General features: G+C 37.8%; 1 protein-coding gene, 2 long non-coding RNA genes, 1 other non-coding gene and 1 pseudogene across 7 annotated transcripts; 3 read left to right on the forward strand and 2 right to left on the reverse strand.

Annotated features, from left to right (window-relative positions):
* Positions 1-5,580: 5,580 nt before the first annotated feature.
* Positions 5,581-7,186, forward strand: LOC119986748 (annotated as a pseudogene).
* A 14,561-nt stretch (positions 7,187-21,747) lies between these two features.
* On the forward strand, positions 21,748-21,852 carry LOC119995735. The gene has a single exon (XR_005467696.1). It is a non-coding gene; the product is annotated as a small nucleolar RNA R71 (small nucleolar RNA).
* Positions 21,853-28,752: 6,900 nt separating this feature from the next.
* On the forward strand, positions 28,753-32,912 carry LOC119987684 (MACPF domain-containing protein At1g14780). 2 transcript variants are annotated; one of them, XM_038832608.1, is made up of 8 exons: positions 28,753-29,104; positions 29,243-29,484; positions 30,130-30,325; positions 30,625-30,705; positions 30,811-30,994; positions 31,304-31,473; positions 31,954-32,018; positions 32,145-32,912. In XM_038832608.1, the coding sequence occupies exons 1-8, from the start codon at positions 28,862-28,864 to the stop codon at positions 32,761-32,763; spliced, it is 1,800 nt and encodes a 599-aa protein (XP_038688536.1). In that variant the 5' UTR covers positions 28,753-28,861; the 3' UTR covers positions 32,764-32,912. The 2 variants fall into 2 exon arrangements, with proteins under 2 accessions (XP_038688536.1, XP_038688540.1); XM_038832612.1 differs by having other exon boundaries at positions 30,628-30,705.
* A 6,287-nt stretch (positions 32,913-39,199) lies between these two features.
* On the reverse strand, positions 39,200-57,861 carry LOC119995272. Of its 3 annotated transcripts, none has more exons than XR_005467644.1 (4): positions 57,672-57,861; positions 57,487-57,556; positions 57,354-57,408; positions 39,200-39,558 (listed from the first exon to the last, which is right to left on the reverse strand). It is a non-coding gene; the product is annotated as an uncharacterized LOC119995272 (long non-coding RNA). The 3 variants fall into 3 exon arrangements; XR_005467645.1 differs by lacking the exon at positions 39,200-39,558 and adding an exon at positions 55,888-55,947; XR_005467643.1 differs by lacking the exon at positions 39,200-39,558 and having other exon boundaries at positions 57,178-57,408; positions 57,672-57,857.
* On the reverse strand, positions 39,892-40,653 carry LOC119995274. Its single transcript, XR_005467646.1, has 3 exons — positions 40,546-40,653; positions 40,369-40,430; positions 39,892-40,290 (listed from the first exon to the last, which is right to left on the reverse strand). It is a non-coding gene; the product is annotated as an uncharacterized LOC119995274 (long non-coding RNA).
* Positions 57,862-72,089: the final 14,228 nt, after the last annotated feature.

A 72,089-nucleotide genomic window follows, 5' to 3' on the forward strand; every position in this document is an offset into this window, starting at 1 on the left:
TTATTTTTTATTTTTGTTTTTTTGTTGATATATGCCACATTTCTTCTTTATTTTAATTTTAAATTCCATGTCATTTTTTAATTCCACATGGCATTTTCGATTTTTATTTTATATCATATTTGGGTCCATGTAAGCATTAATCGGACATGTCAGCAATTTCCGACGATCAATTTATCAGAATTGGATCATTATGATCTAATTACTTAAAATTGAAACATTGAGTGACCCAATTTGAAACTTTTTTCTTTTAGTGACCTATTTGAACTAAACCCCCTAGATAAGATAAGTGATAGCCTGAGTGCCTGGTCTTAGGAAATTCCTGAATTATGTCTTTATTCGAATGGACATTTCTTTATTGATAAAGTTTTTGGATTTTAATGTACTTCTGTTGGTTTTTAAATTATTTTATGTTATTTCTTCTTGCTATCTAAATGACAGGACCCTGAGTGATTATGGCCATAACTGAGCTAAAGAACGCAATAATAAGGTGGCTCAAGCCAGGAGATATCGTAACCTTATTATAGTAGCCAAGAAAAAATAATAATAAGAAGAAAAGTTAACTTAAGTGCAAAGATTCATCATATGTGATGGTAGCGCCAAGTAGTCTTGGCGTCTGGATGGTCAGATTCTCAGGCGTTTTGATGTTTTGTCATTCCTGGCGCCTAACCTCTTAAGTCCTGTGTTTAGAGCAACAATGAGGGATAGTCGATGGGATTCCCATCGACCCCCCGATGCTTAAGTCAGAATATATTCTTTAAACAAAATAATGACAAAATTACACTGGGATAAAAAAACAGGGATTCAAGAGTGATGCAACTTTAGGTGTACAACGTTCCAGGGATACAAGATGGCTTCTACACTCATCCTACGTAGCTTGTAGGCGCCATTACCTAGTACTTCTGTAATTAGATAGGGCCCTTCCTAGTTTGGACCTAACTTCCCTGCGTTCAGCTCTTTGGTGTTCTCAAAAACCTTACGAAGTACTCTAATCCCCTTCTTTAAATGCCCTAGTGCAAACATTTTTGTCGAAGTGTCTAGAGACTCTATCATGGTATGCCGCCATTCTGGTGAGCGCCTGGTCTCTGAGTTCATCAATTGTATCTAACTGTTCATTCAACTCTTGCCAGTTCAACTGTTCTTTTGTCCACTGAAACCTTGCAGAAGGAAGACCAGCTTCGACTGGTATTACTGCTTCCGACCCATATACAAGAGAGAAATAAGTTTCTCCAAACGGAGTTCGAGCATTAGTCCTATAAGACCACAACACTCCTGGTAACTCGTCAACCCAGGCCCCTTTAGCTTTCTCCAAGCGCTTCTCCAGCATTTTAATTAACGTTTTGTTTGATACCTTGGCTTGCCCATTACACTATGGGTGTCTTGGTATCGTGAAGTTTACCTTTATTCCCAAGTGGGCATAGAACTCCTGAATTTTATGGCTAGCAAACTACGGCCCGTTGTCCGTCACAATCTCCTTGGGTACACCAAATCTGCAGATAATGTTATTCCAGACAAACTTCTTGACATTAGAATCTTTGATCTACGAGTAAGCCTCAACTTCTATCCATTTAGTGAAGTAATCAGTCATGGCCAAAAAATGCAGCTGTTGCCCTAATGCCTTAGGTAAGAGGCTAATACGAGATATCGTACTCACTGAGCTCCACTATCCACTTAACAATTCTTCTGAAAAGGTCAGGCTTGTGCAAGATGTTCCTCAGAGGAAAATTCATTACAACCGCAATTGAATGACATTGAAAGTAAGGTCTAAGCTTCCTGGCCGCCACTACCAAAGCTAATGTCAACTTCTTGAGTAAGTTGTAGCGGGTTTTTACATATAATAAACTATTGCTTACATAATACACCGACAATTGTTTTCTCTCTTCCTCATTGACTAAGATTGCACTGACCGCCACTTTGGAAATGGTAAGATAGATAAACAATTGTTCTCCAGTCTTCGGTTTTGACAACAAAGGAGGGGAAGTAAGATATGCCTTTAATTGCTGCAAAGCATCCTTGCACTCTGGTGTCCACTTGTAACTAACTGATTTTTTCAAGATTGAGAAAAAGTGACGGCACTTGTTCGATGATCTAGAAATAAAATGGTTGAGTGCTGCTACCCTCCTATTAAGTTTGTAAATATCTTTGATGCATGTTGGGGAGGGGATGTTCAGGAAATACCGGATTTGATCTGGGTTTGCTTCTACACCACGCAGCGTTACCATGTAGCTGAAGAACTTCCCAGACACCACCCCAAAGAAACGCTTGGTGGGGTTCAGCTTCATGTTGTACTTGATCAACAGGCCAAAAGCTTGTTGAAGGTGTATAAGATGTTGTTATGCTATCAAGGACTTTACCTGCATGTCGTCGATATAGGCCTCTGTGGTGTCGCCAAGGTACTTGGAGAATATCTTATTGACTAATCTCTAATAGATGGCTCTGACATTTTTTAAACCAAATGGCATCACCTTATAGCAGTAAACCCCTCTTTCAGTAATGAGCGCGGTCTTTTTCCTAATCCTCTGGATGTATGAGGATTTGATTGTACCCAGAAAAGGACTTCCATAAAGCTCAAAAGCTCGTGTCCAGTCATCGCGTCTACCATCTTGTCTATCTGCGGTAGTGGGAATGGATCCTTAGGCAGGCTTTGTTAAGATCAGTGAAGTCAATGCATACTCTCCACTTTCCGTTCTTCTTCTTGACAACAATGATGTTGGGGTATTCCGCTCGGGGGAAAACTTCCTTCTCTTTTGCTTAACTGGTGGATGTTCAGGGTCGACTCTGAGCTAGTGCATAACAACCTCCGAATCTATTCCTGTCATGTTTGCATAAGTCCATATGAAGCAATCATAATGTTAGGCCAAGAATTGAGTCATTTCCTCTCGCATCTTCGTAGGCATTTGCTTGCCAATTAGCACTTTGTGGTCCTAAAAATCAAGGTGGATTTGTATCTCATTAAGCTTCTTCATCCCTGATTCATCTGGCTTTAGACCAAGCATCTGATTCTGTAATTGCTATGAGGACTTGCCCCTACCTTTCATGGTAGTTCAATAACAACTTCTGGAAGAATATTGATCAGCCAAAATCTCTTTAACGCCACTTTTTGTTGGGTAGCATAACACTTGGTGATAAGTGGAGAGCACGACTCCAATAGAATGTAACCAGGGGCGGCCTAGAATAACGTTGTAGGCTGACGGCGAGTCCAAGACCAAAAATTTGGTCTATTTATTATTCTATCAGCATAGACCGATAGGGTTATTTCCCCCAACTTATGGCTAACCTCATCGTTGAACCCGATGGGTGTCGTAGACCTACGCACGATCAAAGTTTCATCCAAATCCATTCCCTTGTAGGCTTCTAGGAACATAACGTTAGCCGAACTGCCATTATCGATTAGGATCTGCTTGACATTGTAATTTGCAATTGAAGCGTAACCATTAATGCATCATGATGTGGGTGTAAGAGCTTGGTAGTTTCGTCATCTGTAAAAACTAGTACTGATTGCTGAAGGTTTCGAGTGTTCATGCCATTTTGGTCGCTGGGTTAGCAGCATCTTTCTCATGTCGCTTTGTCACAGTGTGGGAGAGTCCGCTTATTTCTCACCTTCCAGAGATCACATTCAGAGTTGCTATAGGTTCCGGTGTAAGTGCTTCCTCACTCTCTGCTTTCTTGTTTCAGATAGCTTTGACCTTCTCGGATAACAGATGTCTCAAGTAACCTTTCTTGAGCATATCAGTGACCTCGTATCTCAGACCCTTGCAATCCAGGGTCGTATGCCCGATGTCTTGATGGAAATCACACCATTGGTAGGGGTCTTTCCATCTGCCACCCTCTCGTTTTATAGGCCATTTAACGTGACTCGCCATTTTCTTCAGTACTGGCACAACCTCAACCCGGGCTATTCAGAGGGGGTACTCTGGGCAATTCCTGTCGTACTCAGTCATATCAGACTTGCGAGGGCACCATTTATAACTTGAATCACTGGCGCCCAACTGTTCTTTCCTCTGGCGTTTATCTTCACGTCTTTCTTCCTTGGCGGGCGTTAAAGACGTTCTCCTTGCGTCTTCTTCCCATCTTCCATGTAAAATGTCAATAAATTAAAGGTAAACAAAACATTTTCAAACTTTGAGTTATGGAGCTTACTAATTTTTTTAAACCGAGAACATCACCAGGCCTACCCTTTGGACCCCGATCACTAAGCCCAACTTGGGCCGATCTTTGCATGCATAACCCGCTCAATAGTTAGTTGGGTCAAGGCTCAAGGCAAACCACTTGGAAATACCTGTAGGAGCAGTTTTCTACAATCTTTGAAGAGTCAACTTTGATTACGTGGAGGCTCGTCTGCACCTTTGAATCCTACAAACATCACAACAGAAGCAATTGTGAAAGCTCTCAGACCGGACTGGGGGGTGTCTATCATAGAGACTCCGACCGATCAAGTCAGTGGTGATCTGAGGTGGAAGATCGGTGATGGCTGGAATGTTTATGGCTGAATATTAAGTGAGGGGTCCGAGAGTTTTGATGTCTCGTTTTCAATGTTTAAGATCCCCTTCTCCAAGGTAAGAGAAGGGTATTTATATGAAAGTGAGGACAGACCTCGGGAGTTGTGTCACCAACTTATGTCATTTTTGGTAAAACCCAGGGTATATGCGCACAATAGTCAAGTATATCGGACGTGTCAGGGTTGGTAGACGAAAATCAGGATGGGAATGTCAAGACATATGATATGATGGGAGTTTGACACATGTTGGTCACAGAATGGAGAGTAGTAGTGAGCAACCATAAATTAATTGATATTATGTGATAAGAGATCATACCTGGAGATACATATCTATCAGGTACAAGGATATTAGTGTGTACTGGATTGGATCATGCTCCCCAGGAGGGAATAATCGTGGGCCAGATTGATACCTGGGCTTCCAGGCACCTTCGTAGTGGTAGCGCCATTGCTAGGTGAGAGGAAGTTCCTATTTAAGTAATGACGTCATGAATACAGTAAAGCAAGTACAAGAGGGGATGTTAGCCGCCATTGTCAAATATGGTATCAGAAATGGTGTCAGGGTCACCGTTTACTGTCACGTGATTGTGTTGTCAATGGACAGAGGCTCGATCGTTTCGTATGGGCCTCAGCATGGGCCAGAGTATGCTAGTTAGGCCATGAATTTGGGCATTCCAGACTTGGGTTCGTCGTTATGTGGTCTAGTGGGGCCATAGAATTTTTGATAACTACAATACCTACACTAGTTTAGAAGCGAACTCTCGACCTTGGGCGTTCTTTTACGTCCTAAGTCCAGAGAGATTAACAGTGAGACTATTGCAAAGTGGTTTGAAGCTTATCACATCATTCTTAATTCAAATTTTAGTACTCGGAGCATATAAGCAAATGAAGTCAGCTTTTTAGTTATGGACCTTATCAAAATTGAACTAAAACAAATACCAATACATGATTTATGCCAAACCACCACCAGCTAGTTAACGACATTTTCAAAGGCCAGTTTCGATAAAAAACCAGACACACATATTATTGCTTGCAACAAACACTTCAATTGGAATACAACATTTCTTTCTGAATTAGAGATATACAAAATGGCTATGCAAAAACTCTTTTCAACTGTATTCCTTACTCAGCTGGTTTTCCTTGCTTTGGCATTTGGCCTTACAGAAGCAAATTATGGCTTGATACTTGGGTATTACTAGAAGACATGCCCTGACGCGAAGCTTATCGTCCACAGGACAACATATCAATTCATTTCTAAGGCGCCAACTCTAGCAGCTCCGTTACTAATGATGCATTTTCATGATTGTTTCGTAAGGGTAAGTAGTATATTCAAAAGCTGCATTCAGGGAAGTGAACATTTTTTTTGTTTTATTGTTACAAGTAATCTATTGAGTTGCAGGGATGTGATGGTTCCATCCTTCTAAACCCCACTAAAAGTACTAAAACAGATAAACTGGCAATCCCAAACCAATCCTCAAGGGGGTTCCAAGTAATCGATACTGTAAAATCAGCCCTTGAAAAGAAGTGTCCTGGTGTGGTTTCTGGTGTTGACATCCTAGCCCTAGTTGCTTGAGACCCAGTCGCAATGATAAATGCACCATATTGGGATGTTCACACCGACCAAAGGGATGGGAGAGTATCACTTGCTACAGAGGCCTTGTCGAATTCGCCAGCTCATTTTGCCAATATTACCCTACTTAAACAAAGTTTTGCTTCAAAGGGTTTGAGCGCAAAAGACTTGGTTGTTCTATCAGGTAACTAGTATTGTTTTTTGCACTCTCAATGTCAACACTAAAATCTCACATCTGTCTGGCATAACTCAGCCGAGTGGTTTATAAGCAAAGCGCAACTCTTCTCACATTGTAGACGCATTTTCATATGCCTAGCTAAGTACCAATAGCGACGGCCCGTGAAGAAAAAATTCATGCTGGTCTGTGGCAAGGAGTAATGTCTCTGTCCAGTTGGATGGGCCTCTACATATCCACATGTTGAGTCTAACATAACCTAGCCCACAAGTACAGGAAGTGTCAAGACTGAAATCTCACATCAATCTGGTATAACCCAGTCGAGTGGTTTATAAGCAAAACCCAACTCCACTCACATTGTAAATGCGTTTTCATGGTTTTAAGTACCAATGATGACGGCCCATAAAGAACAAATTCGTACTGGTCCGTCTCCCAAATCGGACAATATACTCAATGTGTTCGGGTTCGAAATTTCAAACACTTACTCTCAACAAATTATATCTTACTTAGCTAATAGTACATTTTTTGAATGCCAGGAAAACACACAATTGGATTTGGTCATTGCTTTGGCTTCTTGAATAGGTTGTACAATTTCACCGACAAAGGAGACAATGACCCTTCAATGGATCCCAAGTATATAGCTCAATTGAAGAAGAAATGTAAGCCTAAACAAGACTTGACAACATTTGTTGAGATGGATCCTGGAAGTTTCAGGACATTTGATGATCACTACTACACTAATATAGCCAAAAGAAGAGGCTTCTTCCAATCCGATGCAGCTCTTCTTGATGACCATCAGACAAGAGCTTATGTCAACAGTCATGTTAAAAAGCCCTATGTTTTAAGCTTTGGACAAGATCTTGCTGCTTCAATGGTCAAAATCGGCGCCATTGAAGTCCTCACTGGTAAAGCAGGAGAAATCAGGAAACAGTGCGGTTTTGTCAATTGATGGAAATGATGCAATTGTAATTGTGTGAAAGTTTGATTGATTGCTTGCTTGCTTCTTTGTTTGTTGTAACGATTCTTTGTAAAGTTGCAGCCGAAGTGGCTTCTCAATAATCATTTGTTTTTTCCATTATGTTTTTTTTTCCCAACTCGAGCACATGCAATGGAGCAGTAGGCAGTCAAGTTAGATCCAATACAGGAAATAATTTGATCTATGAAATAATATCCGAGCTCATTAACTTACCCTCATCTATATGAATGATCGGTCAAAACTCGAGAGAGAAACCGATAATAGACATAAACCATCCATTATGATTCTATATTTGTTCAAAGAACATACTTAGGACATTACATATTTCTAATCAAAAAATCATTTCTTTCGAACAACTTTTCGATCTTCCCATTTATTATCTAGGTCTCTTTTTTCTTCTAATTCATTCCATTGGATTTGGACCAACAAATACTCTATAAAAATTCTCGAATCCATATCGGCTAATTGTTCTCGGATAACATCTACTCCATTTTCTCGATTTCGAAAAGGCTTAGACATTGGTAGGCCCATACCTTAAGTAATTAAATCCCACAAGATGCAAAGGATAAATTTGACATTAAGAGTGCACAGACCCTCCCCGGGTCCATCTTTAGTCTTGTTGCATAAGATGTAGCATTAGGTATTATAGTTTAAATGTAAATTGACTTAAAAAATCAATGAAAAAAAATTGTAGTTGTAAAACCAAAACTGAAAAATCAGGGGAAACCAGCGAAGAATGGAATCGTAGATTTGTCTTTGTTGAATTCAAGATATTTTCTAATAATTCAAGAGTCAACGTGAGTAGGTCCTTGGAAGTCTATCAACACAGTATTGTGAACATGAAGATTTTCCCGGGCAGTTGCGTTGGTCCATACAACACATAGAATGATTACACACGTATAAGTGAAACAAATAATTGGACCCAATAATTTCAAGTAGAATGGAACCATTCTAACACGTTACAAAACCCCCCCCCCCCCCCCACCCAACCCAATCCCATTCTGCATGGAATCTTCTTTTTGTACTTTGCTTTCACACTATCTTCATGTTAATTTTCAGGAGGAAAAAAAAAAAAAAACAAATGGGTCTAGTAGAAGTCCTGGATACTTGGATGTTCACATTGAAAAACGGAAGATTAATTGGTTTGTCTTAAATGATTGGCTTGTGTGAACTAACTACTAAGAGCCCACTTTGTCATTTTTATATAGATCCAGGTCATGTTCCCAATGACTGATATGTGAAGTTACGTAATATTTAGAGCCCACTTGGTCGTCATGTCATATATGCACTACTTCCGTATCATGTTTCAATCGAAAATATGATATGCACTACTGGCATATCACATTCAAGGTTTTGCGCGCTACTGGCCAATAGCAATAATAAACCCCCAGGATAGTAGATTAATTAAAATGCACTACCAGCAGTGGTGCATTAATTTCATATCAATGGGCAATTAACAAGAAGGACACAATCATTTGTTTAAATAATTAAGGGAATTTTTGTATAAAAAATACCATATGGAACAATTTTACATGTCATAAGGAACATGTGACGTGCCATATAGATTATGTATGGCTATGGATTAGGGGTGACAAAAAAAATTGATTATGGGTCGGTTCCAGGCTGAATAATAGCACGTGTTTATGAAATATTTACATGTCTGGATCCTAATCCGGATTGGATTTCAGACGTACTTAATTAACAAAACTCATATTGATTTAAATTTGAACAAGTAAATTTGACAATAACGTAACTCAGGTTATGATTCAGGCAAGTAAATCGGACAAGATTTCTTTGTTTTGGATCCAAACCCAACTTTAAATCGGACAAAAATTTTGTTTGGACTCGAATTTCAGACATATAATTTATGTCCAAACTTGATTTAATCCAGATCGAACAAATTTGATCATCTAAACCAGACAGAATTTTACCACCCCTACCATGTCTATTTACCTATATACAAAAAGTGGCACCGTTTGCATTATTCACCACTTTTTCTTCTGTTATTCTCATCCCTTTGTCTTTTTTAAACAAGTTAAGCTATTGTTGCTTTATTGAGATCCAATTTTACTTTCTGTCTTTTCTTGTCTAGCCTTTGACTTCTTGGTTTTGATTGCAAGGTTAAAGTGTTAAACTACCTCACCGGAACAAAGCTAGATAAGAAACGTAGATATGTTCGGTCGTACTTACTCGTACCCCCTCGTTTTTCTTATTTGCTTCATGTGATTTTTTCATGCACAATCTAATTATTGACCAATCATTGACGGAATGAATGATTGGCCATCATTGAAATATTATTTTTACTTCTTCTTTCATGTGCACTGGTACTTTCCATTCTTGGTTATTTTTTTTAGGAATACATAAAATCCCGTTCTTGACCCATTCTTATTGGAGGGAAATTACATCGACTATACCAAAAGGAAAGGTGAGTATCTTCTATCCTCCCTCTTTTTTGATTATTATTTTATGTCATATTTATTGGGATTTAACAAAACAAGATCGAATATAGAAAATTTAAGAAAACAAAAGAGAGAAAGAAGATACAAGGTTTAACGAGGTTCGACACAATTTGTCTACGTATTCGGGTGAAGAACAACGAAAAATTCCATGAATATGATGAAAATTACAAAAAGAGATGAACTCTTGAATTCATGAACTAGCCCAAATCTCTAGGGACAACTCTAACTCTCACAAACAAAAACTCTCCAACTGTGGCCTCCCTAAAAGTTACGTGAAATTGACTTTTATAGGCTAAACAATTCCAAAGAAAGAAGAAACCCTAATACTAAACTTATTCCAACTTCCCTCTCAAAGCCCAATAAGAGTCCTAATTGGTTTTGTATCTCAGTTACCAATTTAACTTTGAGCCATCTTCCACAAATCTCCACCTCGGATCAAAGTTAAACACAACAAACATGAAACTAAATAGCACGCTATCCCAAAATATTCTTCAACCTTGTGAACATTCTTCCTTCAGTTGTCTTTTCCAACAAAATATTTAATTGTAGAGATTAACTCCTGCCAAGTCCAAACTCTCTTTGAACTTGAATGTCGGTCCATAACATCAACTACTGCACTAGAAGTCTGTCGACCAGTCTCACTTGCTTTGACAACCCTAAAACATGGAACTCCCATATTCTTTGCCTTAGTAAATGCTTCTGAAACTATGCTTCTCATCCGAGAATGACCACCTTGTCTTTTCTGAGAATTCTCTGTCACATACCAAATTAGAGTACCAACCTGCACTCCACATGATTTTCTCATCTGAAGCTCGACTTGCTTTTGAGACCCCAAAACACTTGTAGTACCGACTGTACCACCTTAAAGAATATATATACCACCAATCATCTTCCTCGTCATTACTGTCACTGATCCCTTGCTCACCTTCAAAACTTTAACTTTTGAGGAGAACCCGTAGCCTTTGGAATCCAGACTACTCAAAGACACCAAATTCTTCTTTAAATCTGGTACATGATAGACACCTGTCAAAGTTTTAATAGCTCCACCATTCAATCGGATCCGAACTAAATTTTTCCCAATAATCTTGCAGGAAGTATCATTACCCACCAAGACTGTGCCACCTTTGACTGAATCATAGGTAGCGAACCCATCCCTATAAGGAGATACGTGATAGGTGCATCCCAAATCTAAAATCCATTCCGCCTTGGAGTGAACCTATTGAACTTTAACAAAAAAAGAAAAATTTGAATCTTTATCAACATTCGCATCACTAATATTTACCTCTGGATCTATCTTCCCACGATCTTCGAGCTTCGAACACTTTGACTTGAAGTGCCCAAACTGATGACAATAATAACACTGAACACCCTTCGTTGATTTATCGTGGCCTTTCCCTGAACCGTTCTTACCCTTAACCAATAGACCAATTGCCTAATCATCACTACCCTCACCATTCAACTTGGTTCTTAACTCTTTCGAGTTCAAAGATACCTTGACATCGACCAAGGAGATTGAAATTCATCCATATAGCATGCAATTAACAAAGGAATCATATGAAACTGGTAGCGAACACAAAAGAATAAGAGCTTGGTCCTCTTCTTCAACCTTAACATCAACGTTCTTCAGATCCATGATAATTCGATTAAAATTATCAAGGTATTGTTGTATTGACATACCTGAATCCATCTTGAGAGTATAGAATCGCTGCTTGAGATACAACTGATTCATGAGAGACTTCGTCATATACAAGCTTTCTAGCTTGTCCCACAACCCCTTGGCAACTTCTTTGTATGCTACCTCCCTAAGAACTGCATTTGCAAGAGATAACTAAATTGCACTATGCGCGTTCTCCTCCATCTCTGTTGCCTTTTCTTTGGGTAGCATGGCTACCTCTTCTAGATCCAAAATCTTCATAAAATCATGTTATCGCAAAAGTGCACGCATGTTGACACGCCACAAATTGAAAATGTTCTCTCCATCAAACTTTTCTATCTCGAAATTTTACAAGAGCCATTGAACTTGAGCTCCAATAAGAATTATTGGGATTTAACGAAACAAAATCGAATATAAAAAACTTATAAAAACAAAAGAGAGAAAGAAGACACAAGGTTTAAGGAGGTTTGGCACAACTTGCCTATGTCCTCGGGCGAAGAACGACGAAGAATTCCACTATTATGATGAAGATTACAAAAAGAGATGAGCTATTGAACTCCGAAACTAACCCAAATCTCTTGGGACATCTCTAACTCTCACAAACAAAAAGCCTCCAACTGTGGCCTCCCTAAAAGTTATGTGAACATTGACTTTTATAGGCTAAACAATCCCAAAGAAAGAAGAAACCCTAATACTAAACATATTCGGACTTCCCTCTAAAAGCCCAATAAGAGTCCTAATTGGTTTTGTATTTCAATTTCTAATTTAACTTTGAGCCATCTTCCACAATATTGCCCCTTTTTTGTCCATTAAGGTGACAACGAGGGATTGATGAGGAAGTCGATTGGGCGTGAAGGCGAGGGATTGACGAACTGGGTTTATCACGAATTGGGTATATCCTGTGTTTTCGTAATAGTAAAAGCTGTAAAAAAATAGAAGAAAAAAAGAAAGAACAATTTTATTGATGAATAATAAAACTGTATATAGATCAAAGCAAATAAATAGAAACATATCCTGACATCTGTTTTACAAAGGTGGGGTACGAGTATTCCCAAATCTTCTTAAGGCGATAGCTCATGCCTATCGGGTGCTTAGCAAATCGATGAGCTTCACCTCCCAAGATACATCTCCTTAACTTGAACTCGACAACACTATGTGGAACTAGTTTCTTCCAAACTTGCTTGAATCGGCAGCATTCAAGAACGAAAAATAGATGAAAAAGGAAACTTTGAGAGAGAGTATTTTCGGTGTAGTTTAGAAGTCGTCCACCATGGGATATTTATAGTAGAGGAAATCCCAAAGTCCAGAAAGAATTAGAACTCTTTTACGAGCACAAGTTTGACACGAAATTGAATTCTATCTCTTAGTAAGAGATAAGAGATTAAGAATTTAATTTGAGAATAAATTCTGGTGAATTATTCACAAAGTAGAACACGACTCATCAAAGTTAAAAGATATGTATTCGTTTCCTCTATCAGATCTAAGTATCTTGATCTTTTTACCAAGTTGATGCTCAACCTCATTTTTATACTTGATAAAACTGCTCATAACTTCGTCTATACTACTTAACAAGTAAATATAGCAAAACCATGTACAATCATCTATGAAGGTGATGAAACACTTTTTTTCACCTCTAATTTCCACAAATTTTAAATCACATAGATTGCTATGGATTAATTGTAGAAGTTCATATTGTCTATTAATTGAGCTGAATGATTTCATTCCAAACTTAACCTTAACACAAGTCTCACACTTGTAATTAACATCCAAATTAAATTTAGGAATTAATTCTAAGTTTGCAATTCGTTTCATTGTTACATAGTTTACATGCCCTAATCTACCATGCATAGAAAAGGAGAAACAACAAAGTAAACGAAAGACTTCTCTTTATTCATAATAGTTTTCAGGTACAGAAACTTATAGTTTTTGGGTACAGAAACTTAGAGTTATTTATCAATAATCGTAACATTGGCCTTAAAAAGACCATCAATTAAGTACCCTTTCCCCACATACATTCTCCCTTTAGAAAGTACAAACTTGTCGGACTCAAACACCATCTTTAATCCCTTTTTACTTACTAAGGGGCTGAAAATCATATTCTTGCGAACATCTGGGACATGCATTACGTTCATCAGGTTGATCTCCTTGCCAGAGATGAATTTCAGAATCACCTTTGCTCTACCACGGACGATTGCTGAAGTAGAGTTTGCCATGTACATATTCTCTTCTACACTAGCTTTCTCATAAGATGCAAACAGAGAACGTGTATGTTTCTCTGCGTTTCTCTCTCAACTGCAAAACACTCCTCCTGTATAGAATTTTTGAGAGAGCATCATTGTGAGCACAAATATGGTTTGTAGCTCCGGTGTCTATCCGTCAATCCTTTGTATTTGTAACAGATGTGAATTATTTGCAAGCGTACAAGTCGCACAAGTAATAAAGAGTGAATAGAGTATCGTTCCCACGAAGATATATTGGCAATTTCAATTCAATGTCAATCCAAGTAATTAAGAGATCATTAAGTAAATGACAATTCGGGTAATTAACCAAACAACAAACAAGAAATTGAGTTTTCAAGAGAAGTAAACACTAGGGCTCCTAATATCACCACCTCTTATCCAATTGAACTTCATTGATTCATTAATTCCCAATTCTCAATTTAATTGTTGACAATCGATTTCCCAACCTATTCAATGTTCTATTCCTAGATACACCGAAAGTGTTTTCAATATAAATCCCTGTTATTCCTAACACTCCGATTTATATATTGAAAACCCATTAAGAACAATGGAAATCAATAAACGATTGCATAAGTCGTAAACCTATATTCCTATGGTTTATGCAACCTACGTTCTCTATGAATTCTTGCAACCCTAGGCATATCCTTTCGGTCTCAACCTAGGCTCAAAATTATCCAAATGGTGATCAAGCATTTGAAAGCAATAAGCACATCCATAGAGAATCGACAATATAAAGAGAGATTCAAGAATAATAAACCAATTTCATTCAATATTCAAAGAGAGGTTCCATTAGGACCCCTAGTTAGAGGATTAGTTCCTCATAACTGGGGAATACAAACCAAAATCAAAAATAGCTGTCATTAAATACAAGAACAAGGAAGAATTAAAGAGAAAACCCTTGAATCCCCTTTGCTCAAGCTCCAATGGCTGCTGTGGACAAGTCTCCCAAAACCCTTGATTGTTCTTCCAAAGTCCAAAAGTTCCTAAAACCCAAAAAATCTATGCTTTTATACTCCCGAAAACCCTAAAATCATTTTTCTAACAAGTTTGTGTCGTTTTGAATTGGACCCACTTGATTTGAGGGTAAGTTCGGGCACATAGGATTCTTCAGAATCGCGATTTGGGACTGGCCGATTGATCAGGCTTGGACACCAATCGATTGGAATTTCTCTCGGGTCATTTCCAGCTTTAAGGTTGTCCGATCGATTGGATCAAGGGCCGATCGATCGGATTTCTGCTCTGACTTCAATTTTCATCCTTTTCTATCCATTTATGCCCCAAGACCTGAAATAAGCAAATAACAACTCTTTAGGTAGAATTAATTCCAAAACTACTCTAAACAAAGCAAGATTATATGTAAAGGAATGTACAATTATATGTATATAATTGGCACATCAAGCACCCCCACACTTAATCTTTGCTTGTCCTCGAGTAACTCTAGAATCAAGATGAAAGGAATTTTTTTTTTTAACCTACAACTTTCCCACAATCTCAGGACTAAAAGTAGCTCAAAGATAAAAGAGAATCATCAACAAAACTGTAGCTTAGGAATCTTTTATAAAATGCCAAGTAGCCTTAGGATCATATATCAAACTCAAACAGAAAACACAGCACATTACAAAGCTCTTAGCTTCAACTTCAAGCCTCACAGATATTCACTCACAAGCAAAATCGCACTGAAGTGGCTAAGTGTTTCTCTCAAGTGCACGTGGGCGGAATAATGTAAACAAGAAATCAAAATTCCCACATGCAATAATTCAATGGAAACCTAAGAAACAAATTAAATGATCTCATGAATGGATGTCACTTAACCAAGTAATTGACCTACGTCCTTATTCACAAACTTGTATTCAAATCCAAGGTATTCTCAAAATCAAGTGTGATTTTTTAAGCTTGTAATGTAGGGTGAAGGTTAGATGAGAAGGGCAAAGGGTACAAAATTTTGAATAAGTGGAGAAACATTATATATAGAAATATCATTCAAAATTTCCCACTACTTCACTATCTTTTCATTCCTCCATCATTCCCTTTTCTTCACAATCAAATTTACAATGTAAGACCAAATGCAAATGCACTTTTTTTCGCGTGCTCCTTTTTACAATATTTCCAATTTCCCACCGATCCACACCCCAAATTTCTTCCAAAAGACAACCACAACATGCATCCACACTCCCTCAATGTCCAATAAATTCATCATATACCATTCCAACTCCTCATTTTAAGATAAACAACTCTTTCTCCACAATAATAATAAGAAGGAAAATGGTTATGAACAAAAGGCTAGTGTTTGGCTTCAAATAGGGGTGCAATGGATAACATGTAAAAGATAGGGTGCGAAAGGTATTTATCGATCCAAAAATGGCCTTACTCTCATCTTTCGAGTACACTATTGAATTTCCCACAAGAACGTGATTAGGATGTAATGTCATGTAATGAATACTTAGCAAGCAACCAAATGAAGGATAATGAAATCAAACAAATATTATAGTGAGCGGAACAAAAACAATAGAGTTGATTTTCATCACTCATTGAGAAACGAATGGCTCAAAAACTCACATTGGTTCAAGTCTCCACAATTTGCTAAGTAATGGATGTGCAACTATCGAAACGTTTTCAATTTCATCCTTTGGCCACAAGTTTAATTTGAACAACAACATCAATTTCTAAGCCACAATTCATCAATTCATCTCCAATGCAATGAACACATCAATAGTAAGCATCATAGAAAGGGGAAAGCAACACTAAAATTTTAAAAGAAAAATTACACTACCATAAAATTCAAGAGTTCCAAAGAAAAAGAAAAAAAATAAAAGGAAAAGTTTCCTTCCCACCCCCACATTAGATGTGAACATTGTCCTCAGTGTGTCAAACTGTAAATATGAAGTAGGGAAGAGAGGAACAAAACAACCTGGGTGATCTCAAATAGAACGTCGCCTTGATGGAAGAGAAGCAATGGTAGGCTCAAAGGTAACAGGTGCAGGAGCAGCCGGTGCTGATGCAGACTGCATGGACAACTGGCACAAAAGATCTATCATCTCGGACTACTGAGCATGAATAGCAGCCACCTGGTCACGGGTCTCCATCTGACACAACTCAATGGCATCCAACCGTTCCTCAATAAGACGAGCAGGAGAGGGATCAGCAGAACTGGATGGAGCACAGGGATCTACCGGCTCAGCATCAGTATCATCAGCTGGAGGAAGATGATCGGATCATAGATTCCAATCGGCTCGGGAAAGATCAGAAATAAGAGTATCAACATCACCGGTCTCTAGTAGCTGGTGGCCCAAATGGCGGAGTAGACGAGTGATCAACCGTGGAAAGAATAACCGCAGCTTCTTCCCCTCACGTACCTCCGCCGCGCACTGCAGCATGGCTCGTACAAAGTAGGCTCCCACATCAAACCAACACTCCTGGTGGAAGTTGTAAAGTAACTCCAAAGTGGGGCCGCGCCTCTCAGATTTATGGCCATGGGGCCATAAATTCTTCTTCACCTTGAACTCCTTCCGAACAGTATGACTATCATGCCATTTCTTAGTCCACTCCTTATAAATTTTTGCATTCTCATAAGCATCAAGGTGGATTTCGTCTAGCTCATTCAATTGCAAAACACATTTCTCTCCCGCACTAGCCATGTCAAAATTCAGAAATTTAATAGCCCAAAAGGCTTTGTGCTCCAACTCAACCGGGAGGTGACAAGCTTTCCCAAATACTAAGCGAAAAGGAGACATGCCAATAGGAGTTTTAAAAGCTGTACGATAAGCCCACAAGGCATCATCTAACTTCAAAGACTAATCCTTCCTTGATGCATTCACCGTCTTTTCAAGAATTTTCTTCAACCCTCTATTAGAAATCTCCACTTGCCCACTTGTTTGAGGATGATAAGGAGTTGCCACCTTGTGAGTGATGCCATATTTGGCAAGCAAAGAATTGAATTGCCGGTTGTAAAAATGGGTACCCCCATCACTAATAATAGCCCTCGGGGTATCAAATCTTGTAAAAATGTTCTTCTTCAAGAATTTCAAAACCCCTTTTGAATCATTGGTGGGTAATGCCATGGCCTCCACCCATTTGGAAACATAGTCAACCGCCACAAGGTTGTAATGATTTCCCAAGGAGTTTGGGAATGGCCCCATAAAATCTATTCCCCACACATCAAAAAGTTCCACCTCAAGGATGTTGGTTAAGGGCATTTGATTCCTATTTGAAATGTTCCCCATGCGTTGACATTCATCATATGCAAGAACAAATGATTGGGCATCCTTAAACATAGTAGGCCAATAGAAACCGGATTGCAAGACTTTGGTGGCGGTCTTGTTACCTCCAAAATGACCACCACATGGAAATGAGTGGCAATGTCTCAAGATACTAACCATCTCTTCCTCCGGGACACATCTCCGAATAACTTGGCCCGCACATTGCTTCCACAAAAAAAGTTCTTCCCAATAATAGAAACAAACCATATGAAGGAATCTCTTTCTTTGATGGTGAGATAAGTTCAGAGGAAGAATCTCCTTGGCCAAAAAGTTCACAAAATCAGCATACCAAGGAGTTGTAGAGGAGTGAATGGCAAACAATTGTTCATCCGGGAATGTTTCTTTAATAGGGATAGTGGCTTCTTCCTGGCCTTCCAATAATCTAGACAAATGACTCGCCACCACATTCTCGGATCCCTTTTTGTCTCGAATTTCCAAATCAAATTCTTGTAGAAGAAGAACCCATCGAATCAACCTTGGTTTGGCTTCCTTTTTAGTCAATAAATAACACAAGGCTGCATGATCGGTATAAACAATGACTTTGGAACCAATCAAGTATGATCGAAACTTGTCAAGGGCAAAGACAATCGCCAAGAGTTCTTTCTCCGTTGTTGTGTAGTTAAGTTGAGCATCATTGAGAGTGCGGCTAGCATAGTAAATTATATGCAGAATTTTGTTCTTCCTTTGACCAAGAACCCTCCCGTAGCATAATCACTAGCATCACACATGAGCTCAAATGGAATGTTCCAATCCGGAGAAGTGATGATAGGGGTTGTAGTAAGTCTCTCCTTGAGAGTAGTATAAGCTTCCCAGCATTCCTTGGTGAAATGAAACTTGACATCTTTCAACAATAGCTCACACAAAGGCTTTGTGATTTTGGAAAAATCCTTGATGAAGCGCCTATAGAAACCCGCATGCCCCAAGAAACTTCTCACCTCTTTAACTGAAGTTGGTGGAGGGAGTTTCTCAATAGTCTCAATTTTAGCTCTATCCACTTCAATGCCCTTTTGTGAAATTCGGTGCCGCAAGACTATCCCTTCTTGCACCATGAAATGACATTTCTCCCAATTAAGTACTAGATTGGTTTCTTCACATCTTTGAAGCACCATGGATAAATTTTTCAAACAAGAGTCAAATGTTGAACCAAAAACAGAAAAGTCATCCATAAATACCTCAATTGTGCGCTCCACCATATCACTGAAAATACTCATCATACACCTTTGAAAAGTGGCCGGTGCATTGCATAAGCCGAAGGGCATCCTTTTATAAGCAAAAGTGCCAAAAGGACAAGTGAAGGTAGTCTTTTCTAGGTCTTTCGACGCAATTGGAATTTGATTGTACCCCGAATAACCATCCAAGAAGCAATAATAAAAGTGTCCTACAAGCCTCTCTAACATTTGATCAATAAAAGGCAAAGGAAAGTGATCCTTCCTAGTGGCATTGTTGAGCTTCCTATAGTCAATGCAAACTCTCCAATCGGTAGTACTCCAGGTGGGAATCAATTCATTCTTCTCATTTTTCACCATGGTAATCCCACCCTTTTTGGGGACAACTTGCACCGAACTTACCCAAGAACTATCCGAAATGGGATAAATAATTCCCGCATCAAGAAGTTTTAAAATTTCAGCTTTCACCACATCTTTCATATTGGGATTTAGTCGGCGTTGATGTTCCACTGAAGACTTGTAGTCCTCCTCTATTAAAATACGATGCGTGCACATAGTGGGGCTAATACCCCGAATGTCCGCTATTGTCCACCCCAAATCCATTTTGTGCTCTCTCAACACTCTTAAGAGCTTGTCCTCTTCCTTCGGATTCAAATTTGAAGAAATAATAACTGACAAAGTATTAGAATTTCCCAAGTAAGCATATCGAAGGTGGGAAGGGAAAGGTTTCAATGTAAGTGTAGGAGCTTCCACAATACTCGGTTGTGGTCAAGAAGGTAAGACACCAAGAGGTTCAAATTTCTGGAATCTTCTCGGTTTAGACTCTTTCATGGATTTTAAGCAATGCATGAACTCCACCATATCATCATCACCACACTCTAGAGCATCCTTATTCACCAAAAAAATCTCAAGAGGGTCTTGGCAAGAAGTTATGGCATAAGTGTGAGTCAAGATATGATCCACAGCATCAATGCGAAAACAAGATTCTCCGTCTTCCGGGTATTTGGTGGTTTCAAACACTTTGAATGTTACTTGTTCATCTGTTATTCTCAACACCAAAGTTTCTTTTTCCACATCAGTAAGAGTTCTCCCCGTATGTAAGAATGGTCTCCCCAAAATAATTAGAGTATTAGAATCCTCCTCCATATCAAGAATAACGAAATCCACTGGAAAAACCAATTTGTCCACCTTGACAAGGACATCTTCAATGATACCACGGGGATATTTAATAGATCGATCCACCATGACAAGAGACATTGTAGTGGGACTGATTTCATGCAAACCAATGAGCTTGGCTATTGATAGTGGCATTAAATTAATACTCGCTCCCAAATCACATAGCGCCCTTTCAATCAACGTGCTACCAATGGTGCAAGGAATGGTGAACCTCCCGGATCTTTCTTTTTAATTGGAAGTTTTTGCTGCACTATCGCGCTACACTCCTCCATCAATTGGACACTCTCATAATTTCCTTTATAAACTTTGCATAGATAGGCATTTGCTCCAAACCCTCTGCAAAAGGTATGTTTATCTGCAACTTCTTGAACACCTCAAGGAATTTTGAGAATTGAGACTCCTTCTTGGTGTTTTTCAACTTTTGTGGGAAGGGAATTAGAGGTACATATACTTTAACCGGAGCTGCTGGCAGTGAACTATCAGGCCAATCCAACTCAACTACAAATCGGGGTTGCACGTTCCTGCTCTGGTGTAACTTTTCAGAGTTTTCAGCTTGATCTGTAGCTGTCTCATCAATCGGGACTTAGGTCGAACTATCGAAATTTCTCTCTGCCTCTATTTCAGTTTCAGCTTGAATGGGGGTCCGATCGATCGGGGATGATGTCCGATCGATCGGATCTGGGCTCTGTGACTCCTCAGCTGCATTTTCCTGAAATTATGTATTTTTTTAGTTTTTTTGCTTTTTCAACATCTAGATCTACAGCAGTTTTCACTAGATTCCCATTCCGTAAAGTAATAGCATAACAATGATCTTTCCCTTTCGGATTCACTTCCGTTTGGCTAGGGAGTCCCCTTTTTCTCTAGATGATAAAGCATTAGCTAGTTGCCCCACTTGTATCTCAAGATTCCTAATGGAAGCCCCTTGATTCTGAATCAACGATGCTTGAGTTTGTAATACGGAATCGGTCTTGCTAATGAAGTTGTTTGTGTTATTGGCTAATGCCTCCATACTCCCGGCCATCTTGGCAAACATTTCATCAATGTCCATTTTCTTCTCTTGGGCTTGAACTTGTTGACGAGGAGGGTTTTACACATTCTGATTATTGCTCCAAGAAAAGTTGAGATGATTCCTAAACCCTGGATTGTAGAAATTTGAGTATGGATCATTTCTTGGCCGATTGTAGTGCCCACCTCCAATAGCATTAGCTTGCTCACTTTGAGAAGATAATGCATTACTAATCAAGCATTCTCCGGTTTGATGGCTAGCACCACAATAATCACAAGGCACTATAGGCATCCCTTGGACCACATATACTCCTTGAGGAGAATTCATTGTTAAAGCATCAATCTTTTTAGCCATAGCGGCCAAGGCGGTCATCACGTCGGCATCTCTTGGACTGCCTTGCCTTTGTGGTAGCCTCTTCGTAGGCCAATAAGTATTCATCTTGGCAACCTTCTCAAGCAAAGTTCGGGCCTCCTCTTTAGATTTAGTCATAAAAGATCCACCCGTGGCTGCATCTAACATTTGCCTCGTTGACATACTCAATCCGGAATAAAATGCTTGATAAACAATCTACTCCGCAAGTCCATGATTAGGATAACTCCTCAAGATAGCCTTGAACCTTTCCCAAGCTTCATGGAAAGATTCAAGATCAAATTGGGAAAAAGTCAAGATATCATTCCGGATTTGAACCGCTTTCATTGGAGAGAAAAATTTAGATAGAAATTGCTCTAAAAGCTCATCCCATATAGTGATGGAATTGGGAGGGAGTGACATCAACCATGCTTTAGCCTTATCCCTCAAAGAGAATGGAAATAACCTCAAGAGAATTGCATCACGTGAAGCACCATGAATATCAAATGTAGCGCAAATGTGCAAGAATGAAGCAATGTGCACATTTGGCTCTTCATGAGGAAAACCATGGAATACAACGGAATTGGATATCATGGTGATAATAGCTGACTTGATCTCAAAATGAGTGGAGTTGATAGGTGGATACCGGATACTAGAAGGAGTGGTATCCCAAGTTGGTCGAGCGCATTCCTTGAAAGAGCGAGGGTCAAATTGCCCTGGTGGCCTATCTATCTCATTAGCTCCATTTCCACCATTTGCATTATGAGCACCTGCACCATTATTATTTCTCTCATTCAAACCATTGCCACCAACGGGCCCCGCACCATTCCTTCCATCCAAATTGTCTCCCATGCCTTCAACTGGGTTATTATTTTGCTCCCGTCTAAGCATACGAAACGTCCTCTCAATCTTTGGATCCAAACTAATCAAATTCGAGCTAAGAGTACGTCTTCCTAAGCTCATACAAGAGAAAGAATATCTGCAGAAAATTAAAACCAAATTAGCACAAAAGTAACCTAAATTGACACAAAAATAAAATTGCCTCATTCTTCGGCAACGGCGCCAAAAACTAGAGGTGAATTATTCGCAAGCGTACAACTCGCACAAGTAATAAAGAGTGAATAGAGTATCGTTCCCACGAAGATATATTGGCAATTTCAATTCAATGTCAATCCAAGTAATTATCACACTAAGATGGAAATGCGAATTGTTGGTTGTATTTTATCTGATGCTAAATAAGTAATTAAGAGATCATTAAGTAAATGACAATTCGGGTAATTAACCAAACAACAAACAAGAAATTGAGCTTTCAAGAGAAGTAAACACTAGGGCTCCTAATATCACCACCTCTTATCCAATTGAACTCCATTGATTCATTAATTCCCAATTCTCAATTTAATTGTTGACAATCGATTTCCCAACCTATTCAATGTTCTATTCCTAGATACACCAAAAGTGTTTTCAATATAAATCTCTATCATTCCTAACACTCGGATTTATATATTGAAAACCCGTTAAGTAAATGGAAATCAATAAATGATTGCATAAGTCATAAACCTATATTCCTATGGTTCATGCAACCTACATTCTCTATGAATTCCTGCAACCCTAGGCATATCCTTTTGGTCTCAACCTAGGCTCAAAATTATCCAAATGGTGATCAAGCATTTGAATGCAATAAACACATCCACAGAGAATCGACAATATAAAGAGAGATTCAAGAATAATAAACTAATTTCATTCAATATTCAAAGAGGGGTTCCATTAGGACCCCTAGTTAGAGGATTAGTTCCTCATAACTGGGGAATAGAAACCAAAATCCGAAATAGCAGTCATTAAATACAAGAACAAGGAAGAATTAAAGATAAAACCCCTGAATCCCCTTTGCTCAAGCTCCAATGACTGCTGTAGACAAGTCTCCCAAAACCATTGATTGTTCTTCCAAAGTCCAAAAGTTCCTAAAACCCTAAAAATCTATGCTTTTATACTCCCAAAAACCCTAAAGTCGTTTTTCTAACAAGTCTGTGTCGTTTTGAATTGGACCCACTTCATTTGAGGGTAAGTTCGGGCATGTAGAAATCTTCAGAATCGTGATTTGGGACTGGCCAATCGATCGGGCTTGGACACCTATCGATAAGAGTTTCTCTCGGGCCATTTACAGCTTCAAGGTTGTCCGATCGATCGGATTTCTACTCTGACTCCAATTTTCATCATTTTCTATCCATTTATGCCCCAAGACCTGAAATAAGCAAATAACAACTCTTTAGGCAGAATTAATTCCAAAACTACTCTAAACAAAGCAAGATTACATGTAAAAGGATGCACAATTATATGTATATAATTGGCACATCAGTAACCAAGGACAGTTCTGAGATCATTGCAGTGAAGTGAGAATCTCTTCAACATCGTGCTCAGTCATGTCAGCTTGTTTAGCCGCTTCTTTCCTTCAACTTTCCTTTGCCTTGAAAAGGTTTCTATTTCCATCACCCTTGGTTTGGAAGATTCGATCATGTTCGCCTTCGGTTCCTTAGTAGAATTAGACTTCTTCCTATTGTTTTCTTCAATACAAAAACAACAAATTAAGTCTTCAAGAGTAATCTCCTTCCTCTTGTGCTTCAGATAATTCTTGAAGTTTGACCAGCCTTGAGGCAATTTCTTAATCATAGTAGCCACTTGGAATGATTCACTTAGTGACATTCCTCTTACAAAGAATTCACTAAGTGACATTCCTGGGTTTTGTATTTTTTCTCCAACTTATCCCACAGTTGCTTGGAAGTCTCGACATTACAATAAACACTGTATAATGAATTTACCAAACCGTTTAAGGATATAGTTTTTGCATAGGAAGTCTCCATATTTCCATACTTGTAATGCACCGAGAGCGGTGACGTCAAGCTTTCCTGCGATAGGTACTTCGCCAAATTAATCGTAGTCAGGTAGAAAAACATCTTTTGTTGCCATTGTTTGAATCCAACATCAGTGAATTTCTTTGTTTTTAGGTTGGAGTCATTGGGTGTGGCATCACAACAGTTTGTTGGATCTGAGATCCAACACCAGAACCCAAGACCGTATGGCCTAGACCAGTCTGTTGACCAGTACTAAGTCTTGTCGTATGCCTTGAACCCACACCACTAGAGGTAGTAGTGGTCGATTGGCCTAAATCAGTAGCAGCAGTATGTGCCTTGGCTGCACTACCAGTAGAGGCATCATCACCAACACCTTGGATCACAGGGATATCATTGTTAGCAACTATCTCCTACAGCAGCACACGATAAACAAGTTAATTTATCGCCTTAAGATTGTTTTCGTAATAGTAAAAGTTACAGAAAATAGAAGACAGAAAGCAAGAACAATTTTATTGATGAATAATAAAACCGTATACAAATCAAAGCAAAGAAATAGAAACAGATCCTGATATCTATTTACAAAGGTGAGCTTTGGGTACCCTCGAATCTCCTTAACGTGAGAGATCATGCCTATTGGATGCTTAGCGGATTGATAAGCTTAACCTCCCAGATACAACACCTTAATCTGAACTCGATAACACTACGTGGAATAGGTCTCTATCGAACTTGCTTGAATTGGTAGCACTCAAGAACGAAAAACAGGAACGAAACTTTGATAGAGAGAGTATTTTTGGTGTAGTTTGGAAGTCTTCCACCACGGCGTATTTATAGTAGAGGAAATACAAAAGTCCAAAAAGAATTAGAACTCCTTTACAAGCACAAGTTTGACACGAAATTGAATTTCATCTCTTAGTAAGAGATAAGAGGTTAAGAATTTCATTTGAGAATAAACTTTATCTCGTAAAGAGAAAAGAATTTAATCAGAGAAGAAAATTCATCTCATTAGTATTTAAACAACCAACCAATTGTAATTGAATTAGGGCTCTAGTGAAACTATGACCAATTTGATTGTATTATGACAACAAGGTAGCGCTTGATATTGTTCACAATCCGGTTCAACAAAACTGAACAAAACATATGGAAGTTGATAATTTTTTTATCAAGGAGAAACTGAAAGCGAAGATTGTAAAGGCTCTAAAGATTCAGTTTGAATATCAATTTGTTGATGTTCTTACAAAAGCATTTTCAAGTAGATTATTCTCAAAGTTTATTGACAAGTTGGGCATGTGCAACATCTATGCACCAATTTGAGGGGAGTGTTGAAATCAAGAAATTTATTTGGTGACTAAGAAATTGTATTTACTTCTTGCTTGGTAACCAATAATTACAATTACTTGTTTGCTAGGTAAACCTTCCAATAATTGCTTTATAGGTTTTTCCATGTGTTGAAGATATCCTGAAGGCTGAAAGTACAACTAAATTGTTTGAAATCACCTAGTAGTTATTATCAACACCATTTGAAATGATAGTATGGATGTTATTGGCTATTTGCAAATATTGGGAATGGGAATGGGAATGAAAATGACCATTACAAACGATACCTTTGGTTGTATCAATGAATGATGATAGTAATATGGATTAAAATGTTTGGTATGCTAAATATTTGCTGGAATAGAGTAGGAATGAATTATTTTTTGATTGAAATACCCTTATCTCTTCATAAATTTTCAAATATTGTATGATTAAAACATTTACATTTATTATATTTTAAAAATATTATTATATAGATTTTATAGATTTTAAAATATAATATTTTATTATTTTTTAAAAATATATTCCAACAAGTATAATTATAATATTATTTTCAGTGGGCAAAATATGTGAGAATGGAATAGAATAGAAATGAAATGTTTGTTGACAATAATACCTTTATGTTTTAATGAGATGTTTTATTAATGGGGATATAATAGTATAAATGCAATAGCCATTCATAGGAGAGGCGGGAATGACCATTACCACCAACAAGGAAATGACCATTCTCATGGTCATTCCATTACAATGCTCTCAAAACCAACAAAACATCGGAGTGATAATAAAGTGGTGTAAGATTCATTATCATTTCTTGGTCAAAGGAGCAACCAAACGTACCCATAGTGATCAATACTTCTCGAAAAGGTTTAGGGAAAATCTTTGAGACTTAAAATTTAGGAAATAAAAAAGAGTATTTCTATTTGTATAATAGCAAGTCCATTGGTACTACTTTAAGAGTAATTAGAGCCAAAATCTAATATGATCCAATAACTTCAAATTTAGATGTTTCACAACCCAATATGGTTGGATGTTGAGTACTGCATCAAGAAATTATGTGTAATAGGACAAAAAATAATGATGAGTTTTTTTTTTTTTTAAACTGGGAAATCTCAATCCAATTGTCACTTTGTGACCCCTGGGCTAGATTCAAACTCCGGACCGCACCCTCACTTTGCAATAGGTCCAATTGGGCACCGGCTTAAGCCCCATGGCCCTGTGAGGATATATCGCAAAGAAATATTCATGCTACCTGTTGGAATCGAGCTTTGGACACAATTACACCTAATCCAATTGATTATCAATTGAGCCACCTGTCGTTGGTAGTGACATGGTTTAAAGGAACCCTAAGGCTGGAATGCTATCGAGTAGTCAGTCGAACTTTAAAGGAATATTTAATTTTTGTACTATATTGTCTAAAGAAAGGATTGAGATGAACAACTTTACCAATTAATATTGGGAAAGCAAGAAGATGTTATGTATTGTCTCAAGGAGGATAAAAATCTATCTGACCATTTGTTTGTTGAAATTTAAAATTTCCAACAACTCATGCGAGGAAAGATAAATGGTGGAAGACCTCATTCTCTGAGGGGCATACAAGGGCAGTGGATGTCAAATATTTCTCTGATCGAAAATACATAGATTAGAGATAAGATAGCTTGCTTTGAATCTTCCAAAGGGAGATCCCCAGTCTGATCATTTGAAGGAGGAAGCTTGTTGGTGGGGAAATGGGAAATTTTTACTTCTCATAACGTTTTGTTTGGAACAAAATGAACTCAGCTCAAAATTGAGAGAAAACTTGATAAAAGGTAAGAAAGAATAGTTTCGTTTAATTTATAGAAAAGCCGAGATGCGGATCAACGGTCAATAGAGAAGTGACTCTTTAATATCTCTCATCCGAGCCTTCGATTTGGAAATCGCCTCGATCAAAAACATGCATTGACTTCACACCTTTACCTCACCAATCAGATCGCTCGTCTAAAAGTGTGAGGGGCATGTGGTGATATCAAAAATATCCTCCAATGATATGTCGAGAGTTGGTAATAAAATGCCAAGCTCACATGTTGACGAGGTCCCGAACAAACATCCATTGAGTTGCCGACCAAAGCACAACAATGGTGTCGAGCAGTGCAAATGGTGTCTGATAAGCACCATCCCGAAAACCCTCTGGTGACTAACAACACAAGGAACCAAAAGCTCTAACAAAGTAAGGTCCTATGAGAGGAAAGGAAGAATGGAAATTCGCTCACGAAAACTCTCTTAAAAATCAAGGAGGAAGAAACATTTCCTTACTAAAATTAGGCTACCCTAGAAAAAAGGGGGTCTCACTGCCTGGTAATTCTAAGTCTCAAAACTTAAAACTTTGTGTTATTAGCAAAAGAGAGAGTTCCAAAGTAAAGAACACTCTCAATTTCCTGATAACACTAGAACTTATTAGAGCATCCGAGAGTCCCTAGGGAAACAACTCGGGAAATCCATAGCCCTACCTTCTCTTGTGCAGGTCATCGAAGAAATAGCCAAACAATCATTTTTTGACAACTAGCCCGACCATCCTGATACGTCAAGAACTCGAGTAAGTTTTGGATGTCATAAGCGTTAAATGTTACATCTCTAGCCGATTGATTTAATGAAGTGATCGATGTAATTGTAGTATAAAATAAACATTTAGTGACCCAATTGGAGACAATCAATTTTGGGTAATGAGTATATATAACGGAGCTTGACTCGTAAAGTAAACTCTCTTTTAATAACCACGGGTATAGTTTACTCATTCTATATCATAATGTTGATATTTTCTTCTCAAAGATAAGATAATTTAATTGAATTTATGCTATTTGAATTTCAGGAAGAAATAGAGGAGATTAGACTAACCTCTTACCGCTGGCACTTGTATGCAAATTAATGTGAAATGTGGAAAAAAAACAGTCCTCCAAACCAAGTCAAGTCCATTAGTCGGGTGTGGAAGCGATTGGCTACCAGTCAGAAGTACTAATTAACAGTCAAATCAGACAATGAAGACAAACATGGAAATTTCCTTTCATTATATACCATTCTTTTTCCTCTTCACACTTGGCGCTGTATACCCAGTCTCGGCATATAATATTCTCTTCCATAAATCTTCCTTTATTTTTCCCTTCTCACATAAATCCGGCACAAGAGATTCTTCAAAGAGAGAAAAATAATCAGAAGATGAGTACTGATATTGGTGTTGTGGAGAGAGCTATAAGCAGCCTCGGCAAAGGGCTTGATTTCACATCTGATTTTCGTCTCAAATACTTCAAAGGCAAAGAAAGATTGGTTCTACTCAACCAAACAGAAAAGAAAGAACTCTCCGTGCCAGGTTTTGGATCCATCAAAGATGTCTCCGTCGACATCAAATGCGATAAGGGCGACCGGGTTCGTTACCAATCCGACGTCCTCGAGTTTAGACAGGTAATTATTATGTTTTTATATATATATATACAAGTCATGAGATTATATTCTTAACTGTTTTGTGGTATATATGCGCATATATATATATATATATATATATATATATATATATATGTATGTATGTATGTATGTATGTAGATGGTTGAAAGTTTCAACCAAGCTTGTTTGGTTCCCGGGAAAATCCCTTCCGGGTTATTCAACGCCATGTTTGGATTCGAAAGTGGGTCGTGGGCAAGAGATGCAGCTAACACAAAGTACTTGGCAGTTGACGGCTACTTCATTGTATTGTTTAACGTTCATATCCATCGTTATCCGCTCCTTCTATCCGATGATGTTCGTAAAGCAGTTCCAAACTCTTGGGATCCCTGTGCTCTAGCCAGGTAACTTATGTACGTATTACATGTAGTTTTATATACATCCAATGCCTTTGTGTTTGTTTCTGGCCGAATCGGATTAATTTTTCTTTTCTGGGTTCTTGCAATATCAAGAGAAGAACACATGCAAATACCCTGATCGAGTCGAATTTGCAATTTTTTTTTATTTTTTATTGTAAGTCAGCTATTGTGGTGGGAAAGCTAGCTAGGTAGAACAAATTTTCTGAGATACTTTTGACTGAGAAATACATATATAGATATGTACAAAGACTTGGTCAAAAGAAAGTTCAAGATTATTTTTCTTTCATGTTAAAACATGGTTAAGGGTGTTTGAAGTCCTTTTGTTTGACTAATAATTGTTTGAATCTAGAATGCAAATTAAATAATGGTTAGCACAAAAGTCAAGAATAGACTCTGCATTAAATAAAGAAAAAAAAATCATGGAATTCAATACGTAATGAGGAGCTGTTGTGATCTAAGAGTGACACGTTCTTGTTCTATTTACTAAGAATTAATACCCAAAAAAATCTTCCACACTTGGAGCAATATATTTATTAATTATTTGAAAAAAAATCTTGTTTGGTGAACAATCAATTACCAAATATGCCGATTTAATGACCAGATCATATCATATATGCAACTTTTGGACAGGTTCATAGAGAAATATGGAACGCACATCATTGTGGGGTTGGGGTTTGGTGGACAAGACGTGGTTTTAGTGAAGCAAGATAAGTCTTCAAGTTTGGGTCCATCACAACTTAAGAAACACTTGGACGACCTTGGAGACCAATTATTCACAGGGACATGCACGTTCTCCTCCAAAATTAACAAAGACCAAAAGTACAAGGTATTTAATTTATCAATAATGATAGGGATCTCAGTAATCAGTATCTCAATTTTCCCAACTGTCGAGTGTACGTAAATGATTTTATTTGCATAGTGTGGGATATATGGAGCTCACGAATTCACTTGAATCTTATATGCTCAACTCAGCCGCTCAATCGGATAACTAGGATGTCAAATTGCTAAGATCTTTTATGATATTTTCGTTAATTTATTTACTTCAAAATCAATTAACAACATTGTTTTATCTTGTCTCCTAATTAATACTTGGTATTTAAATTTGTTGGTTGACTTGAATTGTAGCAGCAGCTGCCAAGAGCCTTCAATGTCTTTGATCCACAACCCGTCACCTTCAATAGTTTCTCATCCATCACCTCAAAAGATGTAAGTTTGACTTACCATTTCTTCTCATACATGGCACTTGTTCATCTGGTATAGAAAATGAAAGAAAAATAGATGACGTTGAGATGGCTAGGTCGATAATTGCAGGGAATTACTGTCACTCTGGCGAAAAGGGGAGGTGATCCTACGGCCATCAGCCACCATGAGTGGCTACCAACAGTTTCTACAATGCCTGATGCGATTCAATTCAACTTCATACCCATCACTTCTCTCCTTAAGGACGTCCCGGGAAATGGCTTCTTATCGCACGCTATCAACCTCTATCTTCGTTGTAAGTTCTTTCTTTTCTTTTCTTTTTCAGTTATGATAGAAATTGCAGCGCAGCAATTGGAATCATAGTTACCTCAGCTCAACAACAGGTATCACAGTTATCCCAACTGTCGAATTATAAATACAAAATTTTGTATGCATCATATGGGACATGTAAAGCCCACGAATTCACTTAGATAATGTGCGATAAGTCAACAGTTGAGATAACTGGAATACTTAACTGTTGAGATCTTTATAATTTTTTTTTTTTTTTTTGGGTATATGGAGCTAACTGTCTGCCAATCAAAACATCTGTTATTATTTATCGCAGACAAGCCTCCGATATCTGATTTACAGTACTTTCTTGACTTCCAAACAAGCAAGATGTGGGCTCCCATTCACAATGACTTGCCACTTGGTCCTACTACTAATAGAGCAACTTCATCGCCTGCCCTTCACTTCAACTTGATGGGTCCTAAACTTTTTGTCAATACTACCCAGGTAAGTCCATATATGTTTTTAATTACCATACTACATACATAATTAATTCCTCTTAATAAGCCAATTGATTTTACTTGACAAATTCAAATTTTAATTATTCCATTTCTATATATAGCTCGCACGTATTTATATAAGAGAATTCCTCTACACATATATACACACGCATGTATAAGAATTGTCTGCCCCTACTTTATGGTGGTATAGGCTATCTGTGGATTAGGATATCCCCTGCAAATTCTGAAATTTTCTATTTTAAATGAGTAGCGATGGTTGAGCCACATCTGCTATTTAAACGATTTTGCTTATATATGGTCACATTCAGAACCAGGAAGCTTGTAAGAAGGATTTGAAAAGAAAATAATCTCATTTAGGCCATTTGATACTTAGTATGGGGGAAATTATTCAATCGTCTTGACATACCATGTGTGTGTGGTACACATGTACATATTTTTTCATTATTATCTTCCATATTTTGATTAGGTTACAGTGGGAAAGAGACCAGTTACCGGAATGCGATTATTTCTTGAAGGCATGAAATGCAACAGGTAATTTAATATCGCATAGGCATGATCCATTTTAGAATTATATATCAATCTCCATTTATTATTGTTGATGTCTATACAAAATTACAAACCCTAATATATATACTAATCGATGGTGCTTATTTTCAGGCTAGCCATACACCTTGAGCATCTGGTAAACACTCCAACATTGATCGAAAACAAGATCGGCGACACACAGCTATGGCGAGGATCAGAAGAGATCGCGGATGCTCGATACTTCGAAGGTGTTTCAGGAAAGAAATTCTCACACATATGCACAATACCAGTAAGGTATGATCCCAATTGGACTACAAGAGCGAATGTAGCCTACATTGTCACAGGAGCTCAACTTCACACCAAAAAACATGACTCCAAAACTGTTCTTCATCTCCGGCTCTTGTTCTCCAATGTTTCAAATTGCTTTGTCGCTCAATCGAATTGGATGCAAATGTCGTCCGAATTTTCTCAGAAATCGGGTATCTTTTCGGCTATAAGTACATCCTTAACGGGAAATTTGGCAGTAAAGGAGAAGGAAGAGAAAGTGGTGGTGGATTCAAGTGTGTATCCTTCAGGTCCTCCAATGCCAATTCAAACACAGAAGCTTTTGAAGTTTGTTGATACTTCAGAGTTGCGTAGAGGGCCGCAGGATAGTCCGGGACATTGGTTAGTCACCGGGGCGAGGCTTGATCTGGAGAAAGGGAAAATATGTCTTCAAGTCAAATTCTCTCTATTGAACATATGTTCCTAAAAATTGTGCAAAAGTGACACAAAAGACTAAGGTTTTGTTTGTACATCAAAAAAGATTATTTGATTTGTACATTTGGAATGTATATTGAATTGTCGCATTTCAAACAAATGAGAAATCTAAAAAAATTGGGGTAATAACACTTTTGGTCATTGAAAGATTTCCCATGTTCAATAGACTGGGTACGTTGACTGTCCAAAACTGGGCAAATCTACCCGATGGTGTAATTTGGCACAATTTAAATCTTCGGTGTATCGAATTAGCACAAAAAATCTTTCAATGTGTAAATTGGAACATTAAAAATCTTTCAGTGACAAAATTTACTATTAACCCTAAAAAATTATCACTATGAAATTTTTTTGTTTATACTTGAATGAAATGATCATAAACTAATATTTGCAACGTTTTAACGAGACGAGATTTTTGCAATTTTGTAATAACTTTGGCTGACGTGTACATTTTAACTTTAGACTTGTTTATTAAAAAAAACTGTAGACTTAAAAAGTTCCTTAAAAGTAAAATTAAATACTGAAGGAATGTCAATGGGCCAACGTGACTCGACTCAAAATAGTTATGTAGGGGCGCAAATTGCTACAAGACAAAGTAATAACTATTTTGAGGTTCTAGTATCATTTAATTAAGGTGTTTTAGCACTTAGTTAATGTATTTTATTGTGTTTTAACCTAGTTTTACACTTATAACAGTTTTCCTCTGGTATTTTAGGAATCAAACCTGATTCGAACAAGTTTTCTCATTTTTGCAATGAGGTGTCCAAACAACCTCCCTAAGTGTCCGGACACTTCCTATAAAAAATGAAGCAGAGCTTTTGATGAATACCATATGTCTGGGCACCTACGGGAACCCAGATAGCTATCGCGTACTTGCACTCCAAAAATTGATTTTAAGAGGGTTTTTGGGCATTAAACATTTGTAACCAATGGGGAATAGTTTCGTAAGGATAGATAAATTTTTTTAGATAGAAAAGAGGGCTACAACCCTAATTTTTCTCATTGTCTAACATTCACAAGCCTCCATTGTAGTTTCTCTCTTTAGGTTTCTTTGGTTTCCTGTGATTTCGGTTGTAAACATTGATTTTCTTCAATAAAATTGATGTTTATCTTCACTATGATGAGTGGCTACGTCTATTTTCTAGTTTTTAGTCCTGAACGGTGGGTGCAAGGTTTCAATTACTTAAGATATGCTTAAAGAGTCGTAGCTTCGATCTCTCTCCATTAATTTCGTGATAGTTGTGTGATTGGTTGTATGAGAATAGCATATTGATCGTGTCCTTGGATTGTCTAGTCTAGGAATTCAATTTAATGTGTTTGATTTGGAATTGTGAAATCTCAATGCATGATTTCCTTGATTAATTGAGTTTTCCATTGCATAACTATTAGTTATGTGTATTGAACATAGGGTTTTGGGTTAATTATGGAATATGCATAGGAGAGTTAGGGTTTATTGGTCTGTGAGTGTTAAACTAGGGTGCTACCCAAGTCGAGCTTCAAGGGGAACATTAATCCATAAAATTAGGTGTCTATCCCTTTACATTCATCATAGACCAAGAAGCTCAATGGCCTCCATATAGGAATCAAAGTCTCTAGCCCCAATTCCCTTTGCATATGCATGATTGGTAGTATCGCACAATGCATTATGTATGGTTGTGGGTGTTTACAATGTTACCTTGAATATGAGAACTGAGTATCCAACGGGACAGATTAGAGACTAGGTTTTTAGCTAATTGTTTTCAAATCAAATAATCCTTTAGTTGGTTACAAAATGTGTTAAAGGTTACCAAGTCTTTCGGCCCATGTCATTTACTTGATTTTATTTGTCATTCGTTACATTTATTAGTGTTTGCTAATAATTGCATTCGTACACTTCCAAATTTGCATACCGCTTCCTTGTGGATTCGATACCAATCTCATCGGATTATTACTTGTCAAATACCCTACACATGAGGTAAGTACACACACTTTGGTGTCGATCAAATTCTTGCACAAACACTTGCCACACATCAATAACACATCCAAACCTTTTACAAATATTTATATTCATCTAAAAGTGCAGTTAACCAAAAAATTCAAAGAAAACAAAAAGACGAAGAGAGAGATAGATTCGTAATTCCAAAATAAAATAGAGATTGAAGAGAGAATGAGTGAGTCGAATCTTGTAGAGGAGGAGAGACAGAGATATATAGCAAGAGGTAGAGAGAGAAGAGAGAGGCGTGAGATATGGAGAGAGAAAGGAGAGAGTTTTGAGGTAGGAGATGATATAAAGTGTATTAGGTTATGTAATGTATGGGGGCATTGGCAGTTTTGTCCAAGAAAAAGTCAAGTACGAATTGGTATAATTTGTTTGACCTTTAATTTAATGGTGCATTATGTTTAACTCAGGGATTTCTCAATAAATTTCCTTAACTTAAATGTTTTGATTTTTATAATTATATATTTGTGAACTTTTAATTTTTTGTTCTCCATAATAGTATATTTTGACAGTATACACTTTTTTTTTTGTTACGGATAACCCACCCAAGACACGGTCATACTGGAGTTTGTCTTATATGGTAAGTCCCAAACACTTAAAAATTACACACACACATATATATATATATATATTGTGATATAACATTTAGATTCTATATAAATTATTAAAATTGGTCATCATTTTTTTGTAATATAGGAGCCATATTCACTACACTTTGGGCATGAAAGAGCATGGTTTACAAGCTACAATAAGCATAGAAGTGGAGGTAGAGCCACAGAGGATTGAAAGTAAATAAATGGGTTAAAGATCATTGAACGGAGTCATGCTAAGAAAGTAGTCAACACTACCAGAATATGGGGTGTATGGCAGCGGTTATCCTGCAATGGTTATTAGACTGTTGCTAAATAGCTAATTGGCAACGGCAAAATTAACCGTTGCCATAAATATTATGTTTAGCAACAGTTTTTGTACACCTATTGCTAATATTAATGTTTTGCATCAGTTAAAGTCAACCGTTGCCTGTACTTAAAAAGAGTGCAACAGTTATAACAACGGTTGCTAATGATTATGCTTTTAGGCAACGGTTATCGTAAACTTGTTGCTAATAAATTTTAGATCGTTGCATAAAGTTGTCAATTGCAACAGTTATAATAACTGTTACAGTAAATTAAAAGACCGTTGCAATACCCTTTTGCAACGACGCTTTCTGCAACGGTGTTATGAACTGTTGCAAATATTACTAGCAACGGTTTAATATAAGTTTGCAACGGTTTCTAACCGCTGCAAAATACCCCAGATTCTAGTAGTGCAAGTTTGTAGACGTGAAGTCTGTGTTTGACGTAGAGTGATTATGAATCTCTCTTCTTGTTCTTCTTGTAGTCTTAATGGTCTTCAGTGGTGACCATCATCTCCTATTTTCCTAGCACGATCTTGACCTGATCTGTCATGCAGATCATAGGAATATGTATTCTTTCTTATTGCTTGAGTTGATGGGTCAAAACTCTTCATAACTACAACACCCTCAAAGTAATAGGGATCATGGTGAAAGTTTCAAGTTGTGTTCCTTCTTCAAGGTGGATGTGGGAACACTCGGAACATGTTGCCTACTCCACTATTCTATTATGGCTTATAGTTATCGTACAATATTAGGAAACGTGACTGAGTTAATTTTGGAACTTGTAGGCTGTAAACTCTGAAATCTCCTAAGCTTCCTTTGTGCTTATCCAACTAAAATCTCGGTAATAAGTTAACAAAATTTTTTAAAAATTAAATAAATTTTTTTGACAATGAGTCCTTACATTTTAGGCTTCCGGACAAACTCTTCTCAAACAGTCCTAATTTTTAGCAACTACCTCCCATATTTCAATTAAAAAAATCAGATTATCTACAAGATGAACAAACATAAATATAAAATCTTCTTTCTCTTGCCACATTTCCACTTGTGATTGGATATTCTTAGCCATTGGTTGTTCTCACGATGTCACATGTCAAAAGGTGACTGGAGGTCACTTTTGGTACAAACAATGGCCCCCTCCAAACTTTCCTCTTATTTAAAGAGAATGATTTTTTATCCAATCACTGATTTGACATACTGTTAGCCAACATTTACTGCTATACGTTTGACCTCCACAAAACCTCTTACAAGCATAGAACCCTTTTTTCTTTCCCTCTGTCTTTTCATTTCTTCACTTTCTACTTTGTTTTAGATTTCTCCTCCTGCAACCTGCCTTTGTTTCTCTCGTGGCGACCCTTGGTACCAATCATCTACCATCCAGTCTTGTATATCAAGTTCAGAAAATAATAGTAAAACGAGGAATATCTGTCAATGCTCACCCATTCCTACAAGTGCCAATCACTATTTTCGACCCTGAGGGTTATGCCCTAACTCCTTCTTTCTCTGGCTCAGTCATTAGTACCTTTAGTTCGAGAATATGTTGAAACAGTTGGGCATACATGACTTCCAACTGATAAGTGAATACAAGGTTCACATAGACAAAGCTCACCTCTCTACTGCTGCCCAAGTTTGGGATGTGGATACTAATTCTTTTCACTCCAGAGATGGGTTCATGAGTCCCACTTTCCAAGATCTGGCCTTCATATTAGGTCTGCATCTGGATAGTCTCGAAGCCAACAATGCCATAGAAGCTCCAGAAGGTACTTCTTTTACTTGTCCTAGGTTTATAGATTCTACTTCTATTGGCTCAAAGCCTATGTGGAGAGTAAATAAATGATCTCAGAAAAGGAGCATACTCTATTCAAAGATCACTCAAGAATTCACTAGATTTACTTTGTCCTGGGCTCATGGTGTTGTATATTACTTCGCTCTAATGGTCTTAGCCCTGGTCTACAGAGCTCTGAGGTCCTTCATTGAATCTTGTTTTGAAAGTTGTTCAGGCCCTCTTTGGATAATACAACTATGGTTGTGGGCGTATTTCAAGCCTTTTCACCCAGAGCACAATCCTAATGCTTCTAACCTCAATTGTTTTGGCCTACAATTTAAAAGAGTGAATCCCTTGAGTCATGACTTCAAAGATTGTTTTTGTTATCTTTATCAGGACTTCACCAGCAAGGATGACTTATCTTGATTCCCCTTTAACCTTATACAAGCTCTTGATTAGCTGAGTACATGGCTAAATGATCTTGAGTTGGCTGAAGATGTTGCAAGGACTATATTGTTGTGGATAATATCCTTTCATCTCGTGACCTGCGATACTACTTCAGTGAATCTCCATATAAGAACAAGTGTGGAGTGGAATATCATAATTTTGCTCGGCAGGCCCGACAATTTAGACTTGTCCAAATGGTTCCTCTGCCTCCATATCTCTCTGATAATAAATTTTTCACTGGCAGTCAATTGATGTTTTGAACCTATACTTGACCTATTGGTGGATAGAGTACACAACGAGAAATTTGCACATGACTTGAAAGAAACCCTAACTACTGTGGCCATAAAGTGAATGGGTCCAACAGTTATGGTAAGCCTATGCGACATGCTATTTTTTGATCATCTAGTACCAAAATTGATTCCATATTTTCCAAAAGTCTAAGGTTGACTCTGCTCTATCTATATATATGCACCTCTGCCACAACCCAAAAGTCTGGAGAGATTATTGTGAAACCTTTCATCGAGAGAGTTAGGGTTGGACATCATCTCAAATCAGTGAAGAGGACTATCCTTGCCAGTGGTCCATCCAAGGTCTACACCTTCTCTGATTCCCATGAAAGGGTAGTTTGAAAAGAATTCATAGTCTCATTCTGTAGGAACTAACCTTAAAAATAATCCTATGTTGTAATATTTGCATATTGACTATGATTCTTTACCATACTAGTTACCATCAAAGATGATGGTAATCTACTCGCTTTGTCACTCCATCCAAGGCGATTTGATGTGCAAGGCTTCCTAGCCAAATTTTTAGTCAGGCTCCTATCTCTGTACCTAAAACTCCACAAGTTGATGCTTCTGGCTCTTGAAGCTCTACAAGTCTTAGTGAGGAGAAAATCTTGGCTACCAAGAAGCTTCTGAAAATTCTTTGTAACCAATATCTTGAAACTTGCCTACACCATTCCCTATACTCCACTTTGAAAGTTACGATTGAGGATGTTCTGCAAACCTTTGACTTATTCGCAATAATCCAAGCCAAGCTCCAAGTTTTTCTAAGGGACCTTCCAATTTTGGTGAAGGACTTCACCAAACATCAAGTACGTCTCTCTAAGATGAATTCTGAAGAATATAAGAGGAAAGAACTTGACTAAAGATGGTAGAAGCTCAAGGCTAAATTGGAGTCTTCTCTAGATGCTAAGACTGTTGAGAAGAAGATTAGTTCAGAGTTGAAGGGACAAATTACCACTCTCTATGTCACGCCCCATCCTAAGAACGTGACTTATTGACAACACGTGTGTTCACCCACGTGCGGCCACCTATACAAGGATTCAAAACTAAATCAACTCACAATTTAAACACAATAAACTTTAAACTAAAATCCGACAGCATCTCCCTGTATTTCGGAGAATGCATCCTGAATCAAATATATCAAGCTAAACCAATTCCCACCATGACACTCAATCTCAAACACATCATAAAACACCAAATAATGGTAACTCGAGTCCAACACATAACATATCCATAATACTCTCAACACATAACATATCCATAATACTAAAATACCCAATACTTCTCCATAAAACATTAAACAAGTACCACATATCACATCAACTAATAAAAACACCACTCTAGCCCACAAATCCAAGCCTGCCACGTCACGCGTCACCTCGCTGATCCATAGTCGGGGCACCGAAACTTACCTATCTCACCTAGGAGGGAAAAAGTAAAACAGTGAGCTGGAGGCCCAGTATGGATAACAAAAGAGAGCATGAATGAAGGGCTAATGGCCGAATAAAAGTATAACAATGCATCAAAATGTCATGATGTATCAAACAATGCACCCGGTTAGTCTCATCATACCTCCCACCTCCCAATGAATTCTCAATCATCATCATAATGTTACCATACCAGTCTCATAATGCCACACTAGCACCGCCATGCAGTTTTCTAGTACCTGGCAATCACATAAAGCCCCACTAGAGCCGCCACGCAGTTCTTTAGTACCGAGTAATCATATAAGACCTTACTAGAGTTGTCGCATAGTTCTCTAATACTGAGTCATTTCCCCATATCTCCAACACCATGCAATTAATACATATCATACAACTAATGCACATCATGTCACATACAAAGTATGCAAAACATAAATTTTGCGCAATTCCATTCAAAATACATGCCAAGATTATCAACCACTCGATGAAAGATCGAGCGCCTAAAGGGTTACATGCATCAAACACAAGCACCCAACAATAATGGTATTTCATACACAATAGCATACATACAAAGGGTTTGTTTCCCTTTGAATAATAAGGCGGAAATGAATGAATCTAAACATGATTCGGGTAGCCAATAGTGTTTCAAAATTGAGGGTTAAGAAAATCCCTACCTCTTTTGAGCAAGTCGCCCAAATCCTTGTTACCATGTCTCCAAATTCAACCAACCTAAACCATACACATTTACCACTCATTTCCTTCCCACAATATCAATTACAACACATAACTTCATAATAAAGCACTTACCTTAGCCAATTTGTTGCTCAATCACTTCTTGGCTAACACCCAATCTCAAACCAGGCTCAAATCTAGAATCAATATACATAATCTATGGTTAATCATCAAGCATTTACCCCCAAAACCTCAATTTCACGAAATCAAACCAAACCCATAAACCCTAGTTTCTACCCATGGAAATCTTACCTCAATCTTGGAATCCAAGCCTATGAAAATCCCAAACTCTTGATTCATTCTTTTTTCTCCTTTATCTCCTTCAAAAATCACCTCCTCTCTTCACAAACTCCCTTTCTCTCTCAGGTTCCTCACTCTCTCACGAACTTCTTGTTTTTTCTTTTGTTTTTTTCTTTTCCTTTTGTCTACTAAGGTTGCCGACAACATTTCTTAGTCTTATTTTATTTATTTTTTTAACTCCTCAATTCTTTCTTCTTTTGTATTTTTGACCACAAGGTTTCTATTGATATTCAATTCAGTCCTTGAGACACTTATTTCTTACCCAACAATTTTATTCTATTTCATATAAAATCCCTATATTATGTTTCTCTTCTTTATTTATTTATCAACTCAATTGTTTTTCGGAACGGGGTATTACATCCTCCTCTCCTTATAAAAATTTCGTCCTCAAAATTTAACTTGTACCTGTTAATTCGAACAAATACGGATACTTCTTGTGCATTTCATATTTCAATTCTCAAGTTGCTTCTTTGGTCCCATGATGCATCCACAACACCTTCACCATAGGTATTGTGCTCGACCTCGTAACTTTATCCTACATATCCAAAATCTTCACCGGTTGGACCAAATAGGTCCCATCATCCTCAATTGTCAACGTCTCCCAGTCCAACACATGTGAAGGGTATGGTTCATACTTCTAAAGTATCGACATATGAAACACATTATTCACATTTGACAATTTTGGTGGCAAAGGCAAATGATATACCACCTCCCCAACTCTCTCCAAAATTTCAAATGGTCCAACATATCTTGGTGCCAGCTTACCTTGCTTGGTAAAACGTTGCACTCACTTTCACAAACACTTTGTCACCCACCGAGAACTCCAATGGTCTCCTTCTTCTATCCGCATAGGATTTTTGTCAGCTTTGGTCCATAAGCAACCTCTTTTTAATCTCCTTCACCTTGAGTTTGGCCTCCTTCACCAACTTTTGCCCAAGATAAGGGTGATCGCCACGGCCTTCCATACAAAGCCTCAAAAGGAGCCATCCTGATACTACTTTGGTACACATTGTTGTAAACAAACTTGGCCAAATGTACATAATCCTCCCAACTCCTACCAAAATCCATAATACACGCCCGCAACATATCTTCAGGTATTTGGATTATTCTCTCACTTTGTCCATCGGTCTCTGGATGAAACAAAGCAGACGTAGTCAACTTGGTACCCAATGCTTCTTGCAAACTCTCCCAAAAATGTCCCCTGAAGAGCGGATCTCTATCCGACACAATGCTCAACAGAACTCCATGCAACTTCACAATTTCCCGCACATACAATCTACTCAATGATTCAAGTGAGTCGGTCTTGTTAATTGGAAGAAAATGTGCCGACTTCGTCAACCGGTCAACAATCACCCAGATGGTATCTTTCCTCCTCAGAGTCAATGGTAGTGCTGTTACAAAATCCATTGTGATATTCTCTCACTTCCATTGAGTGACGGAAGCAGTTGTAACAATCCCGTCGGCTGCCTTTACTTGTTGACATGTAAGGCACCTAGCAACATATTTACCAACATCAAATTTCATTCTATGCCACCAAAACTGACGCCTCAAATCCTGATACATCTTATTACCCCCCAGATGTATGGCAAATCGGGAATGGTGTGCCTCCCATAGAATTTGCTCACATAATTCTTCATCATTTGGCACCACCAATCTACCCTCAAATCTCACACCACCATCCCCACCTCTAATCCATCCTGACTCCTCCTCAATCACATCAAATGTTGCATCCCCAATTTGTGCATCTAACACCTTTTGAATCAAAATCGACTGAACAGAAACACATCCCAAATACAACCTCTCCTCTCGCTCTTGCAATTCCAACCCAAACGAATTAATCAACTCCTCAAACTCCCACTCCCGTATAGAAATTACTGTAATGGTATTCTTTCTACTCAAAGCATTGGCCACAACATTAGCTTTTCTCGGGTGATAATTCAATAAAAAATTATAATCCTCCAGATATTCCATCCACCTCTATTGTCTTTGATTCAACTCATTTTGTGTGAAGAGATATTTGAGGCTCTTGTGATCCGAGAACACCTAAAACCTCTATCTATACAAGTAATATCTCCATTGCTTAAGTGCAAACACCATTGCCGCTAACTCCAAGTCATGAACCGGATAATTCCATTCGTGCTGCTTAAACAACTGTGAACCATACTCCACCACCCTTTCTCGTTGCATTGAAACACATCCCAAGCCTACTTTAGAAGCATCACAGTAGACTTGGTATCCTACATTCCTCTTCAGAATAACTAATACTGGTGGAGATGTAAGTCTCCGTTTCAACTCTTTAATTGCCTTATCGTACTCCTCGGACCATACAAACGGTGTTTCTTTCCGCGTAAGCTGTGTCATTGGTGCAATAATACGCGAAAAGTCACAAGTGAACCATCGGTAATATGAGGCCAAACCAAGAAAACTCCATATTTCTATAACTGTAACACCCAAAAAATATTTACCAAGTATGTTAACGAACTTTGTACTCATATGGGTTATTATAGTGGTCCATGTTTAATTTTTTTTAGGGAAATAGAAAATTTCTCTAACTAGTGCCATACAAATGAATAAGAAAATATAGGTTGGAATTATGATTAGCAAAACTAATCAAGCGTTGTATATGTTAAATTAAGAAGTGCATATTGGGCCATGAAGGCAGAGGATATATATATATATATGTATATGAATATGTAGATAATAGTCATGGTGCAAATTAAAGTTCAAAGGAAAAGATCAAGTTAAATGAATGGGTAAGCTTTGCCGTGTATATTGAATGAGTGAATGAATGAAATAATTACTTGTGCATGAGAGGACACTTGTCTAGCAAGGGGGAAATAAGGTGTTAATATTGAAAAGTTATAGCATGGGAGGGACACCTGTCTAGCAAGAAGGAAATGAGGTGTTAATTTACAGTTGTAGGAAATATGATTGTTAATATAAAGAGAGGAGAGTTGGTTAAGTAAAGAAAATTCACTCGGCAATAGAAGTAAACTGAGAGAGAAAGAGAGTAGAAGCTAAACTGAGAGAGAGAGAGAGAGTGTGGAAGCCGTAGGAAGAAGAAGGTTTCAAGATCAAATAAGAGTGAACATTAAGGTAAGATTTGTGTGAAATTATTTTGAGTGAAACAGAAATTTTTGTAGAAATCCCTCTAATGATTAGGGATTTATTCTCTGGCTGATTACTAAATTATCATTTAAGTAGAAAACAGTATATATACTATCATATTTGAGTGAAACTACAAATAAATATTTGGCTAGGAACCGAGGACATCGGACCGAGTCTCGTATACAATAAAAAGAAAGGGAAGGCACTTACTGAAAATTGAAAGTATCGACAAAGGTGAGGGTTGCCACTGCTAATACATTTAAAATGCTTTGATATGATATACAACGAAAATGTTTTGATGTGATATGCAATTTATTTGATAAGATAAATTCTTTATCAATGAAGAAATTGTTTATGTGCGATAAATACATTTTGTATGTGTTTGAATGCCGAATTATGATTTGCGATGAATTTTGAAAAAAATACCTATTTACATTTATTATAAATTGAAAACTGAGTTATCTTGGAAGACAATTAGGTGATGAATGAGAATTGGCTATAAAGTTTCGGAAAAGGAATTTTACATTTGAGATTATGCAAATTGGTGCATGTTACTAAAATTCCTACTAAAGTGCGATTTGATACAAATATTCAAATGATTTCAAACTCCTTGTGCTGAATTTCTTTGAGTATGTGGAAATGAAAGAATATGATTATTTTGTTTGCCTGTGCACCTGGCCGCCCCAACCTTGGCCCGGTTGTGGTTTCTGCTAACTAGTCCTAAGGTGCGACTGGAGTGTGTGGTCGGAGCAATTTTACTCCCACACTATGTAATTGATTTATTTCCATGATCTTTTCGAAGGGAAAGCATACCGGTGGGTACCCCACATAATAACCGGATTAACGAATATGGGGAAAACTGTAAAGTGGGGATATTGGAATCCATTGAATGGATTTATAATTTGGAATGTCAGACAAGGATGATTCGTGTTGAAATATGAGTTCTATGAATTTATACTTATTACCTTCAAAGGAAATTTGAACTCTGTGTTGTGATCTCATTTACATTCTATACGAATTTTTATTTTATGTTTGCTCAAATGATTTTGATAAATTTTTGAACTTGACTCTGATTGGCTAACTCTACTGCATGTTTTCCATACATGTAGATTAACGGGAGCTAAGTTGGAAAAGGACCAAATTAAATAAACATCGAGGTAGTGTAATAGATCTAGAGCTATGTAAATATATGTAAGGAGTCTTGTATCAAGTGCTTAAGTGTGTATTTAACCATGTTGAAATTATGGAGTATGTTTGTAATATAAGACACTTTGATGTATTGAAGTTAGATAACGATATTCCGATAATAAAGGCTTATGATACGCTATCTGCATGGACCCGGGTAACTGGGAATGTGCGAATAGTTATCGTGTCGTGTAATACCCCTGATGAAATTTGGGGTGTTACATTTAATGGTGTCAGAGCCTAGGTTCAAATTTTAGATTAAGTATGAATTAGAGCCTAGGTATGAGAATAAGTTAAGATATAGATGAATAGACTTTTGTTATATAAATATGCGAGAAGAACTTTTGTAAAAACCTAAGTATTTTTTATTTTTTTTATGATCTAGGGAAATTTTTTTTTATTAATTGATGTATTTATCTTTATTTTGTAGATGGACCCGGATTGAAAAACTATATATGTGTCTAAGGTGAAGATACTGGAAGAGTTGACTAAAGGCCCCTGGATAGTGGCTTACAATAGATGATGATTATGTGATGATGATTCTTCGAGTTCAGTCACCTGTAGGAACTTCTGCTAAATCCTCAAACCCAGCTAGAGGTGCGTGACAAAGCAATGAAGAGTGTTGATATGACAATAGAGATATTGGTTGTAGGGAGGATAGGTGAAATATGTGAACATGCTAAATGCCAGGTAGGGGATTATAATTTTAACAAGGCAATGGAGCTTAGCGTAGTAGAGGAGATTTGGCAAACAAAATGTAAGAATCTCGAGAATAAGGTAGAGAGGATGGAAAGCAAGAGATTTACAGCAACCAGGAAGTTGACTGAGGAAATTTGACAACGAAGTATGGTTGAACGGAAATTAGTAACCACAAAAGATGAGGTTAATGAGTTAGAAGAAAGGGTTGCCCAATTAGAAAAAAAAAGTGCAATAGTCACATTGTTGAGGGCAGCAAGATCGAGACTGATCCTAGTGAGGAAGAGGATCCTAGTGAGGATGAGAACCAGGACTCAGGGTATAGAGATTAGTGGCCCTTGTTTTATCTTAACAACTAGTATTATGAACTAATAGTATGATAGTTTTAGGTGTGACGTTTTAAGTTGTAACCATGTTTTTGATGTGCCATGTAACCGAAATGTTAAAATGGTCGGTTTGATATTTTCTGTAAATATAAGTTTGGTTACAACAAACAAATGAAATGATATTGTGCAAATTTGAGATATTGTTCTATGATGAGTTATCAGTGTTTTAAGTATCTATTTTGAACAATAATGATCTTTACTATTACGCAATTGCAAGTTGTATACTATATCCACCTTTTGTATGGCGCCACTTATAAAATAAGTGGGATATCCACTAATTTTGTGAAAAAAAAAATGATCGAGTGGTTCCCTCTTTAAAAGGAAATTAAATAGAACTTTGAGTTAAAGTAAAATTCTCTTTTGAAGAATGACACCAAGAAGACCGCGAACTAGGAGTCACTCCTACTCATCAGACGAAGAAACATCAGGAAATACCCAAAATCAACTTGGACCAATACAAGTAGAACAAGAGGATCTCAATGAAAGATTATACTATGTGAATGAGTTATCACCCCCAATAGAAGATGAAGAGGAGTTTGTAAACCTTCCCAGTGATGAGTAGTCATATCAAAGTTCTACTGATGATGAAGATTATATAGATGAAATTAACAAGCTATTAGAAAAAGAAGATTCAAGTATTCCAATTAAGAGTGACGTGGGTGTTGAGGTAAGTGGAACTAAAGATGTTGTAGTAAGACCCAAGAAAGAACATAAGAGTAAGCTGGTGAGTTTAATAACCGCAATTGTGCAGACGATAGGGAAGACAGATAAAGAAGACAAGATGAAAGGACAGTCATTTGAAAGTTTTTGAAATTGGGAGTAACCCAATTTCATGGTACCAAAACACCCTGTGAGGCCGAATCCTGATTGAGAATTGTAGAAAGAGCGCTGAAGATGTTGAAATGTGATGAAGGTAGGAAGCTGGAATATGCAACATTTTTACTAGAAGGTGATGCGTTTTGATGGTGGAATTTATATCTTGAAAGACAAAAGAATCCAGTTGCAGTGAGCTGGAAGGACTTCATAATACAATTCAAAAGACAGTATTATCCTTCGAGTTATGTTGACAAGAAAATTAGTGAATTCTTCAAACTCAAATAAGGGGAATGACTGTGTATGAATATCTCTAGAAGTTTTAGGAGTTGTACCAATTTTGCCCGGGTAAATGTGTGACTGAGGAGATGACATGCAAGAAGTTTGAGCATGGACTTCGAGAGAGGATTCAAGATTATAGTAAAACGTTTGAGTGTACCAATTTTGAATCATTGTTGAGGAAGGCATACATTGCAAAGGCAAGAACACAGAAAAGGAAGGAACACTTTCAGGAGAAGAGAAAGGCTCAAGGAAGGTTTGATAATCGTTACTACAACAAGAAGGGAGGACCCTCAGGATCACAGAAATCGACGGAAAGCACCCCAAGGTCAGAGATGAATCGTTTGAATATTGGTGGGTTCGGACAATTTGGGACAAGAAGGCAATGGAATTCAGATCGGGGCTATCATGGAAGCAGTGGACAAATGTCAATAGGAAGTAATAATCAAAGAACTGATATGGAATGTTTTAGATGTGGATAGAAGGGACATTATAAAAGAAATTACCATAACGAAAGGAGAAATTTCTCAATGGGACAGTCCAACTATGCACTCAATAATCAGAACAGAGGCCCGGAGATTAGCAACAAAAGCGTGAATCAGAGACAACAAGGTCGGAGGAGTGGAAATGGAAGGGGTAGAAGAAATCAATTCACTCGACAGAATGATCAGACGGACGGATCTAGGATTCATGCCATTACCAGGGAAGAAGCACAAGACTCTAACAACCTCATTATAGGTACACTAAAGTTATTTGATGTTCCTATCACCGTTTTAATAGACTCTAGAGCCACACATTCTTTTATTAAAGAAGATTTATCGTCAGGAACTTACCTTGAATTAGGTTGGCTAGACAAGGGATTAAATGTAATGTCAGCTTTTGGACATTTGGATAAAGTAGTCTAAGTTTAAGGTTGATATTATACCCACTCAAATTCCTGAATTTGAAATAATCTTAGGTATGGATTGGTTGTTTAGTAATAAGGTAAGGATGGATTGCTTAACCAAGGAGGTTTACATACCTGTTGAAGGGGGAGTGTGGATAATATTTGTTGGAGAGAGGAGGATCCTACCAAGGAGTATCATTACCGCTTGTGTAGCTGATAGAATGATAAAAAGGGGGTGTCAGGCTTATTTAGCCTATGTTATAAACAATAAGATTAGTAGTTCACAACTAGATAACATACCAGTGGTAGTTGAATATCTAGATGTATTTCCAGAGGAGTTACCTGGATTACCCGTTATGCGTGAAGTAGATTTTGAAATAGAACTCCTACCAGAAACCAAACCAATATCAATGCCCCCGTACCGTATGGCCCCTGTAAAATTGAAAGAGTTAAAGATGCAGTTACAGGAACTATTAGACAAGGGATTTATACGCCCTAGTATGTCCCGTGGGGAGCCCCGGTGTTATTTGTCAAAAAGAAAGATGGATCGATGAGATTGTGCATAGATTATCGACAAATAAATAAGGTGACAATTAAGAACAGGTACCCACTACCCAGAATAGATGGTATATTTGATTAGCTGAGAGGAGCTACAGTATTCTCAAAAATTGATTTACGATTAGGTTACCATCAATTGAGGATCCGTGGACAGGATGTGGAGAAGAGCGCATTTCGTACAAGGTATGAACATTATGAATTCCTGGTAATGTCATTTGGATTGACAAATGCTCCAACGGCATTCATGGACTTGATGAATAGAGTATTCAGACCATTCCTGGATAAGTTTGTCGTGGTTTTTATTGATGATATCTTGGTGTACTCTAAGACCCTGAAAGAGCATTCAGAACATCTACATACAGTGTTAAAAATTCTACAGGATCGAAGATTATATGCCAAGTTCAACAAATGTGAATTTTGGCTGGAACGAGTTACATTGTTAGGACACATGGTATCCACGCAAGGAGTGCATGTAGATGATGAAAAGATTAAAGCGGTGGAGAATTGGGAAGCGCCAAGAAACACCACGGAAGTTCAAAGTTTTCTAGGATTGGTCGGGTATTATCATCGTTTTGTGGAGGACTTTTCAATAATTGCGTCCCCAATGACTAAACTCCTTCGTAAAGGAGTAAAATATGAATGGATGGGAGAATGCGAGCAAAGTTTTAACGAGTTGAAGAGAAGGCTTATTAGCGCCCCTATATTAACTCTTCCCAATGAGATGGATGATTACGATGTCTACAGTGATGCTTCGAAGAAAGGCCTGGGTTGTGTAATCATGCAAAATGGAAAATTGGTGTCATTTGCATCAAGAAAACTAAAGAATCATGAAACAAACTACCCGATGCACTATTTGGAGTTGGCCGCAGTAGTGTTCGCCTTTAAGATCTGGAGATATTATCTCTATGGAGTAAAATTTCACATTTTCACGGACCACAAGAGTCTCAAGTATCTACTCGATCAACGAGGGCTGAATTTACAACAAAGGCGATGGTTGGAACTTTTGAAGGATTATGATTTCACGATCGAATATCATCCAGGCAAAGCGAATGTGGTTGCAGATACATTAAGTAGGAAGTTGGAGTATGAACCCAGAAAGAATAAGAGATATGGGGTAATGAAGATGAGACCCCGATATTAATTGCAGAGGATAGGAGTACGAGTGGAGGAAGAGATCAGAGATAGTAAATTTTTGATACATTTTGTTGCTAGGAAAACTTTGAACGAAGAGATTAAAGCATTACAACTGCAGGATTCCAGCTACGTGGAATGGTAAGAGCAAATTAAAAAGGGGGAGAATCGAATATACAGAATAGCTTAAGACGGATCGCTGCGACTAGGTGACCGATTGCTTGTAGCAAAGAATTGGGAATTGAGGAAGAAAATCATGGATGAAGTACATCTATCACCATATTCAATACACCTAGGATCTACTAAGATGTACCGAATGCTTCGCCCTCATTATTTTTGGCCCATAATGAGTCGAGATATCGCGGAATACGTATCAAAGTGTCTTACTTGTCAGCAAGTAAAGGTAGAACATCGAAGCCCGGGAGGAACATTAACTCAACCACCAATACCAGAGTGGAAGTGGGAGGACATCACAATGGACTTCATCTCAAGACTTTCCAAGACTCAAATCGGAAAGGATGCTATTTGGGTAATTGTTGATCGACTCACCAAGTCGGAGCATTTCTAGCCTATTAGCACCACTGAGTCGATGGAGAAACTAACATAAATCTATGTAAAGGAAATAGTTCGGTTACATGGAGTACCCAAATCCATCATCTCAGATAGGGACACATGATTTACGTCTAAGTTCTGGGGACAACAACAAAAGATGATGGGAACACGATTAAATTTCAGTACGACACATCATCCTTAGACAGACGACCAATCAGAACGCACGATACAGACAATGGAAGATATGCTACGGGCATGTGTTTTGGATTTCAAAGGAGGATGGAAGAGATATATACGGTTAGTTGAGTTTGCTTACAATAACATTTATCATGCAAGCATTGACATGGCGCCTTTTGAAGCATTGTATGGAAGAAAATGTCGAACACCAGTATGTTGGGATGAAGAAGGAATTCGTCAGCTAGCTAGCAAAGAAATTATGGAATGGGCTCTAGAAAAGGTGAACATGGTTAAAGACAATCTTCAAGTGGCTCGAGATAGACAGAAGCATGCTAGAAGTCATAGAGAGAGAGAGTTGGAATTCATTGTTGGAGATCATGTATTTTTAAAAGTCTCTCCCTGGAAAGGGGTGTTAAAGGATAAAAAGCGGAAGAAACTAACGCCACGCTATATAGGACCTTTTGAAGTTATCCAGAGAGTGGGACTCATGGCTTACAGATTGGCACTACCTCCCAAGTTGTCAAAACTACATGATGTATTTCACATTTCAGTGTTGCGAAAGTATGTTTATGATGAGACACATGTACTCAAGGAACCTCCAGTAAATTTGGAAGAAGGTTTGAAGTTTGACACTGAACCTGTAGAAATATAAGATTTCCAAGAGAAACATCTTCGAAATAAAACCATGAAGATGGTTAAAGTGTTGTGGAGGAATAATGTATTTGAAGAAATCACATGGGAGAGGGAAGACTTAATGAAGAAAGAATACCCCAAATTGTTTGAAGAAAGATCACAAAATTTCGAGGATGAAATTCCCTAACTAGTGCCATACAAATGAGTAAGAAAATATAGGTTGGAATTATGATTAAAAACTAGTCAAGCGTTGTATACGTTAAATTAAGAAGTGAATATTGGGCCATGAAGGCATAGGATATATATATATATATATATATACATATATATATATATGTATATATATGTATATGAATATGTATACATATATATATATATATAGGTATATATATATATATACATATATACATATATATATATATATATCTATATGTATATATATGTATATGAATATGTATATATGTATATATATGTATATGAATATGTATATGTAGATAATAGTCGTGGTGTAAATTAAAGTTAAAAGGAAAAGATCAAGTTAAATGAATGGGTAAGCTTTACCATGTTTATTGAATGAGTGAATGAATGAAATGATTACTTATGCATGAGAGGACACTTGTGTAGTAAGGGAGAAATAAGGTGTTAATATTGAAAAGTTATGGCATGGGAGGGACACCTATCTAGCAAGGAGGAAATGAGGTGATAATCTACAATTGTAAGAAATACGGTTGTTAATATAAAGAGAGGAGAGTTGGTTAAGTAAAGAAAATTCACTCGGCAAGAGAAGTAAACTGAGAGAGAAAGCGAGTAGAAGCTACACTGAGAGAGAGAGAGAGAGTGGAAGCCGTAGGAAGAAGGAGGTTTCAAGATCAAATAAGAGTTAACATTAAGGTAAGACTTGTGTGAAATTATTCTAAGTGAAATAGAAATTTTTGTAGAAATCCCTCTAATGATTAGGGATTTATTCTCTGGGTGATTACTAAATTTTCATGCATAAGTAGAAAACAGTATATCTACTACCGTATTTGAGTGAAACTAAAGATAAATATTTGGCTAGGAACTGAGGACGTTGGACCGAGTCTCGTATACAATAAAAAGAAAGGAAAGGCACTCACTGAAAATTGAAAGTATCGACAAAGGTGAGGGTTGCCACCGCTAATACATTTAAAATGTTTTGATATGATATACAACAAAAACGTTTTGATGTGATATGCAATTTATTTGATAAGATAAATTCTTTATCAATGAAGAAATTGTTTATTTGTGATAAATACATGTTCTATGTGTTTGAATGCCGAATTATGATTTGCGATGAATTTTGAAAAAAATAACTATTTACATTTATTGTAAATTGAAAACTGAGTTATCTTGGAAGACAATTAGGTGATGAATGAGAATTGGCAATAAAGTTTCGGAAAAGGAATTTTACATTTGAGATTATGCAAATTGGAGCATGTTACTAAAATTCCTTCTAAAATGCGATTTGATACAAATGTTCAAATGATTTCAAACTCCCTGTGATGAATTTCTTTGAGTATGGAAATGAAAGACTATGATTATTTTGTTTGCCTGTGCACATGGCCACCTTAACCTTGGGCCGGTTGTGGTTTCTGCTAACTAGTCCCAAGGTGTGACTAGAGTGTGTGGTCGGAGCGATTTTACTCCCACACTATGTAATTGATTTATTTGCACGATCTTTTCGACGGGAAAACATACCGGTGGGTACCCCACATACTAACCGAATTGACGAATCTAGGGGAAACTGTAATGTGGGGATACTGGAATCCATTGAATGGATTTATAATTTGGAATGTCAGACAGGGATGATTCGTGTTGAAATATGAGTTCTATGAATTTATACTTATTACCTTCAAAGGAAATTTGAACTCTGTGTTGTGATCTCGTCTACATTCTATATGAATTTTTATGTTATGTTTGCTCAAATGATTTTGATAAATGTTTGAACTTGACTCTGATTGGTTACGTTTAGCTTCGCTAACCCTCTTACATGTTTTCCATACATGTAGATTAATGGGAGCTAAGTTGGGAAAGAACCAAACTAAATAAAGATCGAGGTAGTGTAATAGATCTAGAGCTATGTAAATATATGTAAGGAGTCTTGTATCAAGTACTTAAGTGTGTATTTAACTATGTAGAAATTATGGAGTATGTTTGTAATATAAGACACTTTGATGTATTAAAGTTAGATAATGATATTCCGATAATAAAGGCTTACGGTACTCTATCTGCATGGACCCGGGTAATTGGGAATGTGTGAATAGTTACCGTGTCGTGTAATTACTCCCGATGAAGATTTGGGGTGTTACAATAACACACTTTGGCCTTTCCCACTTTAACACCGACTCCACCTTCGACATATCCACCGCAATGCCCTCCTGGGTGATAACATGTCCAAGGAACTTAACCTCCGTCACCCAGAATTCACACTTGCTCAGTTTTGCATACAACTCATGCTCTTGTAACGTCTGTAAAACTGCCCATAAATGCAACTCATATTCCTAGACCGTGGGTGAAGACACTAATATATCATCAATAAATACCACCACAAAACGGTCCAAGAATGGTTGGAGTACATGCTCCATCAAATCCATAAACACAACCGGTGCATTAGTGAGTCCAAAAGGCATAACAAGGAATTCATAATACCCATACCGTGTTCAAAAAGCCGTCTTCTGCACATCTGACTCCCCTAATGCTCAACTAATGGTAACCGGATCTCAAGTCAATCTTAGAAAAGTGCCTCGCACCTCATAATTGATCAAACAAATCATTGATTCTCGGCAATGGGTACTTATTCTTCATAGCCACCCGATTGAGTTGCCGGTAATCAATACACATTCTCAAAGTGCCATCTTCCTTCTGCACAAACAACACCGGGGCACCCCACAGAGAGATACTCAATCGAATAAACGCCTTTGACTTCAAATACATCCATAAATTCCTCAACCACTAGTATCGGCTTAGCCACATCACCACTCGATGCCGAAGTGGTCAAGCTAGTTATATAGCGATCTGCATATGCAAGATTCTCCAAAAAATGCGGGCATGGCACTCCTTTGGATCCCTGTAATTGAATCACCCCACCTCCCGGTACATTCAATGTAACTCTACACATCCAGAAATCAATAGTAGCTCTATGTTTTGTCAACTAGTCTACATCCAAAATTACATCAAAGTCTTTAAAATTGAGAACATACAAATTCGTCGTCAATTCTATTTCACCAAATCTACACACAACTCTTTCCACCATCCCCTCAAGTAAAGTAGTGTACCCAAATGGGGAAGTCACCGCAAACATTAGCCTTATCAGGGACACTTCTAACTTTATTGACTTTGCCAATGATGCAGTAATGAAAGATGTAATCACACCAGAATCAAACAATACTCTCACCAAACAATTTGAAACAAGAAAAGTACCTCTAATGAAGTTCGGATGCTCAGGCTCTATTTGGTGCCCTAAAGCAAATATTCTCCCCTGAGTCAATACAGGTTGAATCTGTGACTGCTGTTGCTGTGTCCTGACCTGTGATCATCCTTTGCCAATAGAAGTACACGAGGAAACCGACAGTGCATGAGGAGTGGTAGGTGCTGATGCTGTCGACGAAACCCCAGATCTCTGTTGTGTGTCCATCCTCCTCTTAGGACAATCTGCCCACTTGTGGCCTAGATTGCCACATTCAAAACATTCCATCCCGGGAGTAGTGCATTGACTATTAATATGACCAGTATATCCACATCGATGACAAACTCTTGGTCCCTACTGTGATCCTCTACCTCCCTGGGACCTCTGCCCTCCACTGCTCTGTCCTGACCGATTCTGTGAATTCTAACTGTCTGTCCTCTGCCTCTCTTGACTAGACCACCCGTGCCTCTGTCCTCTAAATGCCCCACTAGTACCACCACTCAATGATCGACTGCCATAAATATCCCAATACTTCTTTGAATCTTTGTTGATCCGCTCTTGCTTCAGAGCTTCCTCTCTCATCTAATCATAAGTAACAATCCACACATTTGCTAACGGAGCACCAACATTCGACATCAGCCCCTGTCTGAATCCCTCAGCCTTGCTCTCCTCATCAGGAGCATGCATCTTCCCAAATTCATACAACTGCTCAAACTTGTAGCTGTAGTCTCCCACTGACATATACGATGTCTGCATCAAAGTCAAGAACTCCTTTGCTTTCCCTGTGCGCTAGGAGTTTGGCACAAAATGCTGCAGAAATAATCTCTCAAAGGATGCCAAGTAAGTTGCTCCTTCCTCTGCCCCATAGCATACCACCAATCATAAGCCTTGTCCTTCAGGAAGTACGAGGCTACCATTCCCCGCCTCTCATCATGAATGCCTAATGTATCCAAGCGTCAAGTCATCTCCCGGATCCAAGTATGAGCTTTTGCAATATCGGTGTCCCCATGGAACTTAGGAGGCTCCAATTTGCGTAGTCGGTCCACCTCACTTAACTGCAATTGAATTATGTCAGCCTTCCCCAAGGTCTGACCCTCCACCACACCCTGAGTACCCTGCCCAGCTCATGTCTAAACCATCTGAGTGACATTCTTCATCATTTTTGACATCTCTTTCATCACTTGCACTTGAGTTACAAACATTGAAACCATCTGAGTAGTTGATAAAGCTTGCACCTGTATAGATATGGCCTCAGAAACGACTCCATCTCCACCTGCCACATTCACTGCAAGATTCTCTGCCTCCTTAGAATTTTTCACAATAGTGCGCCATCCTCACTGTTGCACTCTACTCCATGTAGGTAAATCAGGAACTATCGCATGAGTGGGTATATTTTGTTCACCGCGTCCCCTCCCAGTTCCTCGACCTCGACTTCTACCTTGTCTACCATCATGGGTCCTAACACCCCCTCGTCCACGCCCCTGATACAGGGACTCGAGGGAATGAACACTCCTACGCGTGTCCATCTATAACCACAACATAAATAACCAACGTTCAATATCATCATAACATACGAGGATTTATGGGATTAGAATACATACCGGATCAGCGAAGGTTGTGACGTGGCCTGAACGTACCATACACAACATTCACACATCAAACACACTCAAATACTCACACAAATAATCACATTGGACCCAGCCCTTAGGTCTTACACAGAGCCAACCTGGCTACAATACCAACTTGTCACGCCCCATCCTAGGAACGTGATTTATTGACAACAAGTGTGTGTACCCACGTGCCATCACTTATAGAAGGATTCAAAACTAAATCAACTCACAATTTAAACACAATAAAATTTAAACTAAAATCCGACAGCATCTCCCTGTATTTCAGAGAATGCATCCTGAATCAAATATATCAAACTAAACCAATTCCCACCACGACACTCAATCTCAAACACATCATAAAACACCAAATAATGGTAACTTCGGTCCAACAATCCAGTCAACCAGGGCTTCAGGCCATAACCATCCAAATCCACCAAATAGCATATATATAACATTCTCTTAACATATAACATATCCAAAATACTAAAATACCCAATACTTCTCCATAAAACATTAAACAAGTACCACATATCACACCAACTAATAAAAACACCACTCTAGACCACAAATCCAAGCCAGCCACATCACACGTCACCTCGCTGATCCGTAGTCGGGGCACCGAAACTAGTACCTATCTCACTTGGGAGGGAAAAAATAAAATAGTGAGCTAGAGGCCCAGTGGGGATAACAAAAGAGAGCATGAATGAAGGGATAATGGCTTGGTAAGAATAAAAGTATAACAATGCATCAAAATGCCATGATGTATCAAACAATGCACCCGGTCAGTCCCACCATACCTCCCACCTCCCAATGAATTCTCAATCATCATCACAATGTTACCATACCAATCTCATAATGCCACACTAGCATCGCCATGCAGTTTTCTAATACCTGACAATCATATAAATCCCCACTAGAGTCGCCAAGCAGTTCTCTAGTATCAGCAAGCACATAAAACCCCACTAGAGCCGTCGCACAGTTCTCTAGTACCGAGTCATTTTCTCGTATCTCCAACATCGTGCAATTAATACATAGCATACAACTAATGCACATCATGTCACATACAAACTATGCAAAACATAAATTTCACGCAATTCCATTCAAAATACATGCCAAGATTACCGACCACTCAATAGAAGATCGAGCGCCAAAAGGGTTACATGCATCGAACACAAGAACCCAACAATAATGGTATTTCATAGACAATAGCATGCATACAAAAGGTTTGTTTCCCATTAAACAATAAGGCGGAAATGAATGAATCTAAACATGATTCGGGTAGCCAATAGTGTTTCGAAATTGAGGGTTAAGAAAATCCATACCTCGTTTGAGCAAGTCACCCAAATCCTTGTTACCACGTCTCCAAATTCAACCAACCTAAACCATACACATTTACCACTCATTCCCTTCCCACAATATCAATTACAACACATGACTTCACAATAAAGCACTTACCTTAGCCAATTTGTCAAACCCTTGCTCAATCACTTTTTGGCCAACACCCAATCTCAAATCAAGCTCAAATCTAGTATCAATATACATAATCTATGGTTAATCATCAAGCATTTACCCCCAAAACCCCAATTTCATGAAATCAAACCAAACCTATAAACCCTAGTTTCAACCCATGGAAATCTTACCTCAATCTTGAAGAAATCTTGGAATCCAAGCCTATGAAAATCCCAAAATCTTGATTCAATCTTCTTTCTCCTTTATCTCCTTCAAAAATCACCTTCTCTCTTCACAAACTCTCTTTATCTCTCACGGTTCCTCACTCTCTCACGAAATTCTTTTTTTTTTTGTGTTTTATTTTTTTTTCCTTTTGTCTACTAAGGTTGCCGACAACATTTCTTTGTCTTATTTTATTTATTTTTTGAACTCCTCATTTCTTTCTTCTTTTGTATTTTTGACCACAAGGTTTCTATTGATATTCAATTCAGTCCTTGAGACACTTATTTCTTACCCAACAATTTTATTCTATTTCATATAAAATCCCTATATTATTTTTCTTTTCTTATTTTATTTATCAACTCAATTGTTTTTTGGAACGGGGTATTACACTCCAAACTGAGGTTAGGATTCATGAGAAATCCTTTGCGGGCCTCCTTCTTCAGAATGTTGTCACTCTCAAAGATTCTAAAGTGTCTATTCCAAGGTGCTAGAGCTAAATGATAGGGCCCCTGGCCTTGCTGATGAGAGAGCCTACATTGAAGTCAATACTGCAGCCTCCATTGCATCTTGGAACTAGCTAAAATATATATGTGGTGAGCTAATCATCCATTCTGAAGAAACTGCCCCCTCCGTTGAAGAAGTATTAGCTGAAGATATATTAATGGCTGATGATGAGCCTATTGAAAAGGCTCTTATTGAAGATATGGCCATTGCTGTTAATAAACCTAAATAATTTTTGGAATTGTTTCTTTTGGATTTTCTACTATTTTGAACTTTTTATTTATGGATTTCCAGTGCTAACACTCCTTCTTCTGGTATTTCAATGTTGCACTGAAGTCTAGCTTCTTTGAACCTATTGAGGAAAGGCTCAATTAGCTGTCCTAGAAATTGAGTGATCCTAGACAAGTTTGCCATTATGAGGTCCAATTCTTTTTGTAAAAATGTTTGTGGAAAGCTTCCTTCTTTGTCCAATTGGAAAGGGTTTATCATGTTGATTCTGAATGTATAATTTTTTTTTAGTAAAGGACTTCAGCAAACATCAAAGTCATCTCTCTGAGCTTAATTCAAAAGAATACAAAAGGAAAGAACTTGACTCAATATTGCAAAAGCTCAAGGCTGATGGATGCCAAAACTGTTGAGAAGAAGATTATTGAAGAGATCAACGGACAAAGCACAACTCTCCAAATTGAGTTTAGGATTCATGAGAAATCCATGGCTGGCATCCTTCACCGGACTAATGTGACCCCCAATAATTCTGAAAATGTCTATTCCATCTCTATCCAATGAGAAAGAGCTTTTTTTTTTCTAAAATAAATTTCAAAATATTGTATCTCTCAAAATTCATATCGATTTAAAATAATTATATATTCAAAATTAGTACGGAAAGCTCTTTCGAATGAACCCACTAATTGGTTCAGCTTGAGCCCGATCTTGGGTGGTTCATCCCTTGGAGATATCGCGAGTACATATGAAGTATGAAGATGAGGATTGTGATCATGACTAAGGAAATGATCGATATGATCAAGATCTTACGGTTGGGGTTTAAGGTACTATTTTGATCATCTTCGAAACTCATGGAGTATTGGATTGGAATTGGAGTTGCATCGTAGAGTTGAGAAAGGAAGAGTGAGGACCAAATTAGTGACCACTAACCCTTAAAAATCAATGGTATAGATCTATGGTAAATAGATCTAATAGTTATAATTAAACAAGATTAAAAACAAATATAATATTAATATATATGCAGGTACTCGATAAAATTCTCAACGTTGAATTTTGATTGCAGTTACTAGTACCAAAGTTAGTGGCAAAAATGTCATATCGAAGAATTGGTAATGGTTTACCACTTTGTCATTTTCAATGACCAAAGGCTCGGTAACAACATGGTATTCGTATTTTACCATTACCATAACAACCTTAAGCCAAATTCATGCATTGTTTAAATATATCTTCATTTATTTCTTGTCCACAAAAACAAAACTCTATATACCGTAAGTCAACAACTAATATATCACTCACTATTAGTCCACCATACTACCACAAATTGTTGGAATGGCGGTGAATAACCTACGAGATCTTGCATCCACAAAAACTGATAGGAAGATACACGTCAGATTGAGAAGACTTTGGAATTGTGTTAACGTTAGTAATAATGAGTTCCTAAACGTTAGAAAGTTGTTGTGAACAAAGGATTGATGATGTGCTTATAGAGATCATGCACAACATCCAATCTTTTGTTGTATTTTTGTGTTTGCTGTCTATATCCATGAATCATGAACCTTTGATATAAAAATCCTCTCAAAAATATTTGTGTTTGTGGTCTATATTCGTGAATTGTGAATCCATGACATAAAGAACTCAATTTTGTTTTTGTATTTTTGTGTTATTGCCTTGAAGTATTATTAATGTGTTTTTGTGTTTGCGATTTATATTCGTAAATCGTGAACACGTGTCATAAAGAACTCCAAATTATATTTTTGTGTTATTACTTTGGAGTATTATATATATGTGTTTGTGTTTGTGTTTGTGTTTGTGGTATATATTCGTGAACCCATGATATCAAGAACACAAAAAATTCCAATCGACGCTGCCCCCAAACCTTACTCCACTTTTGTATCCAATGATCCCAATTCTTGGGCCCGCCACTACAAAATAAAAAAATAAAAAAATATGGTTCATACCACAATTCTATTACCAATCAACAGAAAGAAGTCTTGAAAAACATAAAAATGTCTATGCTTCAAAGTTCCTAGAATATGTGCTCATGGCTCCTCGTATCATCATTGTTATTATCATTAACTAAAGCGGCAGACTCCAAGCCTGGATGCCATAAGAACTATATGAACCTTACCATTCCCTACCCATTTGGAATTGAGGAAGGTAGTTCTTTATCTGAAGAATTCGATATAACCTGCAACTTTCCCTACAAACCACGAAGACCATATTTAAGCTTGAAAGAGCTTGATGTAGTGGATGTTTCTCAACATCATATGTGCATAAACAATGAAGTGGCTTATGCCAGCTGCAATGAATCATATCCTGTAAATACTTACGAGATTTTGCCTTATGCCCCAATCAACATAAATGGTACCCCATTCACATTCTCAGACATAGTAAATAGGTTCACTCTCCTATGATATAATTCCATGGCTCTATTAGTGTGTAACAATGTGAGTGTGAGTGGATGTTTCTCATCATTGAATGACACAAAAGATGTTGCTAGTGCGTCTTGCTCAAGCTCTGGCTGCTGCCAGGCCTCAATTCCTAAATACTTTAAGGTATTTCAAACATTGTTAATAAATCAAAATAACTGAGCTGGACATTCAACCCTTGCATATATGCATTTATCGTTGATCAAGCTAGTTACTCATTAGAGGCATCTAATCTTTTTGGACACCTTAATTCCCTTAAAAAGTTGAGAAATGCTCCAGTGGTTCTTGACTGGGCAGTAGGTAATGTGGCAATAGGTAATGAAACTTTTCAAGAAGCTCAGAGGAATTTGGGAACATCTAGCCTCTGTCTAGAATCAGCCACTTATGGTTATTGCTACAACTACAAACCTGGTTTTGAAGGGATTTTTGTATTATTATTTTAAAGTATTATTTATGTGTTTTTCTTTTTGCGATTTATATTTATTAATCATGAACCCATGACACAAACAACCCCCAATTTTTTTTTTGTGTTATTGCTTTGAAATACTATTAATGCGTTTTTGTGTTTGCACTCTATATTCGTATATCGTGAACCACGACATAAATAACCCTAAAATTATTTTTGTGTTAGTACTTTGAAGTATTATTAATGTATTTTTGTGTTTGTGGTCTATATTCGTCAATCGTGAACTTATGACTTAAAGAACCCCAAATTTTTTTCTTGACGAGCTATCCATGGACTCGTACGACTTGTTGTGCTCCCATTTCTTGGGTCCACCACTAGTTCCTATTTACTGATCATGGTATCTTCATACCTTTGGGAAAGCTTGCCGCTATGGTAGGTTCATTCGGGTTCTTGTATTTGGCAAAGAACAAGGACAAACCAAGACCGATGTAGGGTATCCTCTAGGCATTGGAGTGAGGAACTCGCTAATTAAAGCATGTAAGCGTGTACTTTTTTACTTGAACCGCAATTGTTGAGATTGTACTTTTTTACTTGAACTTTGAACCACCCATCTCCACTTGAGAACTTTTGGGAGGCTAATTAGGTTATTGGAAATTGGAATGAAAGCTTCCTTTTTTTTTCTTTCCAATTTCATTTGGGGCTGATATTAATGAAGATAACATGGCTTTGTAGTTCCTTGAGAAGTTGGATCGAATGAAGAGTACCAAGAAGACCTGATTGCATGACTAGTCTATGTTTATATTTTTATTATTTTGTTTCCTTATTTTGCTATAGGGACGTTTTAGTCTTTTTGTTGGTTTTGCAACTTCTTGCGTGAAGCCTATTTAACTTATTGTGTTAGGGTTTTCATAACTAATTTTTGGAATAGTTATTTAATTTTTGTCGAAGAACCCGTTCTTGCTTTGTGTGTCTGAATTTCTGCGTCTTTAATCTCGCACTGCATCAATTGGTATCGGAGCATCGTTCGAAGAAGAGGCCGTGGTAGGCGAGTAGCATTGGATGAGATTTATGAATGCGATGAAAGGACACATGAAGAACAATTGAATTTGAATACACGATTATGACAAATGGAGGAGAATTGGGTTGACTGGAACAAATTGGTTAAGCATATGAGGAGTGCCTTCCTACCATTTAATTATGTGAGAACTTTATACCAACAACTTAAAACTTTCCGCAAGGATCCTGTACAATTGACGAGTATACCATGGAATTTTATCGCTTGATCACGAGGGTTGATGTGTATGAATCGGATGACATATTGGTCTCTCAAAAGACTCTAAGCCTCACCGTGACACAATGTGTAAGCTATCTAAGCTAGTAGGGTGTTAAACCCAAAGTCTAGCTAGTCCAAGCTTCGACACCAATTGAAGGACCTAGGCCACACAAGAGGGGGGTGAATTGTTTCTCCAAATTCCTATTAGGAACCTCTTTAATAAAATCGTCACACAAAACACAAAAGATAAATTTTACAAGATAAGCAAATAATAAAAACAATAAGGAAAGCCGTAAAAGTGTTGGGAAGAGAAATGTCAACAGCGATTTATAGTGGTTCGGAAACTTCACCAAGTTCTCCTACATCCACTTCCTAAGCACCCTTGCTTTTACACACGTGGTTTTAAAGGCAAACCACAAAACTCTCACAATCCTCACAAGGATGGTATACCCAATTAAGGGCTTTTACAAGTGTTTGGCTCAAGTTTTCTCTCATTATTTATAGCAGCAAATTAGGAGAACAAGGATGATAGCTCACAGGAATGAAGTGTAGAAGCTCTTTAGAATAACAAATATAGACTCAGGTAGAGATGATCAAGAGATGCTTGCTTGCATGAAAAGAATGAAATATTTGATTTGATAGAGATGATCCACAGCTCAATAGCTTGCACAAGTGTTCTTCTTAGTCTTTCTTGATACACGACCACAATATATGGTTGAGACTAGAGTTTGTCAACCCTTTGATTCTGATTTGATTCACAAAGTTATCTCAACATTTCCTCTTCGAAATAAGGTAAAGTGATCTCTCATTTACTTGGCAAAAGTATTCTCAATCCTCGTGTAAAATCAGATGTCATACAGTTTGGCATACAGTTTGACTCTCCGAGTTAGGAAATAAACCTTCAATCTTGGTTTTATTTCGCACAATTTGTGCCTTCAAATGTGGTAAGTCCCTCATTTTGAATTCAAACGCCTAGTAAAAAATCAGAACCTGAATCCCTTCAATCTGGCTTGATTATATATTGGGAACTTTCTTGAAATTTGTCTGAGCTCTCCATGAACTACTCTTCAAAATGGCTTCCTTGATTTCAGATTTTAAGTATGGAAAGTGAAACTTTCACTTAATCATAAAATATTCTCCACGACAAGTACGCATAAGGATGGATATTAAATGCCACATAGATTTGGGGGTCCTACATGTTTGTTTTTAATCAATGGCTATTTTACTGTCACATAGATTTGAGGGATTTTTGGGATCATATTTTGGGGGTCTCTAGCATTGTCCTTTCTTCAAATGCTTGGATCACATACTTAGCATGACTAAGGAAGTAACCTTGTTTCTTGCTCATTTGTTTTCACATAAAATTTCCTTCTTCACTTTGTCTCCATACGAAAACCTTGAACAATAATTTAAACGTGCCATGTCATCCACACAAATATAGCACTTGTCAATATGACATTTTCTAAATTTACTCCAGTTTGCTTCTAGTGGATTGTCAAGGGTACTTAGGGATTTCTTAGCAAGCCCTAGGTCTTCTAAGACCATTCTTGGACCATCGGGTAGCTCACATATTCATTAAAATATTTAAACTTAACCTGAAATATTCTCAAAAATGCTTGTAAGCTCGTTTGAGCTTCATGCTTGAAACATAGGCTAGTCATGGTCAAATAATTAATATTTTTTCATGAAACATAATATCACATATGTATGAATGAACATGAAAAGTTTCAGTTCAAACAAATATTATATGATCACATAATGAGTCACATAAATCAATCGGATAATAACATTGCGCAGTAATTTTGGACAAATATTTGGGAAATGATTTTAAGCAGGGAAACGTCGAACTTACTTAATCATGTCTTCATGAAAAATGTTCATTACGATGTAAATAATTTCAGCTTAATCATAATTCCTTTGATATAAGAAAAAATCATTAAGTTCTCAACTGGTTTTGGACACTTATAATGAAAGTCGATTTTGTGCAAGTTTAAAGTTTGATCATTTTGCAATCACATAAATAACATAATGCATTGAATCAAATAGCATGGAATGGTTCAATCATCAAAACTAAAATGTAGGACCTTTGGTCCAACAGAATGCGCCAATAATTTCAAGATTCACTTAGTTTTCTTGATATTATGATAGAGGCAAAAGCATATCAAAAGGCGTTACATCTAGAGAGAGCTTTGTTATAGCGGACATGGGCAATTGACAATAGCAGTGATGGAAGGGGCGCTGCCACCAACAGTTTTGCCCCACTGAGAAGTAGAGATATGCAACTGGTTCCAAATAAAGGGGTTGTAAGTACACCGTAGAGTTGGGGAACTGCTTATCAGGTTCGATGTTTCAAGTGTGGCGAACCAGATCATCGCGTGGCTGAATGTCAAAAAGGGTACAAATTCGATAAGGGTTTGTTTGTAGAATTCGATGAAGTGGTTATGGGTCAAGAGGTGGATTTCGACTAAGAACCCATCTATGATGTTGAAGGACAATATGAGGAAGAACATGACTGTGGTGATGAGATACCATTGTTAATGATTCGACACATATTACTTGCACCCCGAGAAGAACATGGAGATGAATGGTTACGTAATAATATTTTTCACTCTGTTTGCACTATTAATGGCAAGGAATGCCAGCTTACTATCGATTTTGGAAGCTTTGAGGATGTAGTTGCGGAGGAAGTCATCAAGAAAATAGGGCTTGTGACTGAGAGACATCGTATGCCATACAAATTATTGTCTCGTAAGAATGGGGTTGATGTAAGTGTCTCCAAGTGATGCCTAGTCCCATTCTCAATAGGGTCTCGATATGTCGACAAGATTTGGTATGATGTGGTATCTATGGATGTATGCCATCTTCTGTTGGGCCATCGTTGGCAAATTCGACCGCAGTGTAACGCAAGATGGTAAACTAAATTCTTACAGTTTTTTCTCAAAATAGTGTAACTGCCCAGAAAGAATTTGCAACCCAAACCTTGAGAACTAGACAATAAGAACTTGTTGGCCAGACGTGAGTTCCTAGAGGAAGTGCAAGACTCAGGAATAGTGTTAATGTTGGTGGGGTAAGAGAGTTCAGCAGGAACGACAATACCAGAGATAGTTCGTGACTTGCTTGCTGAATTTTCTGATGTCTTTTTAGATGACCTACCACAGGAACTATTGCCGCTACGTGACCAGCATAACCAAATTGATCTAGTCCCAGGATCCAATCTCCCAAACCAACCTCATTATCGCATAAGTAAGATAGAACATGAGGAATTACGTCGACAAGTTGAAGCTTTATTGTTGAAAAGGCACATCCGAAAGAGTCTTAGCCTTGTGCAGTGTCGACATTATTGACTATAAAGAAAGATGGGTTGTGGCGGATATGTGTTGACAGCCAGACTATTAAGAAGATCACTGTGAGATACCGATTTCCCATACCCCACTTAGATGACTTACTCGATCAATTGAGTGGTGCTACAGTATTCACTTAATTGGATTTGAAAAGTAGTTATCACCATATCCATGGGCGGCCTAGAAATGAGTGGAAGACGACGTTGAAGACTAGAGAGGGTTTATATGATTAGTTAGTGATACCTTTTGGGCTGTGGAATGCACCAAGCACTTTCATGCAATTCATGAATCAAATATTTCAGCCTTTTATTGGTAAGTTCCTTATGGTTTATTTTGACGGTATTTTAATCTATAGTACCTCGGTGGAATCACATTTTCACCATCTACGTGAGGTTCTCATTGTGTTGCGAAGGGAGAGTTTTTATCGGTACGTGTTGGCATGATGATTGAGCCCTAAGTTTAGAGAGTGATTCTCACGTTGCTTCCATTTTATTCAAGAGAGTTTCTATTTGTACAATAAACTAGTTGAAATTACTAGTTTGTTTATATCAACTTGGTATCAGAGGAAATGAACACATGGAGTCAGAGACGGGCCTTGAATCATAAAGGGGAGCGAGGACTTCCCCGAATTGTACATACGGGGTGGCCATGAACATCGGGGGCGCGGTCCCGAATTGGATGGATGTGACAAGGAACAAGACTTCTTGTTGAGCAAAGTGGTTGAAGCTCCAAGGATTGCCATTGCAAGTTTTCCTGCAAGCAACACAAAGTATTCACGATCCACATGGCTTCGGCCAATACAATCAAACCTAAGGTAGAGACAGAGACTATGACAGAGACAAAGATTCAAGATAGGATAGTTATAGTCCAGTACAAACGAGAAAGTCCCCTTACATAACTGAATGAGAATTTTTTACAATCTCGTGCCTATGGTGCTACAAACCCCACATTATTCTTTCTTTTAGGTTAGATATATAAGCCTCTGTAAAGTTTCTTTTTTAGGTTAAGTGAATGAGATCAAGTTTTTCACTTCATCACTCTGTTTTCTTCTATTCTAGTTCTAAATTTGTCATGGTATCGGAGCCTTCCGACTATTGATCTTCAACTATGAGTCTTTCTTCTACATGGAATCATGTCTACTGTTCTCAGAGCTACTAATGAACTTTCTGGTTCTGTTGGTATTTCTTCGGGAACGATTGTCACCCAATCATCTTTCAATATCCTTATGGATGATCCCTTTTATCTCAGTATGAGTGATTATATTGTCACTAAGCTCATTTCTCTTACTTTCACGTGGGAGAGCAACTACCATGTCTGGAGTCGCATGATCTTCACAGCGTTGGAAGGTAGGAATAAGCGAGTTTGGTTGATGGTACCTACAATAAGCCTAGTACCACTGATCCCCATTTTATCGCTTGGCATCGTTGTAACAGTGTGTTGGTCACATGGCTTTTGAACTGTATTTCCCCAGAAATTGCAAGTAGCTTGTCTAGTTCAACTACAGCCCGTGGGCTCTGGTTGGACCACAAAGGGAGATATGCAGCTTCTGATGACATGCGTGTGTATGAGCTTCGTCAGGCTTTGGTTGTAACTAGGCAAGCAGGGATGAGTGTCACTAAGTACTATACCAAACAAAAGGCACATTAGGATTAACTTGCATACTACAATGTTATCCCAGAGTGTAGTTGTGGAGCGCGTGCAGTACTAACCAAATAACAACTAAAGGAATACACTATGGCTTTCTTGATGGGGTTAAATGAATGTTACTCCACAGTTCTCAATCAGTTTTGGACAGTCGATCCGCTACCCACTACTGAGAAAGCTCTTTCTATGATTCTTCACTTTGAGAGACAACTGGCACATAAACCCCATCTGTCTCTTTCTACTGATTCTTCTGCCATGGTTGTTAAGCAGCCCACCTTGAATGATATGAATCAAGGAAATCAAGGGGGAAGGAAGACCTTAATATGTAATTACTGCCATAAGCATGGACATAGCATTGAAAATGACTTCCTCTACAGGTTCTCAACAAAGTGCAAGTTTTGTCAATTACTTTGAAGGCAGCTCAGGTAGTAATCTGCCTTCTGATTTCTCTTCTACTTCGGCAATTGTAGGTAATGCCTCTTATAATGCCTATCACATTCAAAATGTTTCTCATTCCCACAATGTGTCTTGGCTTGTGGATAGTGGTGCAAGTGACCATATCGTATGTTCACCCAAATTTCTTCATTTCCATCACACTCTTACTAATCGTTTTGTCACATTACCTAATGGTGTACATCATGTGGTCACTTATATAGGGTCGGTTACTCTGTCAAATGTAATCATATTGCATAAAGTTCTTTGTGTACCATCTTTTAAAATCAACTTTATATCTGTCAACAAACTTACTGCAGATTCAAGGTTTTCCATCACTTTTGACTCTAATTATTGTTTTCTTAAGGACTCAGCCACCCTGAGGAAGACTGGAATGGGGAGCATGCATAATGGGTTATACACTTGGAAGTCTTCTTCACCTGTCATCAATTTTGTTTTGGGACCAAAGACACCATCAACCAATAGCATGTTGTGGCATCATTGGCTGGGTCACCCTTCTATGTCAGCTAGCAATCTTTTGCCAACTTCCTTGCATGAATCTTTTGAACATTGTCCTATTTGTCCTCTAGCTAAGATGAAACGAAAGCCTTTTGGCATAAGTGTATCCCAAACCACTTTACCTTTTGAGATTGTTCATGTAGACATTTGGGGTCTTCACTCCAACTTCAATTGATGGATACAAGTATTTTATAACCATTGTTGATGATTTTAGTAGAGCTACTTGGATACATCTTTTGCATTCGAAGTCTGAAGCTAGAACTTTCATAATCCAATTCTGCAAGTATGTTTAAATTCACTTCCACACCAATGTGAAAACCATTCGTTCTGATAATGGCGTTGAATTTAACATGAGAGAGTTTTACACTTCCAATGGGATCATTCATCAAAGGACCTGTGTTTATATGCCTCAACAGAATGGCGTTGTCGAGCGCAAACACCAATACATCTTAAACACTACGAAAGCAATCCGTTTTCATTCCAACTTACTTGAAGTTCTTTGGAGTTTCTGTGTTTTGACAACGGTTCATCTTATAAATCGTATGCCTTCTAGAAAATTAAATAAGTTCAGCCTCTACCAAATTCTCTTCAAAAAGTCTCCTGATTACAATGAACTTCGTGTTTTTGGGTGTTTGTGCTATGTGGAAATTCCTCCCAATGCTCGTACAAGACTTGAACCACGGGCTCGTGCATGTGTGTTTCTGGGATATCCTTTTGGTGTCAAAGGTTTTCGGGTTTTTAATATTATCACTCATGAAATCTTCATCACACGAGATGTGACTTTTTGGGAAAATAAATTTCCATTTCAACAGTCTTCTCCCATGCTAAATTCTCCCACCATTCCACTCATGTATAATTCTTCCTCAGTTCCAGATAAACCTTTCTTAGATTATCATGTTTTGGAAGCTCACTATATGGTTTCACCTTCATCCATTGAAGGTGTACCTTCCCCTTCAGTTGATGCACCATCTTCTAATGATGACCCTGATCAATCTCATTTGAACCCTGCACCTGAGGTCTCTCAACGTCTCACTCGAGCTTCAAAATATCTAGATGACTATCAATGTCACAACACAGTATGCATGCCTCCATCCAGCATTCCTCAATAGGTTGGACTATATCCAATTTGTAAGTCCTTAAATTATGCAAATTTCTCATCTTCTCACAAATCTTTTCTTTGTGCCATCACTACCACACATGAACCTGCCAATTACCTTGAGGCATTAAAACTACCAGCTTGGTAGATAGCTATAGAGTATGAATTGAAGGCTTTAGAGGCCAACCATACGTGGGAACTCACTCCACTGCCTATAGGACGACGGACTATTGGTTCCAAATGGGTGTAAAAAATCAAGCATACTCAAGAGGGACGACGGCCTATTGGTTCCAAATGGTTCCGAAAGCACGTTTGGTGGCCTAGGGGTTCAATCAAAAGCCAAGATTTGATTACACTGAGAATTTTTCCCCAGTTGTGAAGATGGTGTCCATGAGGGTTTTTCTTGCCTAGGCCTCTATGCATAACTGGTCCATTCATCAAATGGATGTACAAAATGCTTTTCTGAATGGAGAGCTTCATGAAGAAGTGTACATGACTCCACCACCAGGGTATGCTCTACCCACACCACACTTGGTATGCAAGTTGAAGAAATCCCTCTATGGTCTCAAGCAGACATCTCGTCAGTGGAATGAAAAATTTTGTTCCATTTTGATTAGTTATGGGTACAAACAGACTAGGTCAGACTATTATCTCTTTACCTTGCAACAGAAAGGACACTTCATTGCTTTGTTACTTTACGTTGATGATATGGTGATTGGTGGAACCAATCATCAACTAATTGAAGAGGTGAAATCTCATTTAAAATCTTGTTTCAAGTTGAAGGATTTGGGTCCAATGAAGTATTTCTTGGGTTTTGAGATTAGTAGATCACATAAAGGCATTGCTCTCAGTCAAAGGAAATACACTTTGGATCTATTACGTGATACTGGTTTTCTTGACGCTAAGCCTTTGTCTTCTCCCACAGAGCTGAACACACACTTGTCTACTTCTAGTTATCCTCTTGATGATCCTACTATGTATCGTCGTTTGATTGGACGCTTGATGTAGCTCACGCTGACACGTCTAGATATCAGTTTCATCATTCACAGTTTGAGTCAATATCTACAGTCTCCTTCTAAGGAACACATGCTGTGCATAGCGTGTTCTGCGATATCTGAAGAATTGACCAGGGCAGGGACTTTTCTTTCCTTCCACTGCTTCTTCCACAGTTCGCGCATTCTGTGACTCGAATTGGACAAACTGTCCAGACTCATGGCGTTCAGTTAGCGGCTTCTACATTATGTTGGGTGGTTGTCTCATCTTTTGGAAGTCTAAGAAACAGCACATTGTTTCACGTTCATCAGCTGAGGCTGAATATCGTTCCATGGTCAATACATGTAGTGAGTTGGTTTGGTTAAATGGTCTTTTGAGGGATTTTTTGATCAAACCTACTCAACCCATACCTTTGTTTTGTGATAGTAAGGCAGCTATCCACATTGGCACTAATCCCGTGTTTCACGAACGAACTAAACACATCGAGATAGATTGTCATGTTGTTCGTGAACGAGTTCAACTTGGTATGCTGAAGCTCTTACATGTCCCTTCTGCTGAACAGCCGAGTGATCTTCTCACAAAGCCAATTCCAGTTCAACAACTTCACTATCTTTTGCGCAAGTTGAACGTTATTGATCCATACCGTTCATCTTGTGGGGGGATGTTACAACTTGAAACGTAGAGTTTAGATAAGAATATTTAGGCGGCAATGTTAACGCCTTTCACTGTACAAATTATTTTTTCATTCATTATTTTTATTCTTTCTTTTAGGTTAGATATATAAGCCTCTATAAAGTTCCTTTTTTAGGTTAAGTGAATGAGATCAAGTTTTTCTCTTCATCACTCTGGATTGAACTTTGTGGCTTCAACATTTGACGGAGTTGAATTTTTGTGAGCCGGCGAGAATGATGCAATAGAAGCCCAGATGAGTAGTTTCATGCGAGCGGAAATTGGTGCAAAAGATAGCCTATTTTCATACCAATTAGTCAAGATGAGCCCATGAATACAAGAAAGGAAATTGCGGCACCATTTCAGCAAAATATGATCATGATTGACGTAGAAAAAGGGTGGTCAAATGAGCTGATCAAAGTGGACAAATACGGAGGGTTCAGAGGAGTTGATCAAGGAGAGCAAACGATGGCTTTATTTCAGAAGCTATTATCATGGGAGAATTGAATAATTTACCATAATGAAGATTACGATCAACCTATATATGCCCCGTTCGTTCTACAGAAAACAACTTGGAGGAAAACTTTTTTTTAGATTTTCTGGTGTTTGTTAGCAGGAAATTGGCAAAGTCAAAGGAAAAACATATCAAAGTACAAGAAGATATTAAAGGGAGGAAAACAACATCCCTTAAAAAATTCCGGATGTTGTTTTCATCTCTAAAGTTACTCGCTCAGCTCGACCGAAGGTGTTAGTTTCACGTTTGATAGAGGACAAGAATGGGTGGATTCATAAAGTTGTTATTTAATTAAAATAGCTTAGACATGACACCTCCAATAAGCCCTCTCCAAATCATTTTATGACC

This window comes from Tripterygium wilfordii, chromosome 3, assembly GCF_013401445.1.
Source record: "Tripterygium wilfordii isolate XIE 37 chromosome 3, ASM1340144v1, whole genome shotgun sequence".
Taxonomy (NCBI): Eukaryota; Viridiplantae; Streptophyta; class Magnoliopsida; order Celastrales; family Celastraceae; genus Tripterygium; species Tripterygium wilfordii.

Coding starts and splice junctions, on each gene's coding strand:
- LOC119987684 (XM_038832608.1), top strand. CDS start 28,862: ATGAGTACTGATATTGGTGTTGTGGAGAGAGCTATAAGCAGCCTCGGC. Junction 29,105..29,242: donor ACGTCCTCGAGTTTAGACAG/GTAATTATTATG, acceptor GTATGTATGTAG/ATGGTTGAAAGTTTCAACCA. Junction 30,326..30,624: donor ACAAAGACCAAAAGTACAAG/GTATTTAATTTA, acceptor CTTGAATTGTAG/CAGCAGCTGCCAAGAGCCTT.